The sequence below is a fragment of the Netta rufina genome, assembly GCF_964035555.1.
Source record: "Netta rufina genome assembly, chromosome: 5".
NCBI classification, from domain to species: domain Eukaryota; kingdom Metazoa; phylum Chordata; class Aves; order Anseriformes; family Anatidae; genus Netta; species Netta rufina.
In genome coordinates this window covers 44057826-44129914 of record NC_140128.1, presented here as the reverse complement: position 1 = coordinate 44129914, position 72089 = coordinate 44057826, and the positions used below count along the sequence as shown (strand labels likewise).

The 72089-nt window shown below is 38.9% G+C and overlaps 2 protein-coding genes across 2 annotated transcripts in view; one reads left to right on the top strand and one right to left on the bottom strand.

Moving 5' to 3' along the window:
• The window catches only part of KCNQ1 (potassium voltage-gated channel subfamily Q member 1), a gene marked incomplete at its 5' end in the record, with an annotated part of 350880 nt that extends 340840 nt beyond the window's left edge, over positions 1 to 10040 (bottom strand). Inside the window, one exon of the mRNA XM_084287197.1 lies at positions 9643 to 10040. Within this exon, the coding sequence (XP_084143323.1) occupies positions 9643 to 10040 (398 nt within the window). The remainder of the gene's footprint in view (positions 1 to 9642) is intronic.
• Positions 10041 to 35362: 25322 nt separating this feature from the next.
• TRPM5 (transient receptor potential cation channel subfamily M member 5) lies at positions 35363 to 71680 on the top strand (the record flags this gene model as incomplete). Its single annotated transcript, XM_084286958.1, has 24 exons — positions 35363 to 35479; positions 36357 to 36537; positions 37699 to 37865; positions 40277 to 40457; positions 42625 to 42689; positions 43852 to 44043; positions 45249 to 45348; positions 46182 to 46300; positions 46889 to 47230; positions 48786 to 48917; positions 50034 to 50157; positions 52131 to 52276; positions 53038 to 53150; positions 54687 to 54782; positions 57209 to 57467; positions 58751 to 58869; positions 59402 to 59534; positions 62389 to 62563; positions 64434 to 64602; positions 65250 to 65428; positions 66749 to 66881; positions 68879 to 68951; positions 70014 to 70104; positions 71580 to 71680. 24 exons carry the CDS (start codon positions 35363 to 35365, stop codon positions 71678 to 71680), a joined length of 3507 nt encoding a protein of 1168 aa, XP_084143084.1.
• Positions 71681 to 72089: the final 409 nt, after the last annotated feature.

Genomic DNA, 72089 nt, shown 5'->3' with positions numbered 1-72089 from the left:
ACCGGAAGGAAAAAATGTTGTTAAAAATGTGAAAAAAAGTTGAACGCGTCCCCAAGACTTCAGGGAGCACATTTGCAGAAGAGACCAGTGACTTCAGAGTTTTATATCCAGTGACCTCACTGGATTTAAAATCTATAACACTACCACAGGTGAGACAAACTAGGTATGTGAATTCTGCAATTTAACATATTTACCATAGACCAGAGATAACAGCCACATGGACAAAGTAGAAGTTCATTCAGCACTAACACTATAAGATGCTTAGTGCTTTCAGAAAAAAATAAAAGTTATTTTACATACACTAATTTTTATCAGAGTTCTACACATCCTATGAACCACATCTGACAAGTCCTTTTAATTGCTCTAATTTGTGAGGTGTGTGCACATACAGTTTTCCATCTTTGCTAGTTGGTTCTTCCTTTATCATGACTAGTTTGTCCCCCTGAAAAGCAAATACCTATTCGCACAGTGAAATTAAATGCATGATGATTGTTTCTTGCACAATCAAAACAGACATTACTTCAACAAATGCATTATACATTCCTATTACTGCAAGAGAAAATGCACTTTTTAAAAAAAGTGTCAGAGCAAAGCTAATAGATGATAAAGTAGAGCATAACCTGTTAGGATAAACAAAGAAATACTTTATACCCTTTTAAGATCCTAGTTTACTAAGAATGATGTATTTATTATTTGAAGTAAGCACAAGCAAAGCTATGTAACAAAGCATTTACTTTTTTTTTTTTTTTTAATAACCCCAGCAGAAAAAGGTTCACACACAAAAAAGTTATTTTACAGTTAAAAGTAAAACCTTTCAGTTTTCTATTACAAATACGACAACACTGTAAAATGACATGAGTCAACTGGCATTAGCAGAACATGCACATGACATATTCCTGTTGAAAACACTAATATGGAACTCAAGGATCATGATCAGTACTTGCAGATGAAAATGAAAAGGATGCAGAAACCCTGCACTAGTTTTGTTTTAGCTTTTATGAAAATAGTTAACATTTCCATAAAATCTTCAAAACATTACATTGACTGTGAAGAACATACAAAAAAACTGAAAAGACCTACTCCAGGTAGATTGCTAGGAGTATCTAAAGGCCACCTAACAATTTCCTATTTTCAGGAGTTCATAGCTTTCAAGATAGTAAATTCACAAAGCTGTTGTTTATGAAGGTTACGGTATTCCTTGCATAAATTTCCCTATGCAGACACTTAAAAAAAAAAAAAAAAAAAAAAGACAGAAATGATTCAGCCCATTTTGAGAAAGTGTGTGTTTAACTTACTTCACAGGCACATCTGGCACTGAAGCAGTTCAGAGTAAAAGTTTGCTTTTATCCTACTGGTTGTCCTAAGCTTCAAAAAATATTTGGCTTGCCTTTTGCTCATCTACCTTTTTGAATTGCAAATTTTCCAGACTCTAAGTTTTCTGTTGTAAAGTGTGGGTGCTAAGGGAGGAAACTGCATTTAAGAAGTGTGGTACAGTGCTTTTTCTTTTGTTCATTTTTAAATCAGTACTCGCGCTATTCCTACGCACTCATCCAGACTCTGCTTTCTACTCAGTGCTATTTCTTACATCTGTCCAGCTCCTTGAACACAGCAAACAGCTCAGACTGTTGATCTGTATTACGAAGAGGGGAAAAGAGGAAGATGAAAATCTACATGTCCGCAAAAATTGATCATGCCAGACACACATGAAGAGTTCATGTCAAGCAGCTCTCCAGTCCTCCAGGTGTGCATAAACCAGTGGCCAAAGAAAGATTAAGAGAAGCTTCAGAGTTCTCCATAGAACATCTTTAAGTCACTGTCTAAAAAACAACAGTAAATGTGAATATGACTACCAAAGCAGAGAACAATCCCTCATTACAAGGTTCTCTCACTCCGTAGGTAGGAGGTAGCTACTACCATGGCAGAAGCATGCAAACATGCTCTCTCATTACCGTTACTGGCATTATAATGGTTCTCAGGCCATTATGCCAGACGAAGCATGACTTCATGAGGAGAGCCAGTACCTTACAAAAAGGCTCACTACACATCCTTCTTCCCAGCCCCTGTAACTCAGCTTACCCATACGGCTTATTTGCCACTGGCAACTTTCCAGCACATTTGAAACTTGTGTTGGACCTCTTGGCAGCAGGAGAAAATACCTTGCCCCCCACAAGACAGTAGTTTCCATCTGGAACTGAATAAGCAAGCGTGCACAGCTTTTGTTTTCAGCCACCAGAGCACATTCAACAATCTATTAACACACAAAATTAATGAGGTACTGCTGAGTTTAAAGTCAGCAAAGCGCTGCGCCTGTGCATAGTCCCTGACAGCATATGTTGGCACTGTTGTTTGTAATACATCCACTGCTCAGGCATTTGGAGCTAAGCCTAATTAGTTCACTTCAATTGAATCTCAACTCTAGCCTTGATTCAATTGCAATGAAGGTTTTGAAAGAGGCCTATCTACACAGCCTTGCATGCTTTTTTTCCAGGCACTTGAAGAGCCAGGACAAGGAAGTGTGCCAGGATCACCCAACCAACCATTTAGCAGATACAGAAATGCGAATACTGCACCTACTGGTTTTCCTAAGATCATTCACGTGCAACTTCTAAAGCTAGAATAATTCTTTTCCTGGATGGGAAAAAAAAAAAACAAAAACACCAGAGAAGGACTTCGAATGTTATATCGGAAAAGAGAGGAGAAGGCCTACCTACAAGAAAGCCTGACCAAATTTATTAAATTTATAATTTTTTATGCATCCTGCAGAGTTGTTTCTCCATCATAGATGGTTTGGTCTTCAGTGAACATTAGCATTCAGGAGCTTCCTGTTTCCATCAGTTACACAAAAACCTAAACAACAGTACAATGACAGAGCCTTGTGGGTCTCCACAGAACTCCCTCACCTCACAGCTCCTGTGTCTGCTTGCAGACCACAGCTCAAGGTGACAAAGCCAACTAACTGATCGTGTGGTGTTATGCATTTCAAACCAGAAATGGATTTTTCTTAGTTATTACTCAAGATACGGTGTGCCTTCCAAAGACATTTTAATTCAAAGATTCGCAGCTTTACACTTTCCTTCCCCCTTTGATATTCAAAACTCACCGTCACACACAACAATCATTCAAAGTGACAAATGATGCAATGAGAGTGGCTTAGTCTTTAATGGTTTTAGTGACTTCCAGGCAGAAAACTACTAGTGGGTGACATTGAGAGGATCTGGTTTCTGCTTTCTTTTCTGATGGCAATCAATTACTAAATTAACTTGGATTACACACACAATTTTTAGTCAGTTATGCAGTCTACTATCTGCATCTCTCATAACTTCTACTGTCCCTCTGGGAGAGGAAAATGGGAGCTCCTTCTGACCTGTAGCTAAGCTGTCACTCCTAAGATCTTCTTGGCACAGACTCAGAATTCTCTCAGTCAGGACAGCGCTTGGAAAATAACCAAAACTTCAGACAAGTTACAGATTGGGAAGCACAGCACAAGGCAAGAGAGGAAAGTGGTACACACCCAACCCAATTGCTGTCTGCAGCACACAAGTCACAGAGAAACACTGTCATTCAACATTGTAGCTGAGGGGCTGCACTGTGGCACACAGCAGGGAAGGAGGGTGCAAAGCCTGTAAGTTCCTTCCTTCTCCACAACACCTGTATTGAACAAAAATAATTTATTTTACAGCTGTCACCGTGTTCCCACAGCATGGAATTATCATGCTCTGTACATCTAATAAGCTTTAAAACACAACTGACTGAAGCTTTTCAATTTACTTGAAAACTTGTGCTGTCAAACCGGACATTTTAGATAGGATTCCAAAGGTGTAGCTGATGCTGATGATACCCTTTTACTGGACTGCTGCTTCTCCAGTACTATGGTGGATACCCAACATGAGAAGAAATTTCACTGCCTTGTATCAGAAATCTGCCCAAGACCCAAAATGTCTGTAACTGGCTAATTGGCAACAGGGCTGACCCTGCAACAACTCCTAACTGTCTCATGCACACAGCCAGCTAAGATAACAGGCCAGGCAAAAGCTCTTGCCTCCTCTCTGGGAAGAGGTCAGAGAAGGCTCTCCAATCCCTTGTATTTCACACAAAAACATTGCCACACATATTAATAGACACAGAGCACTATGTCTGCCTTGCTGCAAACAAAGCCACTAGACAGTGGAGTAGGGCAGGGAGAAGCTGCAAGTATCACCTTGTTTCCACTTAATTTTTCCCAGTTACATTTCTTAAGTACTTGTGTGACCTCAAAGAGATCTACAGAAGCCCCTGCACAGCTGTAACACACCATGCTCTTGAAAACACCAAGTGACAAAGCAGCAGATTTCTATTCTATAGAAATTATATCTAGCCTGAGGGGAAGGGAGTTCTGGGCTCCACTAATATAGACACTGAACACTGGTCTCAGACAAAGGTGGCACACAGTTATAAAAAATAAATGTTCATTTGCATCAACCTCCACATGACAAGGAACAGCCTCTCTATCAACCATACCAAAATGAGGAGGCCAACTTGACTTCAGCTAAACTAATTAAGTCTTGACGAGAAGAAAAAGCCACACATGGGTCTTCCTCCATTTAAGCGTAGCAGAAAGAACATAACAGATCAAATTCCTCCCATTATTATGCTTAGAAAAGCCATTCTTATTTAGAGGATTTGACTCTGCTTTTTAAAACAGAGGTAATAATCTGTCTGCAAAAATAGTTTGTCTTCAAGTCATAACATTTTCTAAACACCCCACTGTCCATGTTCAAAATGTACTATTTTGTATGTTTAGCCCCTTCTTTTACTGAGCTTACTCACTCAGTGTAAAAACTTATATTCTTGTGTGGGCACACACACTGATTATTTTACAGGTCTTTTTCACTCATCAAGAGTTTACACACTGAGTATGAACCAATGTTCTTGCAGTACATTGGGAAACATGATAAAAATAGGATTTTAAGCTGGAGTTATGTTTCTTCCTTGTAGCATTGTATGCTAACAGCTTTATGTAAACATTTCATTGCCTTTCATAATCAATTACTGTAAGTCCCAATACACATGCAACTGGAATATTCTATCTACCCTTGTTTCTTATCTTTGCATGTGTACACACACAGCCACACTTCTGAGTTGTCGTCTGCTTCTGGAGACCAGTCTCCCAAATCCGAACCGCCAGCCAGTCCGGGCTTATGTAAACACCTTGGGATTCAAAGAAAATTCAATCACAATCACAGCTGATTAAGCCTAACGTATACAAAGGCAAAGTAAATTGAACAGGGTACATACATCAGTGCAAAGATAAGATAGAAGACTATTATCTTGCATGGCAACAAAAAAGCTGCCATACACGAACAGACCAATGGTCCATCTATTTGTGAATTATTCTCTCTGATAATGGCCAACACTTCAAAGAGCACAGGAAGTCAACACTCAGTACATGTTGCCAGAAGTTATTTGCCACACACAAGACTAGAGAAATTACCAGAAAGCTCATAACTAAAGTTTCTTCAAACACATCAAGATGTTTGATTTAAACTGTTTAGAGAGGGTGAAACTGTTTAAACTGTTTAAAGAGGCTCTTCTCTCATGTGCTTAAATCTGTTTTCTTCTTTTATTAAAAAGATCTGAAGGTTTATGCTTTACAACCACCTCCAACACAGAAACAGTCTCAGGATTCCAGCAGGCCACTACAAGGACAGCATTTAAGCTCCTTTTGTCCCATTACCTCTTCACATTGCCTGAAAACGTGATTAGCTACCACCACAGAACATTTCACCTCTCAAAGCCAGTATCTCAAGGTGTGCTACTAAGATAAGTGTGATAAGATGCCCTAGCTCCAAAGGTCATGGAGAACAGTGGCACTCACTGAGTGACTTCCTCACCTGTGGCAGGTATGGGTTCGGTGGCGCTGGCTGGACATTGCCACAAACACAGCCATGCCACAAGGCAAGCTCCGATGTGCAAAAAATCCAAGTTTCCAAACAGCCACCAGTTGTATCTACAGAAGTTATGCAAGTAAATCTTCAGCTCTTAATTCTGGGCAGAATTAAGCACATATACACACTATATACTTCATCTACTTAAATAAAGTTCCGTACAACATCATGTAGCTAAAAGAAAAGCTTCTATCATCTCCACTAGTATTTTTAAGTCTTTTTTTTTTTTTTTTTTTTTTTGAGTGGTAAATTAGCAGCCATTAATCCATTACTTCTTCCCCTAGAAACTATTTCAATAGCTTATCAAAATCTAGTAAAATTGAAGTAAAATTATCAATTGCTTATTCTGCCCACTTGAGATATTTCTGCTCTTTAGTCTGGGCAAATCAGACAAATGTCAGAAGAAACCTTTGCAGAGTTCAGTTGATTTAATCCGTGACTATAATATCCCAATAACCTGGGAGATTAAAGACATCAACAAGAAGAAAAAATAAAACAACACAGATTTTGCCCCTTGGAAGAGTTATTTCAGCCCCCTTAAGAAAGAAATAATTCACAAGTAAACAGGTCATTGGCCTGACCTAGTACAGAAACACTGTGTGGCTGTGCGTAACGAGACCCCATTCTTTAGATCAGCAGGTGCATGGAAGGCTCCACCACATACCTAAACCATACAGAAATCTAAACTATATGAAATAAATATGCCAACACAGATTCTGTGGACTAAAGCTCAGCATTCAACTTTGCTTTTCTAAAGATTATAAGATAAAATCAAGGAAAATCTGTTCTGTCAGTTCTTCTCTGTTGGTGTTCTGGATACCACAAAATAAAGCTCCTAAGCAGGAAAAGGGTGTGACAATCAGTTGAAGTAGTTTTCTGGCTTATTAAATGGTGTTAAAACAACCAGAGATCCAGGCCCAGAAGAAATTACAACTATGCTATGGAATTTTGAAGTCTAATCACTATAGCATATAACTAAGAACACAGCTTCATACTCCACACAGCATAAGCTGATGCAAGAGATAGAATAGGATCAGTATCACAGAACAGTGTTAAATCAGAGTATCAAGACCTGAGTAGAACTGAGTAGAGTCCTGACCAAGATCTAGCCCTAAGGTGGGAGTGCAGCTGACAAGAAAAAAAAAAAAGTGTGCTATCTCATTCTCCTCTGAACTTTTAACATAGAAACTGAGACCTCCAAGGCAGTTGCAAGCCCCCAGAACAAAGCAGAAGGTAGCCAGCAGAAGGAATGATAAAGAGGAAACAAGCAAACACCATTCTCTTGAGCTCATTTTGGCAAGGGAGCCAACGATCAGTCCTCACACATCACAAGGCAAAACCCAGTTTAACTCTCTGAGTATTTGTAAGCTCTAGTATGAGGAAGGACTAAGCAAGGAAGCAGGGTCTCTTATAACTGTATAACTATGCATTTTTTTATTTTTATTTTTAAAAAATCAGGTTCCGCACCTCCTCCAGAGTACAGGTTGAGATATAACGGCTTCCCTGGATCAGAACAACTGTTTGCTTTGTATGTTAATTTTACCACCAAGTTTTTGTATTGTAACAATTATTAAGCTACCAATACTTGGCATCTGGCTGGCAGAGACAGAACTCAGAGAGCATTCCTTTGTCCAGTAGAAAGCAAGCATCCCAGGAACTTGTTTTGGGAGCTCAGAAAGAAAGAGAGCTGGAGGGGTACGGACCAAAGACCAGCAACCTTAAACATTACTAGCACACAATGAAACCCAGGCTTGTTTACTGCAGAAATAGGAAGATGTTGGGATGACTGAGGATGGTACAGACTCAATTCCCTCTTCTACTGGGGGAAATCTGAGTGGAGCTGCCTAAAAATGCACAGACTGTACTTGCAGATAGCCTTGCAAGAAATACATCAGGGTGGTAGTATTCCCTTCTATTTCTTTAGAGTCCTAAGACAAGGAATATGCACAGTGCTTAGTAAGAGGCTTGAGTATATTTACTACCACTATCATTCACCATTGCATTGGAAGAGCTCATGGAAAAAGGGGAAACACTGGGGCTAATGATCACACCACGGACAGGAGCATAGTGGGGGAGAGACAGGTAATGACACATTATCTACATAAAAATCTAGCCTTAATTTTAAATGTATATGTACAAATGGATCCAACAGTTTCTTCCAGGATTTTTTCCCCACCCTAAGCCAACTGAGTTAAGATTTAAAGATCAGGTATAATATTCAACATGGTTTATTGTTATTTCTACACATAATCTGAGACATCTGAAAAAGGTTGGATACCATAGTAGATTGCTGCTTAAAATCACCTTTTAGGAATTCTCCGATTCCTGAAAGTGTTTTACGTTGTTCACCCACAACTATTAGATGTTTTGTAATTATGGCCATTAGTTGTTTTGTCATCTAATGGCATTATCAAAACATTCAACAAGAACAGAGCCCACAATTATCTTACTAACTGCACAATCATCTCCCACTTAAAGACCTTCTGACTACAGATGTTTTCCCTCCACTGAAATCAAGTTGGTACCACTTACCTCACTCCAGAATCCTGAAACGCGGAAAATAAGCACACGATCCTCAATTTACTTTAAAAATAGTGATCATTTAGAATTAGATTTTAATATCAGAACACAATGATTGGAAAATTAAAAATTGAATTTTAATGAAGTCTTTGGTCTTCAGATTTGGCCCATAAAATACCTTTGCCTCTAGTTGTTGTAGTAAATGTGCGTTTACTACAGAGGTGTGTGCATGCACACAATAAACACACCTAACCAACTATCACCATTCTGCCAGACCTCATTCCCTACATTGAAGATACGCAAGTTGCTTGAGGGCTATGCAAACCTTCCACAACATCTAGATTAAAAGCACTAATTTCACATGGATTCACTTGCTGAGATCCCTGTGAAGGACAGACCTGCTGCTTGCTGGCTCAGGGTGGGCACAGTGCTCTGTGGAGAATATTACACTCAAAACGGTTTCTAACTTGTTTGCAGCAAAGCAGCTCTAGACATCCTCCAAATGTCATCCTCCTTCCTGTTTAAAAATAACAGTAGGGGCATTCATACCTGATAGAACAAGGAGTTAGAGCAATAAAAGGAGGAAGAGCAATAAAATAAAGGGAAGGGAGAGGAGCGTCACCTCAGCACACCTGTCCCTTGTCTCCCTCCAGCACCACTGCAGTACCAGTAACACACTACCCAGTGCTGTACCAGGAGTGATTGCACTAAAAATGACTAAAACCCCCAAGTGATTATGCTATTTCCAACTTCATTTTCATACTTGGAATGAAAAATTTATTTCAACTCCCAAGATAATTTTCCAAGGCTGAGGTGTGGGGGGCATGAGGGGCTGTTGAAGCCAGCACCTGTTCTACCTAACGACCGCACCTGAGCTGAAATACAGTGCTTTTCCCTAAAGCAACAGAAACTTCCTCAGCAGCGGGGCACTTTTTTGGGTTGTTATACATCTAGTAGACAAAAGCGTGACAGGAAGCCGGGTCGATTTCTTAAACTGCACCTGCGAGAGGCTCAGTTCGTTCGGCGGAGCGCCGTGAGGGGCGCCGGCCGCCGTGAGGAGGCGGGAAGGCGTGAGGGGGGCACCCGCAGACGCCTCCTGGAAGCCCAGAGCCCCGATTTCCACACCGGGCAGCGGCGGCTGTGAGAGGAAAACCCCTGCTAACAGCCCCTGGCAGGAGCAGGCGGGTCGGGTACTCACACGGTGAAGTGGTAGACGAAGCACTTCCAGCCCGTGGGCCGCTCCAAGAAGTTGTAGACCCTGCCCTGGATGTTGCTGCGGCTCAGCAGCGGCTTGCGGAGGCTGTAGATGGAGACGCGGGGGTCGAGGCTGACGGGGGGCCGCGGGCTGTCGGCGCTCACCACCACCACCTCGCTCTTCAGCCGCTGCGGCCGCTCCCGGGAGGGCACCGGGCTGCTGCCCGCCGGCTGCTGCCCGCCCTGGCCGTCGGGGAGCGGGGCGTAGTGGGCGTTCGGGGCGCTCTCGGCCAGCTCCAGCGACGAGGGCTTCTTACCGGGCGTCATGCTGCCCTTCCTGGGCAGCGACAGCCGGCCCAGGCTGCGGCTTTTCTTCTCGCCCGGAGGGGAGCTGGAGGACATGGCTGAGGCAGTGCCGGAGCCTCGCTGCTCCGAGGAGCCGCGGTCCAGCTCCGGGCGTCCTCCCGCCGCCGCTGGCCCGGCCCTTTCGGGGGCGGCTCCCGGCCGGGCAAGGTGAGGGGAAGCCCGGCTCCGGCCCGTCCCCGCCCCGCCTGCAGCCCCAGGGCCGCCCGGCGGGAGGCGCCGCGCGGCGGCTGCCCGGGGCCGGGAGCTGGCGGTACCTCAGGCGGGCCGCCCCCGCGCCTGCCCCGCTCCCTTCTCAGCGGTGCTGATCTGCTGCACCTGCTCCTCTCCTCGGGGACAGAGCTGGGCGGAGATGCCCTCCTCCTTGCAGGAGGCCCCATGTCCTGAAGAGGGTGATGGTAAAAGATCAGGGAGGTTGCTGCCAATCCACCTAGCCCCTGTGGGACAACGTGCTCCAGAAAGGGTTTCACAGGCCTGTCCCAGTGACTCGAGCCAGAACATGCCCCCTTACCGCTCAGTTAGAAACACCAGAGTCTCCAGGGCCTCATCCCTTTTTGCAGAATTTCAGCATTGGGAAGGAGAAAAGACCCAAACTTGAACGTGGCTCGACCTAGCATCTGTCAGGGGGCTGTTCTTAATACAAGTAACAAGAGTAAGGGTCAGGCCACCAGGCCTTGCGGTCTTAGATGTTACTGTGATACAAGGGAGCAAACAGCTGAGTAATTAGGCAAGCTGTAGAACAGTAAGCACAGTTCTGCAGAATTGCCTCACCTGCAAGCTCGGTCTCTCACCAACACTAAACCAAAACATTGTGTTTCTGTAGAAGGGTACATATCTTTGGCAATTAATACCACGCTGTTCTGAGGGCTTGGATAACTTTCCTGTGCATTGAAGTGAGTTAAGACTTAACAGCAATGTGAGTTAATTCGTTATAGTAGTAAAAGCCTTTGCTGTAGCAATTAGTTAACAATTTCTATTCCCAGAGGCAAAGAAGGTTCTCTTTGATCTGGAGGTTGTTTTTTTTTTTTTTTTTTCCTTTTTCCTTTTTTTTTTCCTTTTTTTTTTTTTTCTTTCTTTCTTCTAGCTCAAAATAGAACAGAACTAGTAAGAGCTATGTTGAGTTCATGGTTGATACACTGGTATGGGACAAGAATGCTGCAGGAAGATAAGGTGCTAAATAAAGTTAAACACAAACAAGCCTGCTAATTGTAGTTCCATTCAAATGTCAAGCTGCACATATGGTAGGCAAACTGGGCAAGATCCTTCACTAGTGTAAATAAGCAAGACTGTAGGCTCTTATAAAGCACTAATTTATATCCATGAAGAATCTGACCCCTTGTTAGGAATGCAAATACAGAAGTGTTAAAAAAAAGAATTTGCAAAACTCATTTTTAAACCAACAAAAGGATTTTCCCCCTTCAGTCAGAGCAAGAAGAACAAAGTTAATAAAAACAGCACAACAGAGGAAACTCGTCCTGCATTTGATCAAAAGAGATCCAAATTACAGCTAACTCAGTTTTCTCTGTCCTCAGGAACTGTGAAGACAGGTGTGTATCAAGCATTTTAAGAAGGAAGTTCTACATAGAAATCACATAGGGAAAATCTATTTTATTATAAACTGCTACTGCCTTTCCCATACCCAGTGACTTCAGTTTCTTTGTGGCTCGAATGGGAAGATAAAACCTCCAACGTCAGGAATTATTCCTGTGCTTGAACCTTGACCATGGGATGCAGGGAGCCAAGGAAAGACCAGCCCAACATGTACCCCTGAACAAGGACTCTTTAGTTTCTTGCCTGCAATTTAGTCAATTTCTAGTATATGGCTTCCAGTCTAGAAGAGAACATTTGATTTGTTCCCGAGTAAAAGCTCAAAGATCTTAGTAGTGCTTCAGAAAAAAGCTCTGCTTCTTGGTAAAGACACCATGTCTGTTCTGAACACAGAGGAAACCCACTGCCAATGACTTTGCTCACCTCAGCTTACAATATATTTGGCACCAAAAAGAAACATCTGTGTGACTCTTCAAGTCAGATTGTTAGTCATTTGCTTAGAAGACATTCAGAAATCATTTGCTGTTCTTGCAGTAAGTATGCAAGAAAAATGTCATTGCTACCCTTGAAGGCTCACTGTTTGAGGACTAGCCTGATAAAATCACAGTATTAAAGTTAACAAATGTGTTTCTTTATGCAAGTGTTCTACGTTAAAGACTGACATATTGTCTGTATTATTCAGGACCTTATCCTAAAGCCAGGTGCAAAATAATTTCCATAGTTCAACAAAACAAGAGGCATTCAGATTATGTTCTTCATAAACTGTTTCCAAAATCTTTTAAAATATTATGGCACTGTGTTGTTATTCATCTGTTGATTAACAAAGCAGAATAGAAAATCCAATGTATCTGAATACAGGAAAATAGAGGGTTCTGTTACATTCAATTTCCTTTCAAGACAAAAGTTAAATAGCTATGTAGGGAAGAAAATTAATAACTAACTTTTACCCTCTATACAATGAGAAACTGTTCAAAATGGACAAAGTTTATTTCAATAACTTATTCATTGCAAAACATGAAAAGCTCTGTAACCCACTACTTTGTTTCTCATGTCCTAAATACTTTCATAATGTTTTGTTTTGGTGTTGACTTAATTTTTCAAATAATCATCAGAAATGAAGGAATTTTCAATTTGATAATGTTTAAAATAAATATTTAGGCTATATATGAACATCTTTTCCCCAGAGTCAAGGAATCCATCAAAATATAAATTTTTCAGTGTGTACTGATTGAGGAAGTTAATTTTTATATATTAAAAATCATTTTATTATATGACTTCTATCTAGTTCATTTTACTGAATGATAAAACATCTGTCTGGCATATCTGAAATCAATTGCATGCTTAAATACAAGTGTTGAATAGACAACTAATTCATTATGAGTCTCTAGGGAATAATTATTATATATTGTATCACCAAAACTGTATTATAATTTGAAACATTTTAAAGATGAATGCCATTAACATGGTAATGGCAATTCCCATTTTTCCCCCCTCATGAGTACCCATGTCTTGATAGTAATCGTGCTCATGTTCAGAAATCCTCCTGCTTACTGTTAGATTACCTTGGGGGATGGTTTGGTTTGTTTTTTAAATACAAATTCCCCCATTTCTGCCCAGCTAGAGAAGGGGACAGGTTAAAAAACTTTCTTCAAAGAGAGGAAGAAGTTGTTTTCATCTTAATTTTCAGATTATTTTTCTTGAATTAGAGCAAATCCCTTGTTGCATTCCATTGCCTTGAGGGTTCACAGTTCGATCAGTAGATTGTTTTTAAAACAGCCAGCAATGTAGGTAAAAGCAACTTAGTTCTGAATTGAGAATGGAATCCTAGACTGTTTAAATACTTTCATATAGCAATGACTGTACACCAGTAGCTTTTGAAATATTCTCTATCTTAATTTAAAATAAATCTGTTCACAGGAGCATGTCATTACTTAAAGATACTCATATTAAAACCTACAAAACATAAGTACTTAGACTTCTGCAATGAAGAAAAGCTTGAAAGCATAATAATATGCTGAACAAGTGAACATTAGCCTTGTGGATTCAAAGCAGAGGTAAGGAAAGTATAAAGAGAGAAAAGAGTTTGCTTCATTTTTGAAAACTTGGAAAGACAGTGGCTCAGCCATTTCAGTGGGGAGATATACATGCTTTCATTCACTAAATAAGTTACAATTAAGAACATTTTTCTGAATACCTATACACATCTTTCATTGGATGCCTAAGTAATCTTATTTATTGTTCTTTTAAATCGATAACAATTTATTAAATATACAAGTGGTATACTTTTATACCAGATTAACTTTAGGTTTTAAATTTAAGCAAAGTCTTTCTAATAGGCTCTTAAATGCATTCATGCTTCTTATGTATACATACAACAGATTTTCCCTGATGACAGGCATTGCTAGTCAAACAACTTAGGTAGCATACCAGTAGAAACTCCAGATATGGACAGTGTAAATCATCTGAAACTGCAGTATTCCCCAAAAGTCTGACTGTTAAGATAAAAATACAATAAAGCGCAGTAACAGCTTTATCTTTCTCCCCTAGTGCTTTGTGGTCACCTAGCTGTATGGCTAGGGAGAATCCTCAGGTTAGATCAGCTCAGTTTTTCCTTCAGGTGAATTTATTCCAGCTTCCTTGATCAGGAACATGCACAGCTACTGTGTCATTACTCTACCTGCAATTTAAACATCTATTAACCACTGCTGTCCAGGCTTTCTCTGATTCAGCAGTAGCACCATCACAAAGTACTGGGATAAGAATGTCTAGGGAAGGTGCCTTTGTCATTCAATTAAAAAGCACCACAGTACAGTACAGGTAATTAGGACGAGCACCACAAAGAAAGATGCAGGAGGTGTTCATCCTTAAGCAGTAGCAGACTACTTGTTGGGCAGACTGTCCCCCATACCCTCACTAAATCACTTCCAGAAAACTGGACAATATAGCCATCTCTTTCAAAATACCAAATTTGCCTGAGTGGCAAATTTGCTATTTACAGACGGAGCAGAACTTGGGAAGACAAAACCACCTTTTCTTCCTCTAGATAAGAATGAACAAAGTAGGAGCATCCTAACAGGGTAGCAGATGTTTAGTTATAAGTCAGTGTCCACATTAATGAATGACTTCATAAAAAGACTAATCACTGTCAAAAAAAGGATGCTTTAAAAAGGTGCTCACACAGTCTGCCATTGTATCAGTCTCAAGACAAATGTGACAGACAGAAAACAGCTGATGACTTCCTATTCAGAAAGTTTAAACTGGCTTTTAATTCTCTCTCCCTCCCTCTTTGGTGCCAGGTTATTTTTAACCGCGGGTGCAGTAAGTTTAGGAATTTGGTCACTAGAGAGAAGAAACATTGCAGAAGATACTAGCACGCACCAGATATCTGGAGTCTGGAGACTATCTAGTCCTGCAGTTGACAATCCTGATTAATATTATCTGTTTGAATGCTATCTTACTGCATGGTTATGTCTACGTTTATTACCTCTATTTACATTGTTTCATAGCTTTTTGAAGCACATCAGGGCTGTTCTGGGAAAGAATGTTACTGTCTACCAGCGCTCAGGTTTTAGATCCTAAAACAGTTTCAAGAAAGAATCTGAGCATATATTTACACTGATGGCACACAGCCAATTTTTTTTGTTTTATGTATTTAGTTATACATATGGTAAAATGCTGACTAGTCTACAACTTAAATTGGACCAATCAGTGTGGAAAAAAAAAAAAAAAAAAAAGCTCTATTTGTCCACAGGATTAGTTCTGCTATTTACAATATTTAATTTCTTTGTCTCCAGCAGAAAAAGAAGTTGTGTCATTGCCCCCCGCCTCTCCCAAACCAGACAGGGTAATACTCAGAAGACGTAATTATTCTTGCCAATGAATGTTCATTCAAAAGGCCAATACCATCCAATTGGAATTTTGTTTCATGTCATTAATTATATTTTTTTTCTATAGCGTTAGCCTGTCCTTCTGCCTATGGTTGCAGGTTTGACTAAAAGTTTCCATGTGTAAGTGATTTTTTAGAATGCCTTTGCTGTCCCATTCTCCCTCGTTCTTTGATGTAGTTAATTATTCAGCAATTTTCATAACTGGAAAAGGATTCTTCTGAGAATCATTGCAAAAGAGAAAACTAAGGAGGTCGACAAAATGCTGCAACATTTATTTTCACCATTAAGGCACAAGGGATGTATTATAATCACAGAAGCATGTGAGACAGCAGGAATTTGATTACTCATGTAATGCCATACAGGTTACAGTATGCATATTCTTACATATGCAAAGGTATATAAGGGCAGAGTGACGAATCCATTCTTCAAATGAAGGGATCGTTACATCATCATCTTGCATCATAAGAAAATTCTTCTCCTCGGACTACTCATAAACCCTGTCTTTGTTGGATGAAGTAGGAACAATAGGATCAAATAACACCGCTGAGTAAGGTTCAAATAAATTCACTGAATTTTTGAAATTCTGAAATCCTCTCAAAATGTAACTCCATAGTTACTTACGGGGAGACCTGTGTTTACTAAGAGGATGTTTTGGTATTTCAGGCAGTTTCACTTTTAGCAGCTGAAGCAAGTAAAGACATCACCAGTTATCACTAAATCTCTTCCTGATCAAGGAACACTTCCTGCCTGCAAATATTTTAATCTGTAATATAATATCCTATTTCATACGTATGGAATGACATGGATAGATAACCATTATTCAGCAGAGCCCACTTGGCAACCCACTTTTGTCAGGCGTTATCTGTCTTCCAGCTAGGTGTAACTGCAGTTGACTGACCTTTAATTGCAGGTAGTTCACCAGATAACTTCAGTGGAAGGTTTACACAGGCAAGGTAAGGAATATAATGGTAATTCCATTGCAAAAACAAAGATTTTTCAAACAGCAATTCACCAAATAGCTTTTTAATGCCCCAAATAAGGAAAACAGAGAAGAACAATACAAAAGTTACTAGCAATACCTCTTCCCCCACAACTACACCTTTCCACAGCAAGTAACCTCTCAATGCAAACAAAATGCAAACTATAAAACTCAGTGGATAGGCCACAGGAGACCTATGCAAGTCAGCTCTGCCAAACTTGAATTTCAGGTTGTGTTCATCTCACAAAGAAGAGATTTCATTTCTCCAGTACCATTCCAACAGATAAAGGCAAACAATGCAATGTGATATAATACAAGGTCTTGCAAAAATTCTCTTGACCTTTTCCCCACTTGTGATTTCATGCCAAATTCTAGTCCCATCCTTGACCTTTTGCTAATTGGGCTAATTGCAGTTCTTCTATTTGGGTCATCATCTTCAATGTCTCACGAGCACAGTTGCTTACATTAGCAAGATTTCATGTAGAAGGATAAAAATAAAGTTTGCTGCATTTGTGCTCTGCAAAGCCCAAAATCTTCTGCATGAAGTACACCACAAATTCTTGTAATAGTACTGCAGAAGTATAAAAGGGAATGTGACTACCCTCCTCATCTCCCAGATTGACTGCTAATTACAGATTCAATAATCCAAGTGGTAGCATAGTTACATTTTAGTAAGCACGTGCATACGTACTGAGGCACCAGTATTTGTTAATTAGGCTATTAAACTACTGTTAAAAATTGAAAGAAATTGAAAGCTATGCTAAAATCCTATTCACTGAGAAACTAAGCTTGTTGATTGCAGGCTGTCTGTATCACATCCAAATCCTAGTTTTTCTCAGCAACTCTGAAAAGAGCATAATTATATTTGCTGTGTACCCCTCAAACGAGCAAAGTACAACTTTTCTGCTAAATAACAAGGCTTCTGTAAGCAGATGTTCCGACCTCTCTAATTCCATGAAGAGGAAAGAACCCTCTAAACTCATATCCTACCAGGAGAACTGAACTTTCTTGATGCTTTCTTGATGAAGTCTATGAGATAATTAGTTAATTCACATTTCCTATTATTTCAGAGCTCATTATTATCAAATGATAATGTGATTGACCTGCAAAGCTTTTTTTTTTTCCCCCCTTCTTTCTAAAGACACTTAATATTTCAAAATACCCTTTGCAAATGTTTGTATATTCTGTTCCTGGAGGTCCCTCTAGTGGCTACAGTAACAAGTTTATCTGGCCTGACCAAATAGGCTACAGGTGGTTTGTCTCATTTTTGTAGATATTTCTGAAAATAGACAGCAATACTTTCTTGATAGTGAGAATCAATCCTTCTAAATAAACGGAAAGTGAAGTGAAAAGAATCAGCAAGTTATGAAAAAGGAAAAATAACTGGCACGCTAAGAATAAGGAAGCTATTTCATACAGTTAGGAAATTGTGTGTTACTGCTGACAAGCTTACAAAACTTTGCCACTGCTCCTATCTTTTTTTTTTTTTTCTTTTCTTTTTACAGATTTATTTTAAGAAAAGGAGACGTGATCAGAATGTCCTTTGACACAGTAAGTCTTACTTGAGCACTCTGTCCTGTTCAGGTATGGCAATTGATTGAATAACCTGACCTGTAAGCTCATTTTGCAGTACATGTATTCCTTAAGTACAGAGATACTGTCTGTAAACTGGCATTTAAAATCCAGCATTTTTTTTTTTTTAGAACTTCAACACAGGTGGTTATAGTTTATAGGTCAAAGGAAAGACAAAGTTTGCAGAAGAGAGAGAGATCTGGGTTTAGACTTTTAGACTGGAGATAGCTGTGTAACAGTTGATCTCCAAGTGAGCTCCAGACTACAGTCTGTCTCTTGTTGTAGTTAAAATGCATTGAAAGGTGACTAGAAGTATAGACCTACTAAAATATAGTTGTGCATAGATGACATCTCAAGCAACATCGCTTTGCATTGCTATCCCAGTCCCTCTTGTTCTTCAACAAAAGCTAGAGCTGTCCATCTCACAACCCCTGAAGCACCTTCAAAGACTTAAAACTCAGTGTCATCTCTTGCAGTTGTTTTCTCCTCCCACCTAGTAGAGGAGCACAGTCCCTGAAAGCTACTTCTCTAGATCTCCCTTTCACTGCTCATGGGAGCTTCTAGCTCTTTTTTCATCTTTCATATGAGGACCTCTTTACTTACTTTATCACTGTCTCCACTTTCAGCTGCACCCAGTTAATCTTAATTGGCTACAGGCATGTGTGTGCCTCTTTCTACTGCAAAGCTTGCTGGTCCTCAGTGGGACAAGCTGCTTTATTACAATCACATTAACAATAAGTTCTGTTGCTGCAACCATTGAAGTGTTATGTTTTCATCTAGAGAAGAAATGGAACAAAGTAGCTTAAGGAAATGATCCTATTTTTGAACACAAGAGACCTGATACTCTAAAGAGAAGGTGATTCAATGACTTCTCTCGACACAATAAAACCAAAACACTACTCATTTACTTATCTGCTATAAACTGAGTCATAATATGGTAATTCGATGCAGTCGGGAATCTGACACTAACAGTTTTTCAGTACTGCCTTTGCAGAGCCTTTTCAATATAAAGGAACCCTCTACTTCTATCCAATTTTTACCATCCCATTGATTATGCGTAGCATCAATGATTCTCTTTACACTACTTGTAAAATGATTCTCTCATGTTAATAATACAATAAATTACTAATAACTTAGTCTGATGGGAAGAGCAGAATTACATGAACTGTCAAATACTGATTTACCACTGCAATCTAAATACAATACAGGACCAGGAAAATCTCAGAAAGAATTTCTGGAAATACCATTATAAAATTAAAAGAGCAAGGAAGAGTAAGAAAGCAATTGCAAATGTGTCACAAAGGTTCTCTCTTTTCAGTGATAATGAGTAGTCATCAATGCACAACGAAAGGAAAAAAAAAAAAAAAAAGGATTAAAAAATGGACTTTAACTTGATACATTGCCCAGATTTGCAATTTAATAAAAAATTATCAAAGAGAGCACTGTAAGCTTAATTCCTGTATGTATACTGAGTTTAAGGAAGTATTTTCAGTCCACCATCAAAGAGGAAAGTTACTGTCTCTAACTTTGAACTTGAATGACCAGAGTTCACTCCCCAGTTCTCCTACAGACTTCCTGTGTGAGCTCAGGTGTGTCATTGTTCTTATTTGTGCCCCAGGTTCTTCAGTTGTAAATGGGATAATAGCACTGTCCTCCTTTGTAGCTGTGATGGTAAATGCCATGGTACATTAAGGGCCCAGATTTGCTGGTGAAGAGGAGAAACAGGATTAGTCACTGCAACGGTAGGGATACTCTGAAACACTGTAAAATGTTGCGGTGTCCAGACAGAACCAACAACATTAGGATTTTAAATCAAGACGTCGTGTGTGTTTTGAATTGAAACAAACTTCAGTAGATGCTTTAACTGCTGATAATACCATACAGAGATGCATCCTCTTCCCTGTATTTGCTCCTTCTGTGAAACTTCACCACATGAACACAGAAATGGACGTAACCTGACTTACCAGCCGCATATAACTAATTACTTGTAAGTGATAACACTGATCTTTTAAGTTACAGACCAACCACCATGCAAAGAAAATATAAACATGACCTGTCACCACATCAGTGCCTGGAGTTAATAGTCAGAGAAGGAGAAATGGGGAATTCTGTTGAAAATTCAGCAAACTCAAACTCAGGTGCTAGGTTAGAAGACTGCTCAATTCAAGGAACACTGAAATGGAGGTTTCACCTTACAACACAAAGGACTTTACATAATAAATCATTGCACATAAACTGGCAGAACGAGCAAGCCAGTTGCAAGGGCAGAATAAATGGTGTCATGTATTTGCAGTATAAAAGATGCATTCAGAAGCTTACAAAACTTCCAGTCTCAAACATTTGTAAGACAACAATAAGTTATGAGTATTCCTACTCAAGCATTATTTCCCTCTTAGCAGACTGACATGAAAGCTGAAAAGCTACCAGGAAAGGAAATGGATGCACAGGTGCAACAACTGGTCAGAATCACCAAGACTTACCAGAATTGTTCAAAAAAAGTAATGAAACTGTCTAAGAAATAGGCTAATAATAAACATATCTGCTTAGAGCAGAAGGGAAAACAAAACAAGAAGCAAACAAAATAAAAACCTGTGCTGTTCTGTCAGGCAAACATAAATACTACTTAAGAATATAAAAAGAATACAGGACTTCTACAAAGACAAGACTTGCAAAAAATATAGCCAAGGAGGGACCGAAATAGTCTTACTATCTGCAAGTTACCTGGGACATGAAGTGTTTGGTATCAGACCTAGTATTGCTCCTTAGTCAGTCAAATCTGGACAAAAAAGGCCAGTGCCTTCAACACCATATATTACAATTTTGTTCAGAGAAACATATTACAATATTTCCAAGAAAATTTCTTGACTATGGTCATGCTTAATTTCAGGTTTTTATACCTCAAGCAACTGTTACTATTATAACAAAGATCAAGGACAAAGGACTTTTTGCAACTAATGTAATGGAATTTAACACAATTATATTCCTAGAAAAAAAAGCATTAACAGAAACAATGGTGGTTTAAAAAGCAAAAATAGTGACAAGTATGTACATACAAAGGAAATTTTGGAGCAATCCAGAATAATTACAGGTCAGCATGAGGGGAAACAAAATTTGCTCTTTTCTTGAACAAGTAGAATTTGGATATCTGACTGGTTTTAGGTCATTGTGTAATCTAATCAAACTGAAATGGATATCAGAGACATTTTCTGAAGGTTTTAGAAACAAAGCACAAAGAAAACCAGACTTGCAGATGAAAGGTAAATTTAAGGCAAAAATCTCTACTGAGGACACCAAATGTTTATGGATATATCAACTTATGCTGAAATACCAAATATATATTTTTATATATATATATATATATATAAAAATAAAAGTAGGACTCCAACCACTTATTTTGATAGTCAAGGACAAAAAGTATTTGCATAAACACATGACCGATCCTGAAAAAACTGAAAAGGTTGGGCATATCTTCAGCTTGTTCAAAGTCGCTTAGCTTCACAATAATGTAGTGAACTGCAATAATTCATACTGAGTGAGATGTTGTATATCAAAAAAGCCCCAAAGGCAAGTTACCTAAGAAAGCATGGTGATGCAACATTTACACCCTAAATACAGAATAGTTCCCTTAAATGAACACAAAATTAAAGCTGACATGCTGTGCACCAAAACTTGAATTTATCTGTGAAGATAAATGGACAGTGTTTGTTCAGAAATCTAAACCTTTTAGAGAGCACTTAGACTGCATACATGCACTCTGGGAAGTTTATTAAGGATTTCTTAGAGCTGGGGAAAGCAGGTATGAGGCATGTAACTCCTTCCAGTAAGAAAGGAGAGTTAGTTACTGATGCAGCTACTGAATATTCATTCTATTGCAATCATTTGAAAAGCTAATTTAGAAACTATATTCACATCTAAAGTACATTGCTGCTGGTTGTCTGTTTCTAGTAACTGTATATCCCATTACTCCTACAGGTAAATGTTTGCTACTTGCATCTCTGTGTTTGACATGAGAAGAGCTGTTGTTATCATTGTATACTAGCAATGTTTACTTTCATTGTCATGAGTTTGGGAGGCCAGGTGTGCCTGGTAATGTGGTAACATCTTCCTCTTTCCACATAGAAAAAGGAAGCAGCGTCAAATAACATTGGTAACAACAGCCACCTCAGTGCAACTTCAACATTACAGCTGGAGAGTCATGCCTACTGCAAAGAACAGCCAGCAGGTAGGATCACTAGCTATACTACATAAATTTATATAGGCACTGTAAGAGTTGTTATGTGCATTGCTGGTACTTACTAGCCTTTAGAGTGATTCTCTCTCCCCGGGAGAGAAAGGCAGATTGTTTTCTTAAAGTTTAAAAAGAGATGATTGTGACTCAGCTAAGAGGAGATAGTTACTTAACATTTTACTTTCCCTTCATCACCTGTGAGTAATCAGCAGTGACATGAAATAGATATTGCTACTCTTTTCTCCTTCTGATTAGTGAAGTAGATGCAAAACTTCCAGATTTTCTGCATTAGGAATTTCACAAGCTCGTTGTTGTCTTTCTTTATCCATGATCCAGATCACTTTCCATCAGTTGTTTTTTTGTTCAGTATATGAAAACATGCTTTTACACCAATAGTGCCTAACTTACTATACTGATTTTGCAATTAGACCTCAACAATGTTCTATTATTGCAGTCTCCACTGTTTAGACATTTACTTTGCACTAAGAATAGGCCTCCAAATCTTCACGGACTTTTTATCTACCTGATCTTTGGCTACTGTTTTTGGTCTGATAATAACAAACTGCAGAACTGGTACAGTAGGCAGGTTTCTGCTCTACAGCTGTTTCTTAGACAGCAGAGCAGAAAGGTGTACCCATGCCTTCTGCTGTCCTACTCTGCAGGTTTGTGCTCTGTGGGATTCTTCTACCAGCCCCATGAGCTTAGGGCATGAGCATACACCTAATATATCTGTGCACTGTGCTGTTCAGCTCTCCTCTTGCATTCAGAACAGACTTGGTTTTCTGAATGTTAAGTAACAACATTTAGTTAGAAAAAGCCCTCATTATGAAGGTTTCTGATAAAAGGCAGTTAACTGTCTGTGAAGACCCTGCATTCAGACAGGATCACAGGGAACACAAGCAGGAATGTTGACAGGCCAGAGTTTGGTTAAATTTGTTCTTCAATAACCCTTCATCTGGGAAAGCATGATCTCCCAGTAAACTATAAAAGAAATAATAAATGAAGGTGAAAGTCATCCTCACTTTTGCTTTTTTTTTTTTTTTTTTTTTTACTTTATGGAATTCTTTTGATTCTAGCAGATAGCTCAAGGGAACTGCTCATCTAATTAAAATTAGGTACACAGTTTTTAAAAACACTAGGTCTTTTACCTTTAAAATAGACTTTTTAAGACCTTTGGAGAAATAAATTGACTGTCTACTAATTAGCATCACCCCAGATGAATATGTAGCCTGCTTCAGTTTTATGTTGAATATTATTCTGCATTTTACACTATGCTTTTTTTTTTTTTTTTTTTTTTTTTGAGTCAGTATTGTAACCCTAGAATCACAGAATGGTTTGGGTTGGAAGGGACCTTAAAGATCATTTAATTACACACACATACATAAAACCTGCCATGGGCAGGGATATTGGCATGGTCCTGCCATGGGCAGAGGACTAAGGAGAATCTCCATCCTTTACTGGATGCAGGGGGAAACTTAGTGATGAGAGATGAGGAAAAGGCTGAGGTGCTTAATGCCTTCTTTGCCTCAGTCTTTAGCAGCAAGACCAGTTGTTCTCTGGATAACCAGTACCCTGAGCCGGTTGAAGGGGATGGGGAGCAGGATGTGGCCCTCACAATCCACGAGGAAATGGTTGGCGACCTGCTACACCACTTGGGTGTATGCAAGTCGATGGGGCCGGATGGGATCCACACAAGGGTGCTGAGAGAACTGCCAGAAGAGCTGACCAATCTGCTTTCCATCATTTATCAGCAGTCCTGGCTATCAGGGGAGGTCCCAGTCGACCAGCGGCTAGCAAATGTGATGCCTATCTACAAGACGGGCTGGAGGGTAGACCCAGAAAACTATAGGCCTGCTAGTTTGACCTCAGTGCCAGGGAAGCTCATGGAGCAGATTATCTTGAGAGTCATCACGTGGCACTTGCAGGGCAACCAGGCAATCAGGCCCAGTCAGCATATGTTTATGAAAGGCAGGTCCTGCTTGACGAACCTGATCTCCTTCTATGACAAAGCGACGTGCTTAGTAGATGAGGGAGAGGCTGTGGATGTGGTCTACCTTGACTTTAGCAAGGCTTTTGACATCGTTTCCCACAGCATTCTCCTCAAGAAACTGGCTGCTCATGGCTTGGACTGGCGCACGCTTTGTTGAGTTAGAAACTGGCTGGATAGCCAGGCCCAAAGAGTCGTGGTGAATGGAGTCAAATCCAGTTGGAGGCCAGTCACTAGTGGAGTCCCCCAGGGCTCAATGCTGGGGCCGGTCCTTTTTAATATCTTCATCGATGATCTGGATGAGGGGATCGAGTGCACCCTCAGTAAGTGTGTAGATGACACCAAGTTAGGTGTGTGTGTTGATCTGCTCAAGGGTAGGAAAGCTCTGCAGGAGGATCTGGATAGGCTGCACCGATGGGCTGAGGCCAACTGCATGAAGTTCAACAAGGCCAAGTGCCGGGTCCTGCACCTGGGGCGCAATAACCCCAAGCAGTGCTACAGGCGGGGAGATGAGTGGTTGGAGAGCTGCCAGGCAGAGAAGGACCTGGGAGTGATGGTGGATAGTCAGCTGAATATGAGCCAGCAGTGTGCTCAGGGGGCCAAGAAGGCCGACAGCATCCTGGCTTGTATAAGCAGCAGTGTGGCCAGCAGGGCTAGGGAAGTGATTGTCTCCCTGGACTCGGCTCTGGTGAGGCCGCACCTTGAGTACTGTGTTCAGTTTTGGGCCCCTCGCTACAGGAAGGACATCGAGGTGCACTAGTGAGTCCAGAGAAGGGCGACGAAGCTGGTGAGGGGTCTGGAGAACAAGGCTTATGAGAGGCATCTGAGGGAGCTGGGATTGTTGAGCCTGGAGGAGGCTCAGGGGCAACCTTATTGCACTCTACAGGTACCTTAAAGGAGGCTGTAAGGTGGGCGGTTGTCTATTTTCCCACGTGCCTGGTGATAGGACAAGGGGGAACAGGCTAAAGTTGCTCCAGTGGAGGTTTAAGTTGGATATTAGAAAGAACTTCTTTACTGAAAGGGTTGTTAGGCATTGGAATGGGCTGCCCAGGGAAGTGGTTCAGTCACCTTCCCTGGAGGTCTTTAAAAGATGTTCAGATTTAGAACTTAGTGATATGGTTTAGTGGAGAACTGGTTAGTTGTAGGTCAGAGGTTGGACTCTGATCTTGGAGGTCTCTTCCAACCTAGATGATTCTGTGACATCTCTCACTAGACCAGGATGCTGAGAGCCCCATCCAACCTTGCCTTGAACACTTCCAGGAATGGGTCATTCACAGCTTCTCTGGGCAAATCAGCCATAACCAACATTGAGTAGGACAGAGCACATCAACAGTAATTGTAGAAGTTAAGCATTCTTACAGCTACATTTTAAATCTACACTTCTGTTCCTAATAATAATTACAGAGTTCTAGGTCTTATCTATTTTTATGAGACTTGTGGCAAGTGAGAAAGTGTTTTCTTAAGCTTTTCTGTACTTGCATCCTGTAATTAATTAGAACTTGCATGTGCATCTATTTTTTTCATTTCTTATACAGAGACAAATAGCATTAAATAGCATTGTCAAATCTTCTATATATGTAGATCCACATTTCTGCAACTACAGATATTTTACCCTAGCTAGAGTTATGATCCAACTTTATAGCAGAAATACTAAAAGGAATTCTGTCATATTTCAAACAAGAGTATCCAACAACATAGTAACTACTGAAGTGCTAATCTAAGCTCTTCCTTGCTGCATAGGCCCACGCTGTGGCATAACCTGTGAGGAGATGGCTTATGGATTTGTTTGTGCTTAAACATTCTTGTTTCCTTTTTTCCTTGATCTCCACATTTCATCTCAATAAAAATAAGACCCTGCAAGCACAAAAAAACTGAACAAGGTAATACTTTATATGTGTATAAAGATCAAGCGAAGGGAAGCATCTGCTATTTTATTTCTCTCCTACAGAATGTTAACCTCTGTTAGGCAGAGTTCACTGCATTTGAATATCTACCTGGTGATTATAACTGGCTACTGCTGTGAGTACACCTGCCAGCAGAACCGTTACAGACATAGGGAAAGAATATAGACGGGGGGAAAATGGGGGCTTTTAATACAGACAAAATTCAACAGCTGGAATCCCTGTGCCTGCCAGCACGTGCCTCTTGCTAATCTGCAGGCAAGGACTGTAGTCAGAAATATTCTCAAGTATCCCAAACACCTAAGTGAGGTCTATCTTTCTCCTGTGCACTGAAGCCATCCTTAACAGCCCCGGGTCAACCATTTTCATCCACCTTCAGACACTTTCTTCTGTGCTTCACAGTTTTATAATCTCCTTATTCATCTGGATCTGATCTATATCTATCTGAAAAGAAATCTAAGAAAGACTGCCAAAGAACAAATTGGCTATGGTTTGCTGCCACCCTGAGTTAAAAATAAATGCTATCGATAAGAAAGAAAAACAAAAAAAGGACGGGCTTCATTGTAGTGGATGACAAGCATATATTTTAAAGTTTAGGGCTGCCAGGGCTTATAGGAGTTGCGAGAGATTCAAATTTCTAGGAAAGGTTGTAAAAATACACCTTGGTGCATTCAGCGAGTGTGATTTCTAAGTGTGCAGCACTCAGGTTCTAAAACTCAAGCCCTCCTGAAATGAACAATCATATCCAAAGGCAACTTCAGTGTTTTAGCTAACTGAAAAGACAGAGGGGGATTCACATCTTATCAAGGAGAAAATTTGAACAGGAAATTAACAATTTTGCCACTAACATTTTTGCACAGTGCACCAAGTTCAAAATGTTAAAAGAAAGGAAATTGTGTCTACAGTTTTGTTGTATTTAAGAAACAAAACAGAATAAATTATTTTCCTAAATTATTTGTTTTATGCAAAACAAATTCTACGTTTTGAATATACTTCCCTTTCAAGCTTACAAAATTTGCCTAAAGCATTGAATAAACTCATATAAATAGGTGATGATGAAAGCAGTCACACAAGGAAACAACGTGAAGGTTTGGTTGCCCTCCACTCTCCCCATCCCCCTCCCCAATTGCATTTTTCAAAAAAGAAAGTACGGTTGAAAGCATGAAATTGCACACATTTATTGTACACATGACAACCTTGAAATAAGGTAAAAATTATTTTTGCATAGCTTATAAACTGGAATTTGTAAAAGACTAGGTCTTTGCTTAATGCTAAGGGCTGACTTTATGAAGTCAGATGTTGGCCTCAAGAGAAACAAATCTGTGAGTTTCTGAAAATTCTACAAGTCTAACGTACTAGAGATCTAAGGGATGAAAAATACTAGCTGATCTGAGCAAAGCCACAGTAGATTATTTCAAGCCCTTCCAGTTCCTGAGTAGTGGTCCTTTTTATTTTCTAATCCTTCTGTTTTCAGTAGTACACATTGTGTCCTTTGCTTTCAATAGCAGTCATTTGTCAAGTGTCCATGTACAAGCCAGCTTCAGCTAAGTTTTTCGTGTATGATTTTGCCTGCCTTATCTGAATATTGCCCTTTCTGAGGCATTTGCTATGAATCAGAACCATTCCCATATTCTTACATTTTCTTCCAGCATGAACTACAGCTGTGGATTCACAATGCATTATTCTCAGGAGTTTGCGTGTCATGCTGTATACACATAAGTGAACCAATTTTGCTGAAAAATGACCTGGCAAAAATGAGTTCTTTTTATGTGAACTCAGATTCGCTGTGAGGCCACACAAAGAGTTATGTTGGCACAGCTTCAAAGTGGCATGCCATGCTGTGGGAACAGAGCAGTGAAGGGCCAGGAGTATTTGAAACTAGCGTCAAGCTCCCCCCAGCCCTTTTATACAATGTGCTATATAAGGACAGCCAGTCGCTTCATTTTAATCGAGCAGTATTGATGTGTGTTTTCTCTAGTCTGTTCCATCTGCTCCTTCCATTATTTACTTCCCTGATGTCTTCATTTCCCTTTTATTGCCTCTCCACCCTCTCTGGTTTTCTCCCCAGATAAATCCACTTCTATGAAATTTACTGGCAGACATCCATATGCAAATTTCTGCAAACTCACTAAAAGTACATTATTCAAATAGCCTCTGGTGCTCTTTACCATGTTAAGCAGATGGAGACAGAAACAAAAAGACAAAGTACCTATATTTGCATTAGCATTTTGCACATTCATTTGTTAAAGGCTTGGTGCTAACCCTGTCCAAACCACAAGTCACACTCCTAGAAACTAATGGGAAGACTCCTGCAAATACTTGATTTTCCTCACATCCTTATGCCTTGGCAGTTACAGGAAGAATTAGGCTTGAGTCACATACTCTAGCACATGTTAAAACAAAACCTATGCTGGTTCAGTAATAAGACTGTCTTCCCACTCATCTTTTTATTGCTTGATTTTTAAACATTTTTTCCTCCTCTGATATTTTGTTCAGATTATTGACTACATACATGTTCAGTAAAGACAAGTTACTTCAGATAACATTCTTTAAAAAGCTGCCTCTCTAGAAACAAAACTAACACTGATGATTTTTTCGAAAGATTCTAGTGAGGTAATTCATATAAATATATTGGAAAACCTAACCCAAACTTGTATTTTATTAGGCCACTTCTGTGCTTCACTTCTTCACCTGATTTTGTTTCAATTTTCTTGTTTCTATTAATATTTGCTCTGGCCTAGCCCTGTGTCTGCACACTTATAAAATCTATGGTTAGTGAACATATCCCCAAAGTTGCTGTCAACCCCTAGTATAGGCTCTGTATCTGTGTCCTAAATAAAGTATATAGAAACCTTTCTGTAGGTTATTTTCTTTGTACTTGTTGCACCTCTCCAGCTTTCACCTCTGGCACTTAACTGCTTTTCTTAGCCCTCCTGTCTGACAGCGAGAGGAGTCCTACACTACAATTATAATTGCACTTGCTATAAGTCAAATTTCTTTTGCTACCTTTATCTTTTTATGTAATTCTCAAAAATTTGTTTGATACAGACTTGATAAAGCCCACAGGAGAGCTGGCTACAATTTTTGATGGCACATTTCAGAGTCACAGGACGGCTGTGGTTGGAAGGGACCTCTGGAGGTCATCTGGTCCAATTCACCTGCACAAGCAGGGCCATCCCTAGGCCTTCATGATTTGGCAATTCCTTGGCAATCATAGTAGATGATCCTAGTTGTATGCTGTGACACAGAAACATTTCTTGAATTGTTTCCAGAATTTGAGTGTGCTAATTCCTGACAAACATTTTCCAAAGCTGCAACGTAAACGTAAATTGGACAATGTGTATAATTGCATATACACACATATATCAGTCTCTACCATATGTATGCATTTTTTTTCCCTAAGGAAAGTCTCTACAAAGGTCTCACACCTTATGTATTTATATTTTCACTGCCATGATTAGATTTTTTTTTTCCTCCTAGCTTCTAATCAGTCTTCTCTTACACCCCCCTTCTCCATTACATTTACCCCTCATTGAAACATTATTCTTGTTTCTTCACACTTAAACATACACGCCAATTAGATTCTACCAATTCATCTTCAGAGCACATGCTGAAAGACTTCCTTTAATATGAATTTTGCATTCTTTGCTCTTCACTTCTCTGGTTTTCTTTATTCTGTTCCCCTGCTCCTTTGTTCTGCATATTTATTGATTATGTTTCAAGACAGGAGTAGAAAATATGGCTATCACTGGAAGCAAATAATTGAATTACTCTTTTGCTGGCGCTGACCCAGTAAACTCACTGATGCAATTTTTCCTTGAGTGAGTACTTGCACTACAGTCAATAGGAACATTTCCATTATTAAAGTTACATAAGCATATATGCATCTCAGTGATCAGAACCACAAACATGCATGCAGCTCTTAGGGTTGCAATGACATGCAGGTTAAGGTCACATTCTTTGGGTCACGACATACAGAACCCATCACAGCCAAGGACCGTGGCCTCACTGCTTTACCAGCTCCCTAACCACCGGTATAAGGGTTTTCATACTTTCCATGGAAATCTTTCTCTGAACATAGTTACTATTTTATCCCCAAACAGCCATATTACAATTATTATCTTGAGCCCGTTACTTTCTATTCTAGCTCTAAGTACTAAGCCCACATCTTTCCCACCATCGTTTTGTCCTGACTAGCTGTTACATTCCCTTTATCCCTCCCCTTCTATACTTTTGGTTATGCAACTCCCGTTTGTTCTTTTTTTTTTTTTTTTTTTTTTTAAATGTGAAGTCCCTGTTCATTCTTGTTGCTCCTGCTCAAACCTTCTCCAGCTACTCCATAACTCTTTTCAAGCCTGGCACCCCAAACCAAACAATAATACAGCTGAAGCTGTTCTGATGCACAGCTGAGTGACTTCAAATTTCTCCCAGGCTCTCCTGTTGATACCATCATATATGGCATTTCTCACTTTTGCTTGTCTTGCCTGAGATACTTAGGTCCTTTCCTATAGGAATGAAGTTTAGCCAACTGTATCCCATTATGCACGTGGGAAGCTGAACATTTCTGCTCACAAGAAGTTCATTGTGTTTGTCTCTGTTGCAGAGACCCCTCATTCTTCACTTGCATTGTTACTGTGAACCCTCTCTTTTTCTCATCAACAGTTAAGGCTCAGTTTTCTTTGGGACTGCTAGCTCATCCTGCACGGATGAACTGCACAGGTAATTGGCAGTTTTCTTTTGTTCCGCAAAAGCTTCCTCTAAAATACATTTAAAAGAAAAAGGGGAGGGGGGATTTGCTCCATCTGCCACTGAAGCTAAAAGGGGGCCTCATGACTGAGCAGCAGTACTGGCCCAGCTGCATTACTATATTTAATCATTTCACCTGCATATTCAAATGTATTCCCTGAGTAGGTGGGGGAGTCAAATAGTGATTTAGTCAGGGTGTGTCCCAGTCTGCTGATCCGCATACTGGTATGAAGGAGAATTCTTACTACTAAGTCCGAGAGCTAACGAATACCGTACGCCTACTCTCTTAATCCAACGATTACATTTGAAGATACCAATTGAGGTCAAGCCATCCATTCATTGGGCCCATTTTCACAAGATGTGTTTGGAAGGGTCCAGTTTGGCCTCTCTTCCCATCACGGACACAGCTCAAGTCCCCAGTTAACATCTATAAGCATAGCAAAGGACAGATGACAGGGACCCACAATCTTGTCATCCATCTGGAGGCGAGTGATCTGTGCTGTTGTTACCACACACAGAGTAACAGCTGCACATTCACCATAGGCTAAGTAGCAGTGACAGTGGTTGCAAAGATCCTCCAGAAGACTGGGGGGAAGTGGGAATGAAGCAGCAGTGAAAAGGAGACCAGGGGAGAGAAGGCATGACAGAAGAAGAGTAGGGAAGTAAAGATAGGAGGGAGAACAGTCCAAAAAGGGTCGTACGTAGGAAGAATCTCCATAAGAATACTTCTTATAGAGATTCCCTGCAACCATAACAATTGCCCCCTTGAAGTTGTACTTGCCTATTTCCTGCATCCCAGAAATCTAGAATGTCCAAATAAAAAGTTAGAAGTGCCTAAAATGAAGTGCTAAGAGCATTAGGACACACAAACTCCAGTGTTACAAGCACTCGTTGTACACTGATACAATTCTAACACCTCCCATTTATGAGGTTAAAGAAATAATGATTCATGAAACTGGCTGACACCTGGAATGATTTAATCAGGCCATCCCCAGCGTAAATGACATTGACTCACATTTCCAACTGTAGGTGGAACTGGCAATTGTCTTTTCCTCATAATTGTCTTAACTTGCTTTGCTAGTTAGAAGTAGTTTTCTAGGTTATATTTCAAATCTGGTAATCATTAGAGGTACATTCTTTCCATAGATGTTTTGTATTTATAGTCAACGGGAACATCTAGGACAGAATTTGACCTACAAACTTAATACCTAGTAGCAGCCTAGATAGAAAATCTGTACTTAAGTCTGAATTAGAACTAAAGTAACATTGCTCGATGTATACATATACACACAAAACATATTTAAAATATGAATGCACAGATTGGAGCAGGTGAAATTTTTGTGGTATTTTCTTTACCGCTTAACTATCTGCCTTTATCTGTGAGAATGCCACTCACTTAATGGATGGCAAAACAATTTAAAAGTTAGGATAAAAACATCAATTGTAATTTTCTAAGTAAAAATTCAACACAAAATAATATGTGTTGAGGGAAAAAATGCTGAAGTACTGCTCATCCCCCATTGATTCTTCATCCAGCTGAGCTTATAATCTTTGTCTCTTCTTTGCTTCCTTCCCTACCTTTCCTCTCATTCAAAAGTACTTTGACTATGCTCCTGTTTCTGGCCATCTGTCTATTCTTTCCCAAGGCATGGGCTTATACCAGACCCTTGCAATTAACACTCAGTGATGTTACAGTGACGCAAGCTGACCATAGCTAAGCTGACTTCAGTGGAACGTCATGACTTTGACCAGAAAGATTTGACCCAATTGCTGTGACCTGACACAATTGCAATCTAATACAGCTTCAAGTCTCAAAGCAATAGCCCTTGAAACCACTACAGAGACTTATGTGAAAGCCAAAACCAAGCAGAATAAGACAGAATTAAACCCAGGAGAGAGGCACTCCAAAAAAAAAACCACCTGTAATTATATTACACAGTTTGTCTTCTAATAAGCAAAAGGGAACTAACTGTGTTTTGACAATTGGTAAGATGTCTCTTTGCCTAACAGTCAGCTCTGTCATGTCCTCTGCTGAATATATCTATTTCTTCAAATATTAGGGACAGAATGAAATCTCTGTGCTGACTGATCAACATATAGTGAAGCTCCCCTGCAGTGCAAAACAAGGGGATGTGCAGTACTGAACAAATCCATGCCACGTTCTGTGACTCTGCCTGTAACAGTGAGGGATTACACTGCAGTAGCTGAAATGACTGTAAAGTAAATTTTTACTGTGGGTCAGCCTTTATGCTCAGGAACCAAGCTGCAAATCTTATGCAGCTTTTTTATTCTCCCACTTACACAGTATCTATAGATTAGCCTTTAAAAATCTTCCCCACAATTTTAAACACCAAAGCAAAATTTCCTTGCTCCATAACCACCATTGGGTGGAACATTTACACCTGTGTGTTACTACAATCATACTGCAAGTCTCAGCAAGTCTCTACCTCACTTTTCAGTCTTTATTATAATGTCTTATGAACAAAGCTTCTGCATCTTATCTAGTTTTTTCTCTCTTTCACTATTGTTTACTACCATCCAGAGCCAGAATTGTTGCTAAACTAAAAACCAAATGATATGCTGTTTCTGGCAAAATTAATTATCCAAATACAGCAAGATTCCTTATAAGGCTCAGTAATTCTATGCCTTTGTTCCAAAAGAGAAATCATGGATAACCACATGGTCCAATTTTGTAAATTAGAATCTAGCACTAGACTTAAAATTAACAACTTGGGGCCTAACCACGAGGCCAAATTAATGGTCAAATTACTTTTTAAATCTATTCTGAGTTCATTGCCTGGGTGCAGTTACAGATATGTGTGTGCTATCTAGGACAGTGATGAATAGTGACTAAATGTACCCCATGAATTCAGTTCTGAATACTCATTTCTAATTAAATACTTTGTTCTGTCAGCAAGTTCCGGGAAGTGATTTCTGTACTTCAGAATCGCTAAAATGTGTTATTATGACTCTGTATCAAGTATTTTTTCCCCCAGAGTACTGTTTTCTATGATCTTTGGAGATAAAGCTGCATCTCCAGTGACTTAAACAAAAAGGTGGACGTTGTTGTGACGACCATTACCGATAACCTGAAAGAAGGCCTTCTATGTAAGACTCTTACCCGGAAAAGTCTGATATCCTGGTTTTCAGAATAAACACTTCCTTCTCTCAAAAAGCAACTAGTGTGCTGGCAGAGAGAAGAATGAGAGCAGTATCTTTGAGGGGTGGGGAGGGGAAGGTGTGGTAAGTAATTGAAAAGGAAAAACTGAAATCACGAGAGGGTCCGTAACCATTTTTCAGAGGAAGATCTGAGAAAAGGGCAACTCCAAACAACTTTTTCATGGAAAACGTAAAAGAAAAGAATACAGAGACTGTAGTAGTGAGGCAGCCCAGATATAGGCTTCCCAGACTTGTCAGCCCAAGGAAACAGCTGGAGGGCTTGCTCCCTCTGCTGGAGCATCCTAATGGACCCACAAGAGATTTGCTAGTTTGACCCACTTTTAAAGTCCACAGCAAATCTCTTTGACCAGGAAATAAAGATTTTACGAATATGGTCTCATTAATGCAGGGTTGATTACCACTTCTGACTTACTATCACAAGGATTTTTTTTTTTTTTTTTTTAACAATGTACTGAATATGCAGGTGAAGGCAGAGGGAGAGAGCTATTTCATTGTTTTGTTTTTGAAAAGAAACAAGGCAGACAGGTTGAAACCCATAATTTTTAAGTCATAATATATCAGTCCAGTCAAACTGGACTTTGGGGGGCAAAATAGGGAAAGCAAGAAGACTTCTTCCAGCATCATGTAATGCAGAAGAACAACTGCTGTCATATGACCTTTGCTCTAGGATGGATTACTTGCTGTCATTCCTGTAGCCACATATAGACAAAGCCACATCCCTTTTTGAACTGTATGTTGTTAAGTACACTCTGATCTTCGATACTTTGGCTTATGAATAAATATCAGGTGAATACATGAATACAATACAATGAATAAATATTCAGGTGAATACAATGCCATCACTTAGTTATTTAGTGTTCATGTTGGATAATATCAGTCTAGTAGCATGATGCATAACAACATCAACAAACTGTGACTCAGACACTCACTGACACAGCTCAACCTTTGCTTGCAATGGTTTGTGGCCGATGCACCTCTCTCTCTTGGAGAATTAGGTCTACTTTTGGACTCAAAAGACATCACACATGACTTCAGACAAATTATGGGATCTTGTACTGGCTTTCTACCTGCTAACTGAGACTCGAGATGTCTTACTCCTTCATGCCTTTTTATAAACTTAAGTTACAAAGCTTTGGTATGGAATCCACCTCCTCCTGTACATGTATCTGACACAAATGCCTCCAATTTAAGCATAATACTAAAATAGTAGAATAGTTAACTACTCAACTAGATATTAATTCGTGGATTTTGTGGCCTCTCCAGTTTAAATCAACTTATTTTCCAGTTCTCCCATCATTTCAGTGAACAACCTGGTGATCAAGTTAGAAGTTCAATGGAGGAAATGGAAACCAAGTTCTGCAGCAGTGACAAAGAGGAAGCTTTCAAAAGAGAACTGCCATACTGCATAGGAGAAATCGACTTCACCGCTTCTGGGAAGAAACGTGGAAAGGTACAGCAATGAATACTTTTAACCTTTTATCACTGTTGCCGTTGTTCAGCTGTTACTTGCTTAGCATTAAAGGTAGAGATTATAATAGTGAGGATCAACATATCACAGGGCTAGGCACCACACTGAAACCAAAGTAGGGACCATACCTTCATGAATACTAGCGAAATTCAAGATGAGACCTATTAACAAAGAGAACTCAAACACTTGATTCACACAGACCTTCTACAGGTACAGTTGCTCACACCTTTTTTCCTTTAAAAAATAAAATACAACCTCACACCCAGCTTCCTTCATTTTGCATCATTTCCCTGTTTTAAACACTTTCTGCCAAGTAATCAATCACTGTGGATTTCAACTTTTAAAACATACTGTTGAGCTATTTTAAAACTCTCAAAGTTCTTTCCTTCTGTTCTGCTAATATATATAGAACAGGAAGAAGCAATAGATTTGTGTAGCACAATAAGAATGTAAAAGATCACAGCAAGGAATGGGCTGCCTACATGAAATCAGGCAAATATTTCAGCTAGTTCAGAAAAAAGTAGTGCCTAAAGAGATTTCTTGGCTTTGCTAAACTGCTGAGGAACTGAGGCAGTTAAAGAAGAGTAGCAACATTAAAGGAGAGAATGATAATATCAGTCTTTAATGCAGAATGAAGCCATGGAATTGACCTGATTAACGAGATGAAAATTTTGCAGAAACCTGCTAAATTAATCCTGGAACTTAGTTTTCTTATCAGGTCTCACTCAAATAATTTGTTCCCAAGGAGTACTAATAAACATTTAATTGTTATGATACATTTACCTCTGCATTCACCATGAAAAATACTGTATCCTACTGTACTATTATTATTCAGTATTTTTTGTTTTGTTTATTGAAGTTTATTAAGGTCCCGTGTACTATTCATCCTGGAATTATATTTGAAGTTATGCTCAACAAATGGAAGCTACCTGCTCCCAATTTGGTCGTCTCTTTAGTAGGGGAAGAAGAAAATTTCCAGATGAAGCCTTGGCTACGAGACACCTTAAAAAAAGGACTCATAAAAGCAGCTCAAAGCACAGGTTAGTGCTTTGGGCATTAAAGGAGAAATTTACATTGCTATATTCTCACACCTAATGATCTTTTAGCATCAATGGTCCCACTCACGTGATTATTTTAGAAGTTTGAGGCTTTGCCGAATGCAGCCTACAACTTGCATTTAAATAGCTTTTATTTATATATGTTGTTATAATAAGTTATTGTATTACAAATAGCAAAAATAAGCTATTTCAAACCAAATTACTCCAGGCAATCATTTCTTAAGTGTAAAATTACCTGAGGTTATTCTCTCAAAGACGACAATAGAAAGATTGCAGAGATAGGACCAAATATGTTGTCCAACTTTTAAATTGTAACAAAACAACTCTTAACATAGCTTAATTTGGTCAAAAGTAACTCTTTTTCTCTCCATTCTTACTTTTTAGTTAACAAAATCCTGTTACAATTGTTTATGGTTTTTGAATATTTGTTTTCTGCAAATGTAAGAAATGTACTTTATTATTGAAACAGAAGACTTAACATTTAGAGTCAAGTTTAAACAAAAGGGCCTTGCTAATGCTTAACATTAATGTCTAACATAGCAGAAAATAAGTCAGCTCACCTTCTCCCTGGCTGTATACATGAATTACAAGAGTAGGGAAATGCATTTAAAAACAAACAAACAAACAAAAATCAGGTCTGGAAATCTGAAAAGAAGTGGCTAATATTTAAGATGATACATCTTCTTTTATCTTTGTGAAAATAGCTGCAAAATGAAGTGAAAATATCAGTTCACCTCTCCCTATCTGGTCCTCATTTCAAGCCAACAACTTCCTCCTCTCCATCCCTTTGCCCCTTCCTCATGCAGACCTGGCTAGTGTAGTGATGTTGCTGATCATATTTAGACAGTAGACATTTACTCCTGTCTGGAAACAGCACTGTAGATAAGCATATTTACATTAGAGTAAAGATGGCTGGCAGGATATGTAAAGCACACCTGCTTGGGCACAATTTCCTCTTTCCCTTGTTAAAGCCTTACATTTTGTGTATGTCTTTCAATTCTAAAAATTATAGTCTATCAAGATCTGTTTGCAGCTTATCCAATTATCTAAACAAAACTTAAATCTAGTACTTCCCATAATGTTACTTGACACACAAACCTGTCCAATTACAAAGAAATTGTCTAACAATTAAAATATTTTCAGATGCATGGATTTTTACCAGTGCTTTACGTGTTGGAATAACAAGACACTTAGTGCAAGCAGTCCGAGATCACGCACTGGCTAGTGCTTCATCCAAAGTAAGAGTGATTGCCATAGGAATAACTTCCCTCGGAAAAATTCAGCACAGAGAAATTCTGGAGAACGCAAAGGTATTTTTCCTTTTATTCTACTTGTGAGACAGGATCGTTCAGAAGTGAACTTCACATTTACAAAATTTGGAAGTAGTAGGCAGCAAAACATCGTGCTGTCTTAAAAGTGGGATTCAAAGGGTGTTTTAGGGAAAGACCTTAGCAATGAGCAGGAAGAATCGTTAGACCCCACTGCTTCCATGCCCCGTGCATTAAACTTGGCAGCAAATCTGCAAATATCCACCAGGTGGCAGGATTGGCCATTAGCTCAGTAGCTGGTAATAGGGTGAACCTGAGGAACAGCACACATCATAGGATGCCTTGAAGCTTTTCTTCTCCTTGTCCATCTACGGCAGAATTCCAAGCTATTTCAGAAATACTGTAAAAACTGCATATCCTAGTATGAAACCGAGTCGTAATTATTTCAAGTTCTCCTGAACAGTCACTGAACTGGTGTCTAATACACAAAACCTTCGCTACATGCTGGGCCAAAAGTGCTAGCCATACAAGACTTTGTTTAGTTGGTGAGAGTTCTGGGGACTTCAGAATTCAGATCAAAGCAATTGAAGTTTGTGAGGGGAAAAAAAAAAAAAGTACATGCAAAACAACAATAAAATACACACTAAAAAAAAAAAAAAAAAAAAGAAGTAAAAAAAAAAATCAGAAGAGTTGTTGCAAATGCCAAGTTGATGCTGAATTGACTTGGAGGTGGAAAAGGGAATTAATGACATTCTTGTCACTGCACTGTCTGTCCTAAGCAGACTATTGTAACAGTAAAATGGGTGTATAGTAGTGACAACAACACTTTCTGTGTTATTTTACTTTCCTATAGAAGCTGAGAAGCAGGTAACAAACACAGCCCTTTGAACTTGCACCTAGTTCTCTCAGATAAGCTGGCAAGTACCAGCTATCAGCATGGAGGCCACCAGACTGTATTTGCATTTTATTGTCATTGGTTTTCTCTCTTTTCCATTCCTTTTGCCAAAGACAGGTATCAATGTGCTCTGTCAGATGAGGCTCTCCAGCTGGAAGACTTTAACCTATTTGTGTGGCTCAGAGGAAAGAATCTCATTAGGGAATTTTGTTCCTTTGGCAACAGCAAACTAGTTGCTTCACCTCCCTCCCAATCTAAGTGATCAAAACACACCTGGATCTTTCCCAAACAGTAGCTACAAAATAAGTGCACCATTCTTTTTACTGTGTTAGATTTTCTCCCTCTTGACTAAAGCTCAAATTCTTTGTCAAAGAGTAGGTGGAGAGCACTCTTGACCCTCTGACTTCTGGCACTGCTTCTACCCAAGAACACCCTAGATCTTAGAAACTTTAGGACAAAAAAGGGCTATAGACAGGGATATTGACCTAAACCCAGTTCTTCTTATAGTTGACACTAACACAAACAGCTTGTTGTATAAAATAGAGCTAAGAATTCACAGTAGCAAGGAAAAAAACAAGCCCTCATACCAGTTGGTCCCTCCATCATTTCTGTGTTACTGGCATGCATTAAACATCCTTGAACAATTGCTTCCACATTTTCAGTGAATACATAGGAAAATACCTGTGAGATTTTTTTTTTTAAGTTGATTGTTGTGTATCGGGGTCCCAATCTAAGGCTAAATCTCTCTGGCAAGTAGGCTTAATGTTACACGACAGCAGAATATAGGCACATCCTCCATCTAAACAAAACATGAAAGCAAGTAACTGCTTCAAGGTAACCTTCAGCAATGAGACAGGAGCAGAAGGGAGGCAAGAGAAATTTGTGGCACTAGCTGTTTGTAAAGGACGTGCAAATTTACTACTTCCCCCGCCCCCCCCCCCCCCCCGAACAGCCTCTGACATTTCTACTCTTCCCAGAGCTGCTGAGAGGGCAAGAATCCCTACCTGTACCTGTGTGCTCTGTCACATTTTTAGAATGCAGCTTCCACATTAAGAATAACCATGAGACCTCACATAACCGTGTTAATTAAACCAAGCTGTGTTTAAATCAATATGGATGTATAGCAGGCTGACTTATCTACTGGTCTAAGCATGGTGAAAACATTACTGAAACGAACAGGTTTGCCCTTGTCCAAAATCTGGCACAAACATCTGAGACATTAAGGCATCAGTCACAGTTATCTAGTCTCATGGCCCCAAACATTTGTGCAAGCACTTGCAGCACCTCTGCACGAATGCCTGTGTTCTAGAGATGATTCCTAATGTCAGTATATTTTGCAGAGCCTGAGAGGGAAACTTCAGGGACTTCAGCTTTCAGGCTATCACATCTAGCACCTTTCAGAAGAAACAAATACTCCTTCCTTTTCATAGAGGCTATTCAAGTGTCTGAAAAGTGGTGCTCTATGTCATGGCACAGATAACATGAAAAAGGGAGATGAAGCACATAGAAATGCAGACTGTGCTTTGTAGAAAAATGCTCACATCTCTCCTATCTCTAGGATGAAAGCCTTGTACATTACCAATCAGATGATAATGTCCAAGGCCCACTGTATTCACTGGACCACAACCATTCCCATTTTATTTTGGTGGATCACGTAACACCAGAGGATCCAGACAGAACGACTGAACTACGGCTCACCTTGGAAAAGCACATTTCAGAACAGCGCACTGGGTATGGCGGTAAGTAGACTATACAAGCATCCTATAGCTTGAATACTAGCGACATTACAGGGATACATGTGGGTCCCTCGCCTTATCAAAGGCAACTCCAGTTCTCAGTTTACCATCTACATAGGCAAGATCAAGTAAACACAGTTGTCATTGTGTAAGAGGCAGAACTAAGCTGACTTAAGTTGAAAAAAATGCTCTTTGAACCAAAAATCCTGACATTTATTGCATCTCCTTAAACATAGCTCAAAGCTGACCTTCAAAGCATCTCTCAAATTGCCTCAAAACACAACAGATGGAAAATAAATCCAGGCTTAAGTGCCCTAACCAGTGGCTCTAAGAGATGGATGTTCATTGTTGTATACTTTTATCCCCTCTCACACTGAGTCTTGAATTGCTCCCACTCTGGAAGAAAAGACTTGCCAAAGCCTTCTGAAAATTTTTAAGCCATATTTGTTTCAGGATAACATTTTATCCTGGGTGAACAGCATAGCATCTAATACCCCTCTAAACCAACGTGAGCTTTGTTTATAATGATAACTGAGCATGGGGTAGGCCTCCTGTTGCGATTTATGGAAATAATTCAGTTGTAGTCCTAATACAATTACTTTCACCTTTCCTTTGTTTCTGTAATACCTGCAGTGCTAGCACAGCTAAAACACAGGAGAAAGAGCTCACTTATTCACATTTTCATGCATCACTGGAGTATTCTATTACATTGCCTATAGTATAGGCACAGATACATCTGAGAGCAGGAATGCACCCAAACAGTGCTTATCTTGTGACTCAGTTGGGAAAGACCACAGGTGGACTCTAATGGTAGGCAGAGGTTGCAGTGCTGATAATTGGAAAATAGCCTCTTTCTGCTTGCAAACCAATCTGATCAAACAAATCTCAGAAGAACAATTTTCTGTCCAAAAATGCAGATTCATCTGACAAATATTTCACTGGAGCATACTGAGTTCAGTGAGATCTTCTATAAAGAAAGCAAGTGTCGTTCATTTAAGTTCAGCAAACCCATTTAACCTTACTGAACTAAAACACTTCAATAAGGTCATGCAGAATTTCCCTATTAAAATATCTACAAATCATACAAAAAAAAAATTTTGGTATTTTGAATATTCTTTGCAAATAAGGACTTCCCACCTTCCCCAGTATAACATTAGAATTTCCCACCACCACACACAGAAGTGTAAATTTCATCCAAATCTATGCTAAATGAAGAAGATTCAAAACCACAAATGTTTTCCAAGTATTCTGTAGTCATAGGGGTCAGTTTTCAAACTAGAATAGCACCTTAAAGAGGTATAGCACTACTATGCCATTCACTAAAACAAGTCAAGTTACCTGCCAATCATGGCTAAACTACAGCTCAGTTCTCCTTTATCTCTGTAGTCATCCCACAACAGATGCAAGATGTAGTAGAGACTGGGAGACCTACAAAGGAAAACACTAAAAAACTGTTTGAACCAAATACCTTTTTATCTTCCAACTATAAGAGGCATTAATCTCATGACGCTGCTGTTCTGATAGAGCTCTCTTAGGCCAATCTGCAGTCATCTTCAGAATTCAGAGTTCAGTGTTTACAGTATAAACCATTTAGAAATAAGTGGATATCTGTGGGAGAATGGATGAACAGGGATGCCTTCACCATTTCTTCCCCTGCAGCCATAAAAGAAGTTAAATATTGCATAGGCGTTTCTTTTAAATATAGCACTACTCTAAAAATAAAAGATTATAATATTGATAGTGACCACATTAGACTGTACTGAATGATGTTTAGGCTCTTTAATCAGAGTGATAAAGAGTATATAGGGTAAACAAACATCTTAAATCAACAGTGCTGTGATGTACAGAAGTGCCAATATCCACATTTTGCAGCTGAGGCACACAGAGGTGTGAAGAGACCGAACTACTTGCCAGGAATCACACGAACGTTTATGGTAAATGTGCCTCGGTCCTGAATCTTAGACTAAGGCCCTGTCTGCTGGGCCATAGGGTTATTTTCTTCCTTTGCCACTTACTTCTGCAGTTGCCTGCAGTTTCAAGTTTTGCTAGGTACTGAAACAGGACATAATAGAAGTACTTTTAAAGTGAACAGCAGAAAAGCAATAGTTCTTTTGATAGCTGTTAACACTTGTTTGTTTTTGTTTTCTTCTTTAAACCATCTATTTCACAGGAACAGGAAGCATTGAGATTCCTGTGCTTTGCTTACTGGTAAATGGAGGACCAAGCACACTTGAGGTAATAAGCTGTTTGTAATTCAAGAAAAAAAAAAAAAAAAAAAAGTAATAAATACTAAATAATTACTGGAAAAATGGTTGGATGAGAAATACATGTATTGGCACTTTACATGAAGTCAAGATTTAGATCTATACATCACTTAAGAACTGAATTCCATTAATGTTAAAATTAACCATATTTGTTTGGAAGAAATATTTCATTTTGAAAAGGTGCTGGCAAATCAGTAAGGCTTCTACTGCCAGCTAGTACAGTGCAAAGAAAAAAATTCAAAACCAGAACAAAACCTCAGAAGTCAGCTTCAAATTTAGTAGAGTAGAAATACTGTGCTATTACTTGAGATGACATACGAAAGGATTAATCATTCAGCAAGAGAGAGAACTGTCACAGAGCTCCAAGGAAACGCAAGGCCAGGTTTTCTAGATATTCCACTTTCAAATGACAGTGTCCTACTTCCCCTGAGCAAAAATACCTTGTATAATAGAAGACTGGAGAGTTGCCTGCTAATGTTCCCATATCCTGTTTAGTGAAGAATCAGTTATGAATTTTTTTGAGCACTTCCACAACTTCCAGAACATGTTGACTAGGAGATCTATAATATCTATTTTACTTTTTCTGATATTTTATTTTAGTACTTTGTAGCAGTCAATATCAGCATGGCTTTTTTTTTTTTTTTTTTTTTTTTTTTTTTTTGATAATACTCTCAGCTGAAGACAAATACCCTACTGTACCTTTCAGGAGATAAAATTTTCAGAATGTATAGCTAGGTTTAGCAGCCAGAAAAGCCTGCTGAGAATTCCTGTATAGCACTCCTCTTGCACTTGACCATGCTGAACTACAAACAGCTATAGGGAAAGAGTGGAGAGAGGGGAGGGGAAAAACAAGAAACAGACAACCAGTCATGAACAAAGATGTTTTATGCATTGCCTGTCCAAATCTGGATGCTTAGCTACTCAGCACGTGCCATGGAAAGCACTATAATCAGGGACTTATAACACGGAAAATCTGCCACAAAGTCAAAAAAATCCCAATAGTCCAGAGGAATCTGGACTGACTCCAGAACGAATAGGTACATATTTATTTCTAGTTTGCAAGGAATCTTTCTTCTTTGAGTAACATTTTCTTTGCATGTATGAATTCTAAAAATGTACTTTTTAAACTACAGAGGATTTGCATCGGTTTGGAAAATTCTGCTCCCTGGCTTATCTTAGCAGGGTCTGGAGGTACAGCTGACATCTTAGCTGCATTCATGAATGAGCCACAGCTTATTGTGCCAGAAGCTGTTGAAAAGCAATTTAAGGAGAAATTCCCTGCAGAAAGCTTCTTGTGGAAGGACATTCTCCAGTGGACAGCAACAGTGAGCTCATGTTTGATAATTGCATGCAGTGTTTGATAATTACATGCATCATGTTCACAAGCTCTCTTCTACCATTCCTAGCTTCAGTACTCCATTCAGTGCAGTTTGAAAATGTACTCCCCCAAAGTTTTGGATACTCCATTGCTCTCTTGCTAATGCCATATACCTCTCTAACACTAAAATCAAGGTGTCAGTTGATCATACAAGCTACTTTGTCCTAGTGATTCAGCTGACGACCAAAGCCTCTGTTCTTTCTCAGTTATTTCCTCAAGTAACAACCAGCACCCAAGAATCCCAGAGTCCTTCTGGAGGACATGAAGCATTATTTATCCTCCACAGCTGTGGAGCTTGTGCAGCTGTGAAAGAAGCAACCTAATTCATGATCTACAGCTGTTAAGTGGAAAACCTAATTGTGGGCATGCATGAATAAATTAACAAGAACAAAGAGTGTTTAGAAGTTACCCTATATATTGTTGGTTATTTGTATTCTTCTTAAAAAAGACAGACAAAACAGATCCATGGATTGTCTTTATTCTTTGTCTTGAGGCACACTCACTAGACTTAAACCACTATGGCTAAATGTTTAAGAAACAAAAAAACACTTTGACATTGTCTTCATGTGAAGATTGAAGAACAATGTATGCCTCTGAGACAAATGGAGGCATTTGCCACACAACCTCACCCACTACTTATTCTTTGCAGTCCTCACTGTAATCCTTAGCTTTGAAGGTCCACATGCTACTTCCATTAGGGAGAACTTTGTCAGATCACTAAAAGGAGATGGAAGGGCATCAATGACTCAAAGAAGCTTTAGAGACCATGCTTTGAAATAAACAACTCTGAGAGGAGAATTTGAATGTCAGAGCAGAAAAAGGTAAAGCAGAATTAGTGATCACAGCATGACTATGAATCAAATAGGAATGGGAGTTAAAGATCTTCTAGTTAAAGCAATGCCCTGATTCTCAGGGTCTCCAAGTTCTATTCCTCCTATCGTGCTATGCAATGCTGGGGAAGACAATAACTCCTTCCTTGCCTCAGGACTTATTTATATGGAAAGCTAATAATGTTCATCTTCTTGCCAAACCTCAGTTTTGCATTTAGAATGCATGTTCTTTGGGAAAAGCTGTACATGTGGTCTACACTGGGCTCTTAGACATTAGTGTTTAGACAGTGGTTTAAATGATTTCTGTTTCAACTCCCAATAGATTCAGAACATTATTTCACACCAACATCTTCTAACTCTGCACAACTTTGAGCAAGACGATTCAGAACTAGACACAGTCATTTTAAAAGCTTTAGTAAAAGGTAAGAACAATAATTGTAATACTTTGTTATTTGACCTCACTCTGCCATAAATATATTTTATTCTTGTCCAGAGCAAGTTCAGTTGGCTGTTCCATAAGATTTCATTTCTAATGAAGAGTTGTTCTGCTTGCTTATTGACAAAGTAACTGGCAGCTTTTGAATCTAGCATTAAACTAGTGTTTGCTTTTTAATCTCATGCTATTGTATAGTATTATTGTAATTAGTCCTTTATTTCACAGCTTGCTTCTCTTAGTAGTAGAGGCAGTAGAAGAACTGATATATACTGTAACAGTTATTCCATTTACAAACCATTAACAAAAAAAAAACAACACACACAACAGAAAACACAATCAGACCCGAACTACCTTAGTTCCAGATCAACCAAGTACAACCAAGTTGTTCTATAAAAAACCTTCACTGTCTGTTCTGAAATACATTACTTGCTCTGCCAGCCCTTTTAATTTGTGTTAGACTAGCCTAACTTTAGCATTAGGGAAAAAGAAATTCTATTCCTCATGTGCTAATTAAAACAAGACAAAAACAAGAGCCTCACCCTCCCCACTTTCTGCAGATCAGGGTCTTTCTTAAAATACTAATTTAATTTGATGTTTTAAGAGAATTTAGCCACTAAAATATTCAAAAAATGAGGTTTTAGATTAATATTTCTTAAATGAGGAGAAAAAACACCTGTGAAGGGTTCCTGGTTTAGTGACTTACAAATCTGTGATAACTGAATAATAGCTAATTTTGCCAATCAAATTACCAATACTATATTGAATTAAATGTAACTAGTGTAAAGTACTGAATTTCTTTGCCTTTCTTATTTGTTCCAGCCTGTAAAAGCCACAGTCAGGAGGCCCAGGAATATTTGGATGAACTGAAGTTGGCAGTGGCCTGGAACAGAGTGGACATAGCTAAAAGTGAAATATTCAACGGTGATGTGGAATGGAAGGTACAAGGTTTTATTGCATTAGAGGCCCATCGGTGTGTAACCTAAAGGGTGTGGGACACAAACATACTGACAAGAAAGGCCTCAGTTTTCAGCAATACCTGCATTCCTCACTAAGAGATCAGGCAGCCATAGCAGCCTTGTTTAAGATGTCTTTCTGGTTCCCGTCCTGCACCCCAGATGATAATGGGGGAAGACAGGTGAATAATTTAGTGGTCACGTTCTTTTTCTTGAGCCTTTGGGGGGCAAGAACCCTTACCCCCACACCTCTTTCTGTACAGACCTTTAAGCACGCAAACCACTGTTTCTAACTGCTACATAAATACCCAGTGCAGTGGGTACCTGAACATCATCACAAGTCCTACAGCTTGCTAGTTGTGCTAGTGTTTTAATATTAATGTTTACATAGACATTTTCTACATAGTTCTATCCCTCTTTCTCATCATACCCACAGATGACCTGTTGTAAGGCAAAATGTACATGTCCTAACAGTAAATTTTACCTCCCTTCCTTATTCATCCATTAATATCTCTAAAACCACTATTTTTCTTCCTTTTTTACCCCCCATTCCTTGTCCTTCAATCAATCTAGTCCTGTGACCTGGAGGAAGTGATGATGGATGCTCTGATCAATGACAAACCAGAATTCGTCAAGTTATTTATTGACAATGGGGCCAACATATCTGAATTCCTGACATACAGTCGTCTGCAGAGACTCTACTGTTCCATTTCTCAGAAGTGTCTCCTCTACAAACTTCTACTGAAGAAACATGAGGAAAGCAAAGTGACCTTGGCAGGGCTCACAGGTCAGCAGCAGCAGGAGTCCTACCCACTCTTCACTCTCAATGAAGTTTCTAGAGTTCTCAAGGATTTTCTCCATGATGCATGCAAAGGTTTCTATCAAGATCTCAGACACGGAGGCAAGAAGAGATCTGTGAGTTACAACTTTCCTTTATAAATCTGATCCTCTGCAATTTAGAATTTGAAAAGTTTTGGCTATTTCTTGGCTTCAGGGATGGGACAAGGAAGGAAATGGAAGAAAACGCTGGTTTCTCTCTCTTTTTTTTTTTTAGCTCATTAATCTTACAGCTAAAAATTAGTCACTTTTTTTTCATTTTGAATGAAACTCAGAAATACCAAAGTTCTTGCAAAGCACTGGAAATCATGCATCGAAATTGATTTCCAGAGAAGCACAGGGAAACTCGGTAAAGATCAGAGTTCTAGAGTAATATAGTAATTAAAGCTTTCGATATTTGCAAAGTTCTAGTTTAATCTCAGAACTCTTTAAACTCCAAAATAAATTGTCATTTGAGACATAACTTCAATCATTTTTGCTTTATTAAAGCTTACCTGAATTAATCAGTAGTACAAAAAACTATCCAAGTTTGAATCTAGGCAGGTTTTCCCTGTGCACAAGAACAGAATACGGGGTAACATCTTACAGAAATAAAAGTTTGCCACTGCAGTCTCACTTACTTTTGCAGAATTTGACAGTAACTGACGTAAAACCAACTGATGCAAATAAGACCCAAGTCAGATACAAGATCACACTGCCCCCCTTAAAAGCTTCTTTCCATGGTTGTGAGCAGCAGCCCGATCCCAATAACATTGGCAATGCTAAGAGTATCCCTGTAGGGGCATACCAGTGTGTTCCTACTCAGTTGTTCTAGATTTCAAAGCAATTTAGTATACTAAATAACTCCCTACAAACAAACAAAAAAAAAAAAAGAGGAGGGGGGAACCAAACCATTAATATAAATTTGAACAGAATGCCATAGTTTAAGTGATTTCAAAAATATCCTTGCATAAAGTTGTTTTAGAAAAAACCCACACACCACTCTGGCTGCTTCTAATTAATGCGATTGATATATAGACATTTTTAAAATATACTTTAAATTCAGGACTTGACCTAAGTTGCCATACTTTCTCTGGAGAGTTGTTTTTTTTAATCAAGCATTAAAGGAAAAAGCACCATTCTACTTAAAATACTCCCTGCATGAGGAAGAGGTTTCTCAAAGGAAAGACTAAAAAGAGAGCTCTATTCTTGTCATGTACAGGGCCTTGGTGTGACTTATTCCTGTTCCCTTTTCTCTGAAACCACATCCTCTGTGGCAGTTGAGCAGAATCTGATATAACCATAGGCCAGCTCAGATTAGTTAATCACAGGTCTGTCTTGTATGATATTACACACCAGAGGTGAAACCCTGACCTTAATAAAGTCAATGAGAGCTTTGCCATTGACTTCAGTGGAGTCATGGTTTCATCCAGAACATTCTCACACATATTGAGTTATATCAGGGACACAAGGGTCCTTTGATTCAGTACAGAATGAACTAATTACCTCAGACCCACAGGAGAAAAAAAAAAAAAAAAAAAAAGAAAAATCGAGACTATGAAGTGGCTGGCAAGGCCAGGGGCTGCTTAGATCATGCAATTTGCACGGAATGAAATTGCAAAGCAGGTTTTAATTTCTGAAAACCATATTTCAGGATAAAACAAACACAAGGCAATTACCTGGGCCCTTGGACATGAACCAGAAAAGTAAAAATCCTTGGAGGGATTTGTTTGTATGGGCAGTACTTCAAAACCGGCACAAGATGGCAAACTATTTCTGGGCTATGGTAAGCATCAAGCTATAGCTCCTTCAGGTGAGGTATTGTCATATTTCATGTATATGAGATGGTTTTTTGCTCTGCCTTGCAGCTCAGATGATAGATAGGTTTGCTTCTGAAATACTGGATGTACATTTATAGCACCTTTCATCTCAGTGTGTCTCATGCCAGCAGGGGCCAGGGGGCCTGACAGAGGTAGTACAGAACAGCAGCAGGTGTAAATCAGTGCAGCCTGAAACTGCTGATTAACTTCAGCTGCAGAGCTGACCCTTGTCTTCCTTGCTGCTGATGACTCACCACCCAGTCTCAGATTTTGTTCCTTCTACAACAGGTCAATTGTTTGCGCTTTAGCGGGAGGACAGTGCGATTGAGCATCTTCAGCTTATTTGCTGGATACATAGGGAACAACAGCATCACAGTCCCAGGGACTGAGCTTCAAACCGGCATAATTGGCTCCTGTTTTGCACCCTTCCACAGCTGAGGCCATCTCACACATCTGCAGTACCACAGTTTCTGTTTCTTCCCCCTCCTGCTCCAGAGGACAGACACAGCTCCATCTGCAAGCATCCAGCTAGCTGCATCTGGCCCAAAGGGGTCATGTGAAGGGAGATAAACCGCAGCACAGCTCTTCAACCAGTGAGTGTGTGCATGCAGACACATCCGCACCTTGAAGGACCTTGTGTTTGTGGAGCCCTGTTACCAGAAAGCACATTTCTCTGCTGTGTGTTACTGTTGTGTCTCTACCAGCTGTGCTCCCTCCTTTCCCATACGTCCTTATGCAGGGTCTCAGCACAGCCATGTTCTAGGAAACTGAGCAGCATGAGAGTGTTTTGTTCTATTTCCATAACCCATTCTTCTTTTCTAGGTCCTCAACTGCTACCCCAAATCAGGCCCCCTAAGGTCAAACATACCCAGGTGTCACCAGCCTCATAAGGCACAAGAACTACTAACACATGGTTTTTGACTCTCAAATATCAAAACTGCTATTTCTGTAGACAGTTTAAACTTTCAAGTCTGTCTTTTAGGGAAGGCTCTTCCAAGGGAAGACATACATGAATTTGTTATTCATTAGTGAAGCATCCCCAGTTGAGCATTTCAGACCGGTAATACCTTTCCATTTTACAGGGTCAGGAGGGTGTAGCTTCAGCTCTGGCAGCCTGTAAGATCCTTAGGGAGATGTCCCACCTGGAGACAAAGACAGAAGTAGCACGTATAATGAAAGAAGCAAAGTATGAGCAGCTCGCTGTTGGTAAGTAAAGGCAGCTATTTAACAGCATCAACAGTTTCCAGAGGCCACTCTGGAAGACAAGCAAGTAGGGGGTAAAAAAAACAGCAACAAATAACACACACACCAAAACCCTCAAGAAGTTGTAAAAAGCCAACTGTCATGAGTAATTTAACAGACTTGCAACACAGCCAGTCCCAAGCATTCAAATACCACAGGAGGAGGACTAAAACTCCAAATTCTCATTCTGGAAAAATCAGTGTTCTAAGGCTGACCCCTGGGATGCATGGAAGAAGTTTCTTCCTTGCTGCATATTGGTATTTTAAGTGTTTGACCTTACTACAAGGTGTATTACAATGACAGGCAAGATAGAATAACCAGAACACTTCCAGGCTCATAGCAGTCTCGTTGCCCTGCAACATCAACCTCACTCTGTATGGGCCACGTAATAGAGCACCAACTTTGAAGGGATATCTTCTCTGCTAAAAATAATTTGAGATTACCTCACCCAAAAGTGGGCTAACTGAACTGCCGAAGTCCGAGCAAGGTTCAGGTTGGCTTAAGAGCAGACAAGCCGCCCCACCCTACAGCAGCCAGCATTCAGGCATCCACAACGCTGGAATGTCATGCCCTCTCTCCTCAGCTTGGTTTAAAAACAGATATTTGCAGATGAGATTCTCTGCTGTTCTGACATCACTCCAATTTGTACCTGAAGGTAATGCTGCTGTGAACAGAGGGCTTTAGAATACAGTTCATGTAAAAATCCAGAAACTCTTTGCCCTTCGAACTAGTACATCACGCTCCCGAAGCCTCATGCAGACACTGATACATTATTTATACACAGACCACATTTCATGCTCCTTTTACAGGGCCATTACTATTTTAAAAACTACAGCACTCATATAATCACAGGAGTCCAACAATTTAGTCATGGAATTAGAGGGCCTAATCCAATACACAGCAGTCTGTTCCTTGGCTTTCGTAAACATGAGATCAGGTCCTCAATTTCCGTTTCTGGCCCAGATAATACTGTCAATATTATGCAGAGCAAACCTTCTTTAAGAATGATAAATACCATACTAACTGCAAAAGAAGTCTGCATATCAGCGTATTTTAAGTGAACTCGATCCTTTCCCCAGCCCTTGCAGTGTAACAACAAGGTGTAGGCTAGCCTAGGAAAGGTGCTGAGATAATCAAGTGAATTAGAATGAGAGACAAAAAGTCAGATTTTGTCTAACGAGAAAACCTTGACTTTCTGTACTATTTATCTGAGTTTCTGAGCTCCAGAACAAGCTTCTCTTGAAATAGATCTATGCCACAACACACTATCAAGTCTAATACTATTTTATGTCAAATATCTATGTCTCAAACAAAGCATTCATTGGCTATGAGTCAAACCTGAGCTACTCCTTTTGTTTAGTCTATTCAGGGGAAAGGGAGTAGTGTAGCAACTCATCCTTCAAAGTGTAGGAGGATCTCCTCTGGGATTTGCTTTGGCTCGGTGCTGCCTAAAGCTCCACACAAGGCAGCTACAGATGAGCGATTATAAGACACACCGATGTTTCTAAGACATGTCTGTGGAACTGAGAAGAAAATACATTTCCATAGGAGATCAAAAAACAAAAACAGAGCACCCCAGAGCTGAGAAGGAAGTATGCAGATGGAAAGAAGCGAGGAAGTTCTGAGATTTACTTCATACCATCCTGCAAACGGTGGGAATTTTAAAATTACAATTCCAGTAGTTTTTTTCCCCACCAAAGCAAATCCATTACATCTGGCCTCTTCAGAGTTATTCTTGTGTCCAGGATTGTTCCTCTCTCCCACCCACCTCACCTTAGCTCTTGGGCTTTTTAACTATTGCAGCCTTGCAGAACACTTTAGTGCAACAGACACATCTGGCAGATGTTGCACCTTCCATGTATCACCCTCTTGCCTCACATTCATTTTTTGTTTTTAAATGACGAGATCTGTTTGTCTGCATTTCCTTCATCTGGCAGAACTGTTCAGTGAATGTTACCGCAACAGCGAGGAGAGAGCATTTGCTCTGTTGGTAAGAAAAAATCAGTACTGGAGCAAAACTACCTGCCTTCAACTGGCTACAGAAGCAGATGCAAAGTCTTTCTTTGCACATGATGGTGTCCAGGTAAGTCCTACAGACACTTCCCCTACCACCAGGGCCTTTAAGCATGATGTTGGACACAAAAGAGGATAGTACAACAACCAAGTGGCCCCATGAAACATGTTCAGATCAGAGACATTCTTTGGAGAGGGAACTCTTAACTCTCCCTGGCAATGGATGAAGAGGATGTCATGCTGTATATCTGGCAAAGCAATACTCTTGTCCCTTTTATCCAGTTAGCCTCCAGACCAATGCACTGAAGACGATGTTTAGCCCTCATTCATCTGGTGCTTTTTCCTCCATTGCTCAGAGAAAACCATCAGGAAAGTACTTAAAATCTGCCTGAGGCACAATGAAGCTGCTCAAGGATATGAGGTAGCTCCTTAACAGAACTTGTTCAGATTCAGAGAAGCTCACTGATAAAAGTCAAATCAAATTACTGTTCAGTTTTACCCCCACAACCTGAGTTCTATCCACATACACTAAACTAAATTAAGAGTGATGGTGCTTTTAGCTCCCAGTGGCTGACTTTCACTTCCTCAGCAGTACAGATGTTCTTTTATTCCACTTGAATTACAGTTCTTTCCACTGTTCTCTCATAACTCTTGGCATACTAAAAAACAACTGCAGAAGGACATGCAAAGTGTCCATATGCTTTGAAGGTGTGCCTGCTCTTAAGGTCTTCAGAGCATTGACTAACCTTTACTTGTCTTAGGAGCCACAGAACGTAGATGCACTTACATTTTTATGATGCCAAAGCCATCTCTTGTTTTCTTGAATTTCAGGCCTTCCTGACAAAAATATGGTGGGGTGACATGTCTACAAGCACACAGATCCTGAAATTAATCTGTGGATTCTGGTGTCCTTTCCTAATCTACACAAATTTAATAGCATTCAGGTAAAAACAAGTATTTGAATGCAAGAGAAAAGTAAAGGAAGTCATGAAAAAAAATCCAAACTGAAAATTTCTTATGAATAAATACAGTAATATCGCCTCAGAAGGTTAACAAAAGGAGTGCACCACTCTTGACCAAATTAGTTTGCTATGGGACTGAGTGATTTGTATGTACTGGGCTAGTGCTGTGTTTATTCTAATACATCAAAAGCCAATATCAATTTCACCTAGATCACTTTTTGTACAGTCCACAGAAAAGCCTGTTGGGATTCTGTCAGCTCCACTGAATGTTCAGCATATACAGTAACGTGTAGCATATAGAGGATATCTCCAGATATAGCACCATCTATTTCTAGATGTGAGGATGCCTGGTTCAAACCTCAGTATCTTAGCAGTAAAAACAACCATCACAAAGCAGAAATAGCAGCCACAAGCCTTGGGAACCAAAAGTCAAGCTTAAAACCACAGGACTCATATGAAACCAATTAAGACTTTCTAATTTAACATCTTGGGAGATCTTTGTAGTATTCTGCAGGCACAGCTTTGGAGTTCATAGTTTTGAGCTTTTTGTCACAACAAAGAGGCTAGGATCTTAGGCTTTCTTCAAAGAAAAAATAAAATCACCAAAGGAAACCAAGCAAAACAGAAAAGAAGAAAAAAGCAGCCATGATGTTCAGACACAGTCATAAGAATCTAAGAACTGAAACTTTGGGAAAACCTCCAAGTATTGTGAGAATCAGAGATAGAAATCTATAGAATTCTATAGAATGACCTGCTATTAAGAAATACATATGCTTAACTGTTAAACTACTTATACAAAAAGAGGAAAGCTTGTTTGCCATTCCTGACCTAAGACTTCCATTCTGCTAGTGTCTCTAAAGATTTTTTTTTTTTCCTATGAATAGTGGTTATCAGCTTCACAAATCCAAGTAATTTAATGTGAAACATTGGCCAAGTTTTCATAGAAGGGCTTAAATTATAGAATGGCTAGGGTTGGAAGGAACCTTGAAAATCACCTAGTTCTAAACCCCCTGCCACAGTTAGGGATGCCACCCACTAGATCAGGCTGCCCAACAATTCTTATTCAGAGGAAGCCTTTCCAAATTTGTTCTGTTGAGGACATTTCTCCTTTCCCTGGAAATGCAAGAGTTGACATGCATACCCCAACGCTTCCTGGCATTTTCTGTCTTAAGTGCTAGTGAGAGCATCCAGGAATGGAGCATGGGGGTACTGTCTTCTAGGACTGATTGAGGTGTCTATTTCTGCTCAAATTCTTTCCTAATTATTTTGAGGAAACTGAGCATCTCGCTCCATTTGTTTTGGAACACGTGTTGATTATCATTTCTCCTTTGAATCTTGTGGCTGACTTCAGCTTTCAAATACAAAGAAATTGCAGAGCTAAGGTTTATGCATATCTGATAGCTTTTCTGCAGAGCAAGTCCCAAATAAGTATATGCAAACAGTTCTGTAGGAATGCCAGTTTGGTAGCGAAGAATTGCTAACCACTGTCTTTTAACTAATGAATTTATTTCCTTACAGTGAGGAAAAACAGTCAAAGAAAGAACCAGAGCCACCTAGAGAGCTGGACAGTTCAGATACAGAAAGGACTTTGTTTCTTTCTAAGGAAGAATATAGGTAAGTTTAAAACCATCAGTTAACACAATTTTTATGACTACAAAGAACAGGACACTTCTTGTGATTAGTGACCAGCTAATGATCCTAAGGAGCAGCTGAACGGCCAAGAAAGTCATTATTCCTCAAAAAGTGCTGCTCCCTCTGATTGCTGTTGTTGTTACTCTGTAAAAGGAATACAGAATATAAACGGGGATATAGCACCATATCCCCGAGACAACTTTACACCTCATGAGCAGGCCATTTTTACAGAACAAAGTATCTGGTCAATACCTGGGGAGTCAGAAGGCATTTCCTGAGATTCCCTTCAGCCAGCAATAGCTGAAGTACATCAGATTTAGGAACTACAATCCCCATTAAGACTACTGAATTCAGCAGAACAAAGGTTCTCAGCTAACTCTTGCGTAACTCTAATGCATCACTGCATACTTTCCTACAAAGGCAGCAACAGAAATACTTGCAAACAGCGGTACCTGGGAATTTACGTAGCCAGCTTCCCGCTATACTAGTCCTCTTCATTTATATTTAAAGAAAAAACAAAACTGGCCCTGAGGAACCTGAACTACAAAAACGGACTTATGTTCTAGAGAAAGCATTACAGAAATGGGGAACTAAGCACAAAGATTTTGGCAGTTGGTCATGGGCTCTCATACAGCCACAATTCAGAACTTCTGATCCCCACCCTATCCTTCAACCGCACACTCCTTAGCAAAACCTGTAAGGCCATAAAGACTTAAGTCAGGACAGGAAAACTTTTGATTAATACACAGTTCACTTAATAGCTAACAGAAGCTAAATATCTGCTTGTATTTAACACGTGCTTTTCAATTGTTTGAAGAGAACTTCAGAAATATGTGGACATTGTTACCAATGAAACACAGTCCACAGTATGTAGTGCTGGACCAAGTCAGAATTAGCCTCTGTTTTTAGCTCTGGCATTTAATTGCTGGTATATTGAAGAAAACCATGACTTTTTGCTCCCTCTCTAACCTGCAAAATAGGTGTAAAAATGTCTGCCTCTTGAGGACTATTTGTAAGTAATGTCATAAAGTCCTTTCATATCCTGAGTGAGGCATGGTTTATGACTCTTGGTCATTATGTTGTGTGTTCCAATTGCTATTATCTTAGAGATTTAATTTAACAAAGGGACTCTCTCCCTCCCAGAGTTGTTTCAGCATCTGAGCATCTTACAGTAAAGCTGCAATTATCTGTTTATGATATTAGCCTGTTACCATGGGAATGTCTCTTACAAGCAAGAGGTAGGGTAGAATCAGGCACGCAGAAAAGACTGGAGATGAGAAACTTTTCCTTATAATGAGTATATTTAATAATTAGCAAGAATGTCAGGGGAAATTAAAGACTATGAAGAGTCATTGTTTGCCTTTTTTTTTTTTTTGGGGGGGGGGAGTGGAAGGGGTGGAGAGCATACTCTAGCATGCACATCCTTTGTTAGGAATCATTCCTCTCAGAATCAGAAAACTAAAGGATCCAATAATATCATTAACTTACAGAGGTGAGCAATTTATATGGAAACAAAACCTCATGTTAAGATCAGATCAGATTGCTACCAAACACAAGGAACTTGCATTTTCTGCACAGGATAATTTCCATTGCCAGTAGATAACACTTCATATTTGAAAACACTGCAAAAACAACAGTAGATGCATAGGTCAAATTTCCCTTTGGTTACCAAAATACACGTGCAACTCCAGAAGAGTCAAAGCCTACCTGTATGAATAATTTATGAGCTCAGCTTATTTTTTTTTTTTTTTTTTTTTTTACTGAAAGGCTTCTTTGGTGATCCTTTTGCAATTTGATTTAATCATCGGGGCAAGATGCCAGTGTGCACAGTTACGTAAACTGCAGTATTCCTTCAGTAGCTCTCGTAGACTCCATCAAGGGTAGTCAAGAAACACATTTAGCGTGATTCAGCACTTTTGAGTCTAGGTCAAAAAGAATAATCATCTCAAGTAGCCACAGCAATGACAACTTCTGCATGTGACCGTTACAAAAAACTTCTAGGACCAAAATAAGATCTAACTTGCAAACTTACACTAGCTATTTGCTTTTCTTACCTATCGTTTTGGATTATGAAGACCAACTAGCAAAATTCTCCTTCTTCCTGAGAATTTGCATGATGTTCATACTACATGTAGTATGAACACATTGAAGTTGCAAATCTAATGCAACAAAACTGAAATAACAAGGATACACATTTAAGCCTGATGCATCTTCGTTTTTCAAAGCCTTCTCTTTGATTTCTGCTATGGTAACATGATTGCTCTGATTTCCACAGCTTTCCTCCTTCCTCTACCAGCATCTGCCTGTTACTGTCTTAAAAGAAGCTTTATATAGAATAATACTGAGCCTATTCCCATGAACTTATTTTAGGAAATTGTCACCAAGCCTATATTCTTTTTGTTTTGCAGAGGAAATGGTAAATTAGAAAAGCAGAACCCTTCTGAAAACACAGCGTGGGCAACATTCTTGTTTACTCGGTGGAAAAAATTCTGGAGTGCCCCTGTAACTGTATTTATGGGAAATGTTATAATGTATTTTGCTTTCCTGTTTCTGTTTACTTATGTCCTTTTACTGGATTTTAAACCACCTCCACCTGAGGGTCCATCTGTTAAAGAAATTATACTTTACTTCTGGGTTTTTACCCTGGTCTTAGAAGAAATCCGACAGGTCAGTAACATTCAACATCACAGCAGCAATGCAATAAACCTTGAGATAATATTTTGAATAGATTTACAAACCGCATGAACTGTGCAAACTTGAAGATTTCAACTCTCATGTGCAGGTTTGCACAGAAAAGAAATACAAATCTTACCTTATTCAAAACACTCCACCTCTCCCTCCCAAAGCATCCTTTCCCTGCACCTTATAAGCCTGTAGCTCCACCTTTGTTTTTCTAGCTTGCTCCAGCTGTAGCCAATAGCCAAGTGGGCTGCTAAGACTCAGGCGTTCTTCACTTTATGAAGTATCTGTCTGGTTTTACTCCCCAGAACTAGGACTTCCCACCACAGTTAACATAAATTGGAAGTTACAGGCTGCACTTGGAAGTGCAGCAGATACATCGACAACGTAATCAAAGATTTCTACCCTGCTGGGGACTGTTTAAAAAAAAAAAAAAAAAAAAAAAAGATGTAATGAATTCAGATTACTTCTGTTTGTTTGAAAATATTTATACATTCAAAACATTAGCAGATCTTTTTTTGTTTTGCTTTTCCTGTTTAAGAAAACATAGAGACTTCACTAATCTCCTAATTATTGTTCTTGGAATATCTTCAGTTCAACAACTGAAATAATGCATGCTAGCATGTTGCCAACTGTGGGTGCATAAAACTGTCCTCTTCAGACTAAAACCAGATATAAACACTTATTCTGAAAGAACAAATAGACGCTTGTTGTTTAAGCGATGGGGATGGTGAAGGAGATCCCAGTTTGTTACAAGTTATTTGAAATTATTCGGAAAGGGCATAAACAGAAAAGCACAGGGAGAATATTTGGATCAAAGAATATTTCATTATAAACCTGTAAGTAGAGTGCTAGGCTGAAAGCCAATTAAGACAGCTCTTTGCCTAGATAATCAAATGTGCACTCACAATTACAGTGTACAAATGCCAGATCTGTACATGCTGTTTAAATAGCTGTATCTAGAAACTGAACATTGACCACAAATCTGTTACATTCTTTAAGTCTGAATGCTCACATCTTGAATCAGACCCTATTAAAATATCACAAGATTAACGTTGTACTTTTCTTTTCTGTGTGTGTTTTAAGACAGTAAACTGACCTTATGTTTTCAAGCTTTTTTTTTTTTTTTTTTTTTTCTTTTTCCTATTACGCTAGGAAATTTTTGCTTTTTGCAATGAAAGACAAAAGGGAAACAGGAATAATGTTAAAACTCACAATGAAATAGCGAAACTTTAAACAGATCTGTGCTGATGGTCATTTCTCTTTTTCAGAGTTTCTTTACAGATGAAGACACAAATTTAATGAAGAAATTCAAACTGTATCTAGAGGATAACTGGAATAAATGTGATATGGTGACCATCTTCCTTTTCATAATTGGGGTAACCTGCAGGTATATACATCTGTTTTATGTGATGTGGTCAGCTTCAGGAGCTTGGGCTGCGTGTGCCAGTTGACAGGAGAGTCTCACATGCATGTGAGGTCAGGGTATGATATTTACAAATTTTGAAAAAAGTTTCTGCAATAAAAGCCTCTACATTTCTGTTGAAGATGTTGCTGCAGAGACCACAAAAGACATATTGCTATTTTCAAACACTTGTACAGAGAAGCTCTCCTTCCCATTTTTTTGCATTTGCCTTTAGTCACTTTAATCACTTTTTTGCTATGTTTGTTTTGTTTTAATGTCTCATTTCAGCTGAGACAGAGAAGTTGGTGTCTCTGCATCTTTGGGTTACTTCTCACCAATGTACAGATGTTACATTACATTTTTCTTACAGCTGTAATGACTGACATATGCAACCACAACCCTGAAGCACTTGCCTTTTCCTAACTAGACTATGCCTGGAAACCAAGTGTAACATTTGAGAAAAGACTTCTCAGCAGTTCTTGCTAAGATCTGGTATTTTGTTTCATTTGTTCTTCAGGATGTTGAATTCAACTTTTCAAGCTGGCCGCACAATACTTGCCATTGATTTTATGGTGTTTACCCTTAGACTTATACACATTTTTGCAATTCACAAACAGCTTGGACCAAAAATCATAATTGTGGAAAGAATGGTAAGTGTGCAGCCTCTCTCAGATAAATACTTGTACTGTGTAAACATGGAGAACAGGAAATCTCCTTACAAAGGAAAACAGTTTATAATGCGTCTTTATGTTTTTAAGACCTTTCATTTTGCGTATATTGCCTTATTTATCAAGAAAATTAGATGTAGTGAGTTTCAAACAGATCCATCCAAAGAGCTCTGTAGTGTATTAAGTTAGCCTCAATTTACTAATCCTTGTACTTTAGCTAATCACTTACCCTTTGGTCTGGCAAATCAGGGGTAGTGTCTGTGTCTTACACACTGCTATTACTCCTATTTCATAAACTGTGCATTTGGAGCAAAGACCTCAGACAGACAACAGGCCATTTACAGAAGGGCAGGGCATCTACTGAATGGCCCTGCTGTGCTTTGGGAAAGAGTTTACATTATTTGCAAGAAGTGTGAAAAGAAATCTGAGAAAATTGATAGTTGCAAGTTTCCCACGGGAGTTGTTCTTACTTGTACTTTGTAACTCTAAGCTACAATGAAAACAGCACCTTGTAAGCATATGTTGGAAGATGCTGATGAAAGATTTTTATTTATTACCACTCTCCTGCAGGAAATGAGACATTAGGACTATATTTACTGTGCTTGGGTATAGGTTGGAACTTTGAAACAGCTTTTTATTTAGGCATGTTAATCCTCTAGGCCAATTAGCGCAAGGTAACTGATTAATAGGAGTTCATCTAATTGTAAATGCTATCATAGATTCTACAAATATTTGACTTGTGACTCAAAGCAGAGCTCAGTAAAAGCTCTACAGTCTAAACAAGCCTATACATTGAATAAACGTAACTACCAAGCTATTTAGATCTGTCTACAAATGCAGTAACTGAAACTCTAACATGACATTTGCTTTGAGTAGCAAAAGGGTAAATGGCAAATAAATATTTGTTCTTGCACATTATCTAGTTTACAGCATTAGCAGACTTCTACTGTAAGAGAACCAGGCAGATCTACAGCTCCCAACCCTTCCTGGCAGCGTACCAAACTAAACCAGGGCCCAGAACAAATATGGTGATATGTCTACTATGTTAGCATCTGAAGTCATATGAGATAACACATGGATTAAGAAGATGCAAATAAGAACATAAACAGTAGCCTAGACAAAACTGTAAAACGGGACCTTTCATCTTCCCCTCATCCAAGCCAACACAATACTTTAGCTTCAGTAGTTCAGTGTTGAGCTACTGTGGTGGTTTTACCGTGCTGGGCAGCTAAACCCCACAACCGCTCTCTCACTCCCCCTCCCTTAGATAAGGAGGGGGAGAAGTAAAGCAAAGAACAACTCACGGGTTGAGATAAGGATAATTTAATTAAAGGGAAATAATTATAATAATTAAATAAAGACTACCATGAACTAAACAATTTAACTAAGGGGAAATAAAAGGGAAAGGGGAAAAAGGGAGGAAAACAAACAAACAAAATAAATGAAAGCGATATGGAAGTGCAGAGGAAAGAAATTACTCTCTACTTCCCACAAATGAGCGATGATTGACCACGTCCTTGAAGCAAGGCCTCAATGCACGCAGCCGGTGTTCGAGAGGAGGACCGACGTCTTCTCAACGAGAGCCCACCCCTCAACACTGAACTACTCAACACTGAACTACTTCAAGGGAAGTAGTTCACACTACTACACTACTACACAACACTTCCCTACATCAAGGGAAAGAACAATGAAACTGACTTCAGTAAACAGCATCTTATTGAAAGGTTCATCAGGTGGGTTTAAGCAAGATCATTTCCCTTAAATAGGGAAGTAAACCAAGACTGCGTCTTACCGTCTTCCTTCTTTTTAACCTTGATACAGAATTGCTGAGATAAGTCTCGTCGCTGTTAAAATGGCAGTCCAATGACATTTTATGAGGACACAGACTGCAGTCAGGAAAAAATATTTCCAGACATACTGTTGCTTTCTGTTAACTGTGACACTACTGCAGTCCTGCAGTACTGACAAACTTGAAATCATCCAGAAAACAAAATAGATGGATGAAAGTCAGAGAGACATGAACTATGTCTTGCCTGCCTTAGATACTATAATTCTTAATGGAACTTGTAGTAACCTCCTGGAGGTCTGAAATGCCTATGCTTTTAGGTAACTGTGCAATCCTATTATCTAATTGAAACGAATCTACAGTCCCTAATGAACTCTGTCAGATTAGATGGGAAGAGGATGAAGTGTTCCTCTTCCACCAGGGAAAAATTACTGCATTTGAAATCCATATTCGATTTTTAAAAGTAAGTGTTTTTGGATTCAATTACTTCTGCTTCTGTAGAGAAATACAATGTTTAAAAGCAGGAAGCCTTGAAAAGAATCTCTCAAATGCATTACTTAACTTGAAAACCCAAGACAGGAGCTACCTGATCCTTGCAGTCTTCAATGTCTGCCCTATCCATGGTTCAGAATTCATTAATGAGTGCTGTCATCCAGGATTGACTGCTGCTGCAGACTTCTTCTAATTCACAGCTAAACAGTCAATGGTACTGTGAGATCTCACAGAAAATCTGCATTTAAAACAGATTACTTTAAAAGATAAAATGTTTCATTTTTAAACAGTAATCAATTGAAAAGCAAGGTTTTAATTTAAAATATGCCCTTATCTAAACTAGCTAACAAACAAAAATGCTGGTTATGGACCAGGAGCAATGTGGTAACAGCAAGGTCAAGAGAGAAATCCTGTGCATGAAACTGTATTCCACCTCCTTTAACCTAAACAAGCTTGTAAAGAAACAATTACTTGAACGGTTTTCATACCAAGCTACTGTTCTTTGATTATGCTATCAGTCATTTGTCCTCCTTTTCTCCCTCCCCTTTTCTCTTTTAGATGAAGGATGTTTTCTTCTTTCTGTTTTTCTTGAGTGTATGGCTCATTGCCTATGGTGTGACAACTCAAGCTCTGCTTCATCCTGATGACAGCCGAGTGGAGTGGATATTCAGAAGAGTGCTTTATCGTCCCTACCTTCAGATATTTGGCCAGATTCCACTGGACGAAATAGACAGTGAGAAAACTTCTCCCCTAACTTTACCATTTTTGAGTGCATACTTCCCTAGCCAAAGCTTTTACGTCACTATGATATAAATAGTGCATTTGCAAATGGAGATAATGTACAGTGTGAAATTATATTAGAACATGAGAATTGGCCCTGTTTAGAGAAGCTGTCTACAATATTCGCACAAGGATTTGCAGTTGAAAAAGGTTGGCATACCTTCTTTCACTTCAATCCATTTCTGCTCAGCTTAACCTAGATCCAGATAACCCTTGTGTAAACTGTAATAACAACATCTCCATATATTCTGGCAGTTGTTTAATATGACAGTTTTACAGCAGTACTGCTCTGTCCATAAGCAAACACTTGTGTTTTAGAATAAATATTCCTCTGGAGCATTTATTTACTCTGGAGTTAAAGTTGCCCCAATCAAATAAAGCTAGTAATTGTATTTGTGCTACATTTCAAACAAAACAACATAAAAATACTCAGAATACATGGAAATGTTTGGACATAAAGGTTTACAGGCAATATTTCTGATAGAGAAGCAGGTAAAATACAGAATAGGTCATCTTCCAAAGAAGTCTGATGTAGTGTCACAGAATTTAGCCAGAATAACAGTTCTGAATGTTAGTGACAGTACTGAAATGGGAGTTACACTTGAAGTAATATAGATGAAACCAAAAAATCCCATAGGCAGCAAACTAGAAAGTATTCTTTCATATTCATCCTGCTTAATAAGAAAAGGCATATGCCTTAGAAAACTGAAGTCTGAATGAGGCAAGAGAGCAGGGGTATGATTCATCTCACTTAGCTTTAAATGCCTACAGTTTAAGCATCCGCAGCACAAGTCACTCTTACTCCCACTAAAGTAACTGGAAAGAAAAAATATTTCTGGAATAGGATTAATCTCATTTGAAAATAGGTCAGATAAAATATCCCCTAGAAGTGTCTGTTTCTCCCCATTGGGAGTCCAAAAGGTGTCTTCATATACATAAATAACAGATGACAGGGAAAAAAAATATTACACGGACAAATTCCAGAAGGGAATCACTTGTACTGGGATGTTCTTGACCTTACTCAGTATCTTTATAAAACATATGGAGAAGGAAATGGTTAATGAAGGCAGCAATATTTTCTGATGAAACAAAGTTACTGGGTAGTAAAGACTAAAGCTGACACCTAAGAGTTGCAGAAGACCCTCCTGAGAGATGAAGCATCAATTGAAATTCAGTGTAGATAAATATAAGGTAATGTGCCTGGTGACAGCTGTAGTGACTTTTCAGATAACTCTTTGCATTAACAAATAAGATCACAGCATTACCTGTGACTGTGGGGAAAGGCATTATTGGTGAAAAACTGGAGAACAAACAAGTAAGTATGGCTACTTTAAATCTGTAGATTTAATTCATTACATGGTAGAACTTCCTGAAAAACAAAACCAAACCAAAAAAAAAACCAAACACCTATGATTCTTAAGCCCAGTGTAAGAAGACTTAGATGAATGATATGAATATAACCAATATAGAGAAGTTATCCTTTCCTCCGTAAGTTTTAAATGATTTCAAATGAAACAAGCAAACGGAGATTTTTTTTTTTTTTTACATACATAACTGTCAGCCATTTAATTGCTGTATGATGCTTCGAATGCTAAAACTGTGCATAGACTGAGAAGCCAGTTGGAGAAATTAATCAGTTTTTATTTGCCTTGAAATTGCTATAAAATTCAGTGTCTTAAACTTCAGGAATAATTTGTAATTCCTGCCCTTTACTGTTGAACGTAAGAAATTTTCCTCACCAAAACACAAAACTTTTGTCTCCACTCTAAGAAATACGTGTGGCAGGATTTGTCACAACTATATTTCTCTACCTCTCTTTGCAGCATCACGAGTGTTTCCCCGGAACTGTACACTTAATCCACTGCAGATTCTGCAGGACAACTCACCATCATGTCCTAACAACTACGCCAACTGGCTTGTCATACTTCTGCTGGTCATCTTCCTATTGGTCACAAATGTTCTCCTTATGAACCTCCTGATTGCTATGTTCAGGTAAGAGTGATTTCAGCAGGTTTCAGACAGAGATGGCAAAAGTTCGACCGAATGCCAGAGTTTACTACATTGCTGTTGGCTAGTCATTTTCGAATACACTAACAGTTTTCCTAATATTATTTGGGGGTTGATAGGTAGACTTTTATGATCATATAGTTGTCATTATCTTTACTCTAGCCACATTAAAGACAAGAAGAAGCATCTTTTACTGTAAAAAAATCAATTAAACGTGCATAGAAGGGTCTGGATCCCTAGCTGTGCTGCAGGAGAAGTCCACAGGTGCAAAACAGCTGTAAACTTGGCAGAATTAACAGTGGATAATCTGCACAAAGGGGAAACACTTAATGTCAACATGATTAATGATGATTGATTTGGTTGAAGAACTGACATGGCACGTTTGCCAATCTTGATGGAGTGAATTAGAATTACCTTTCTTTAAAAAAGAAAAAAAAAACACTAGTATTTCTTTAACATTTGAAGACTGCAACTGCTATTATTTTAATATCTAAAAAACTGCACAATCTTTAGTTTAAATTAAAACTACTTGCTGACCTTCCTGTTCCTTTTATTAAAGAAAACTTGTGGCTGTATTTTGTATTTGTAATGATAAGCTTGTTGAGATAAAAACTGTAATTTTTTCTTTACAGTTACACTTTTCAAGTTGTTCAGGGAAATGCAGACATCTTTTGGAAGCTTCAGCGCTACAATCTGATTGTTGAATATCATGGACGGCCTGCCTTAGCACCACCATTTATCATTATTAACCACATAACTCTGGTTCTCAGAATAATCTTCAACAAAAAGGAACATAAAAAAGAACATCTGGGTAAGTAGCTAACAAATGTCTATCAACTGGAGACCCTGATGCTCTTTCAAAGGTATGCTGCATAAGCCAAACAGAGAAGCAAGTAAGATTTTCATAAGCTGAGAGCCATAATTGATTATCTTTAACAAAAAGTGCCAGGAGAATACACATGACAAATTAATGTTTATAACGTAGCCTGTGCTATAAAGTTTCCCACAATGTCTTTCTCTGTGCAACATAGTTATGATACAGAACTGGTTGAAGGGATTTGATTTCTGAAGAAAAAACAATGTATAGTTTGAATAAATTATAACCATTTATTTTATCTGCTCTTAAATTTTAGTAATTAAAAATGGACAACCCTAAAAGTGCGTATGAAGTCTGAAATCTGCTGGGTTCAGTAGAATTTCCCAATGCACAGATTAGAGAGAAAGAATACATTTAGAGAAATGATCATCCCCTTAAAAGTTGTCATTAAAAAGGAGGATGAAATTTAATTAATAACAGAAGGCATTTAGAAGCTTCCTATAGTGACTGCAAACTTGGTATATCTAGTTTAATGGTGTCTGATAACAAGCCTATTTCCTCCTCATGCAGACTGATAATGGGCTTTGGAGCAGAGCTGCTGATGTTCAGAGCCCTTAGACTAAGCTTCCTGTCACACACACACACCTTCTGGCTATCAAGGCACATGCACTGCTGAAGCTTCTTCCCCTCCAAGAAAGCAAGTACCTGCCTGATCAGGGTCTAACCTTGGTAGTATTTGGAGCAGGCAGCAAGTGTGCTCTTGTGCTCTTTTAACAGACTTTAGGAAGATATATAACTGGTATGTTCAAGTTACCACTGAAACTGAGCTCTTCTGTTGGCTGGGCCAGTTGGTTTGCTTTGTAAGATGACAACAACAGCCAAAAGATCTACACTTTAAGGTGGAGGGATTTTTCACAGTTCTTTCCTATTTATAATTGTTCTAATAAAGAAGCTTAGATGATAAAGTGCATCTGAATGTAAAGCTTTGCTCATTAAACAGTTGGGGGCTACAGTATGTGAGAAGTCCAGTAATGTCCTAAAGGAGTTTAAATGGAATCACTGAAATTGGCCTGTGCTGTTCTTCAGAAAACTCAGGACCCTTATCCAGCTGCAAAAGGTCTATCACCTTCCATCACAAGAAAAAAAAAAACGTAGAAAATACTTATTTTACAATAAATCTTCATAGCCTGTCACTCCTGCAATGGCAAAGCAATACTTGATTTTTCTTTAATTTAGCAGCCTTTCATTACATAAATTACTATAGGGAAAAAGGGAGCAAAATACAGTTCCTAATATCTTTTTTCCCCCCTATAGAAAGAGATCTTCCAGTTGGCCTAGATCAAAAAATCATAACATGGGAGCTGGTACAAAAAGAAAATTATCTTGTAAACCTTGAACAAGAAAGGAAAGAAAGCAATGAAGAAAGGCTGAAGGCCACATCTAACAAGTATGTTATTATGAACCATATTAAGTGAACCTTTCAGGTCTTCAAATTTGCATGAGGTAAATATTCGGGTACTGTAACACTTATATGTGGAGACCAACTGGAATGCAGTTCTTCATTGCATGAAAAACATGACAAGGCAGCATCACTTCAATAATGAGAAGAGTCTTTCACATTCTTGAAGTACGTACAATTACAGACCTGTAAGCTCCAGGCAAACTTGCAGTCAAGCTCAAATGAAAATCATATTCATAAAGAAATGATGGAAGAACAGTTCCTTTACTGTACTGGAGAGCATGTACTTCCATCCCCTGTAGGAATACAGCAGTACTGGAAACAAAACATTGATCAAAATCCTGTGAAATTGTTGTTTCCAAAACAGAAAGAGGTTTAGACTTTTGAATGAAAGTTTAAAATCTCTGGAATTATCCCCAGCCTGCAAATACAGGAGAAGTACTATTTATGGCTTTATGACATAAGACTAATGTTTTGCACAAGAAATTCCTGGTATGAACTCTGGAATTAGATTTTATTAACTGGATCTCCATTTCAATATTTCTCTAGAATATCTTCCCAATACGAATATCACCTAAATTGGTTTAGTATTCTGATGAATACAAAATTACTACTTGGAAGATTACATCCTTTAAGTGAGACACAAGATAGATACATACAGGGAAAACTAAAACATCTAAGACAACACGAGAAGCCACACAGCAAAGCCTTCTTTGAATAAGCTTTTAACACCTGGTTCAGGTGTTTCCTCTTACAATAAATCTGATTTCAAATAGAGTCACAGTGGGTGCGAAAGTTGTTACAAAGTTCTGCTGTAACCTTCTTGTGCTGTGTTTTCTTTCTGTGCTTTGCCTTTCAAAACATTCATCTAATTCATAATAGCTGGACTCCAGACCAGCCTACTTGAGTATATTATTGGGAAATACTCTTCTCCCTCTACTCTAACAGACTCTAAATTCATAATAATTTAGATTATTTGGTTTTAACTTTATTCTCATACACAAGTCACTGACAAAATACAGGATTTTGGCCCTAAGAATAAGCAAGAGCTTAATTGCCCAGGTCAAACAATAAATAAGCATGTAATTGCTTCTAAACAAAGGACATGATTTCAGATATAGCACAGACTGAAAGAGGTTCAGATGACCACCACTAATCTTATTTCTCAGGTGTCAGCAAACTTACCTGCATATTTGAAATCTTACAGAACCCTCCAAAAGCTATTCACTGAACTCTGCAGTAAACCAATTCCAAAATACATTAGATACACCCAGCAAAACAGCCTTCTCTCATAGACCTGAGTGCAACATGACTTGTTAAAGGGAAAATTTTAAATAGTAGTTAGGACAAAGCAGAGAGGGATTTAAGGAGTCTTTGGGGAACTGGATGCTAGGAATAAGAAACTGATGGGAGAAGAGGTAAATTATGTAGAAGATGTGTGAATAATTTGATTTGGAGGGACCATATTCAAGTTCTCTACATGGTTCCTTTGGACTGCGTGGAAAAAGGGATTTGAACATCAAATCAGTGTCTGAAAATGAAACCTTAAATACATCAAGTGGCTCATCAGCCCTGTGTTAATGGAATAAATATTATGGCATAAATTTTCATGCTAGAATCAGTTTACATTTGGCGTGGATGGGCTAATAAAGGACTAGAAAGACAGAGCTGGACCTATGGCTCTTTACTGCAGTCCTTGATTTCCACATCAGAGGGGACTGAGCGGCTGCTTTAATCTGTATGAGTTTATGAGGAGCCCTTGGGCAGTATGCATGGGAGAGGTATGACTGAAATGCTGCTCTTTTCAGTAAATACTTACAGGAACCCTTGAAAAAGACAAAACTTTTAGGGGGCTCCAGGATATCCCAGCAGCACAGAACTGCAAGCAAGGGGTCAAAGACATAGTAAGTTACTCGTTTTTTGTGGTTTAGGATTTCATCTGAGGCCCCTCCTTTTCACTCGGCACATCATTTTTGTTTCCACAGAGTGGATAATTTATCTAAATACCTCAGTGGGTTGAAAGAACAAGAAAGGCGGCTTAAAGTTATAGAATCCCAGGTAAGTAATAGCTTTGTAGGCATTTACATGTATATCAGATTTAGGATTTCACTGTTTCTTTCATTTTTTGTGTGGCCATTTTTAATCACTGCTGGTAGTATTTGACAGTGGTTTGGTACCATGTTCAGGGATAAAAGGATGAAGAAATGGATCTGTCTTATGACTTCATTTTCCTTATTGTTTTATCCATAATGATAACTACATAAAGAAACATTTCTAACCTCTCATAAAAAAGAAAAAGGGGAATACAGCATTTCCTGTTCTATATTGCTAGTCTACTTGAGAAGTGTTCACTTATTACCTTGAGGTTGCCCCTGGAGGCAACTGTTTGATCTTACCCCCTCCATTCTTCTTTCATCCAACCTTTTCTTACTTTAAAAATGACAACTTAGAAAATACCCATATGCTTTCTGATTTGACAGAGACTAATCTTCTTGGACATCAGTTTTTCTAATTTTGTTAGATACCACATATCAGCTTCTTAAAAGGAAGTGTCTGGCATAGAAATGTGCAATAAATAAATAATAGAAGGAAACCCTATCTTGAGCTTTTGATGACAGATCTGTGAAACATAAACAAACATTTGTTAAGCAGTATGAAAATGCTCACCATTGCCATGTGCTACACAGTAAAACTCTCATTGTTTTCTTTGTCCCTAGAATTCTTCAGTGTAATTTTGGCCTCACTGAAAGTTGTTTATCTCAATTGCTGTTTCCCTCCTTTTTCTTACCCATTCTATGGCTTCCTAAAAAAAAGTCACGCTATTCCATGAACAATGCTGAAACCAAATACAGGTTCAATGGGAACACACGAGAAATGCTTTAAAAAGGCTGTGCCAGATTGAGATAATGCAATATACTCACAAAAAAAGGAAGATATTTAATACTCATCTTCCTCCAAGTCAGTTCATCTAATTCTAAACAAACTAATAAAAAAGTCACGTGGTATTTCTGATGTTGCTTCATGCTGCTGCCTACATTGTCTTTCCTGCAAATTTAAGATTGGGTAAGAATGGATAACTATGAAAATTAACTGATGTAGAAATCACTACCTATTTTATAGATATGCTACTGTACAGCTGTTATCTCTTCAATGGCAGATGCTTTAACCAAAAGCAACCTATTGTACAACCAACCAGCTCCAGATTATACACGTAAGTATTGAAAATCACCATGGAAAAACTAATCAACACAACTAGACAATTTAGTTGTTTGTTTTTTTTTTTTTTTTTTTTAAATAAAACTATTATTTAAAAATAAAAACGACAACAAAGGTAAGAACCACATAAGGAGTGCAAAGGAGTTGCAATATAAACAACAAACATTCTGAAGTATGAATATTTTGAAGAAATTACCTTTTGCAAAATATATTTAAAAGCTTTGGGGAATGGACCATCATTCACTGCAGGTTACCACGATCTCACCTAACTTTAAGGATGTAGAAAAGTATCTATTTGCCATTTGGTTTCTTGAAAGGACTGTGTCTTAGGGGTTTCTTGAGTCAATGAGATAGTATAACCAAAACATTTACTATGGATAACAATAATCATAAAATAGAGAAACCCCTTCAACTTTGTTTTAATCACTGCAATTCAGCTGCCTTCAGAGCTGCAGCTATTTCTGTCGGTCAAGAATATAGTCGCATGTCCTGGAGCTCCACTGTTTGGAGATTAAAACATTAGAGTCAGAAACAGACTGTCTCAGCCACTGCAGGATATCTGACTCAATAAATATTTTGGATATTTTTCTTAATTAGTAATAGGTAGATATTGAAATAGCTATCTATTGAACAAAAATAATATCAAAACCCCCTTAAACAGAACATACAGGTACTACGTGGGAAAAAAAGTAGCTGGAAGCCTAGTTAAGTCTTGGCATGACAAGACCTTAAAGCACTCTAGTAAATGGAGGTGTGTAATTTGGATCCCATCAATTTTCCTTGTCCATTTGTATTTACTTCAATGGGGGTTGAGGTGGGGAATGAGATCTGTCTGAGGTTCTTGTAGCAAACCACTGGCATAACAAACACAAATAGTTTGCAATTTACCCAGCTGCAGGAGGAATTATGAACATACTTAACCAGGTATGAAATTCAAACTGTAAACTTAGACATAGCAAAGCCAGGCTGGAAAGATATTTTATTTCATAATAACTCAGCATGCATAGCAAACTATTATATTCTGAAAGCAATGAAAGGAGTTACCAATTTTCCCTATACACTAAACAGTGAAGATCACTGATAAATTATCAAGTTTGATCCTAACTGCAGCTTTGTCCTACAACAGCTTGCAGTAACCAGCTTCTCAGACTAGAACTTCAAATTTGACTTAATTTCTCAAGTTTATAAAGCACTTCAATACGCTGCTTCATTATAAACTTTCCACTAAGACAAACTATCCTGTAGCATGTTCCCCAGATATTTTAATACTGTAACTGTATATCAATCTGAAACATACATAGATGAAAAAAACACCTGTTTTTATCATTTACTGAGCAAACAAAGTACTACAATCTGCGGTATGATCTTCCTGTGGATTATTTTCAACATTTACATTTTTGTAAGTAATCATTGCTATGCAACCCTTGTCCTAAAGCTTTTAACAAGTAAGTTTTTTCACAATCCTATTAGGTTTGATGAATGCCAACACTGAAGTGCCTTTGCCAGAAAGGGGTGAAGAAGAAGAGCATGCAGATCCGTCTGAGGCTGACATCATGTACATTGATAATTAAATTTTATTTTCAATTCTTTAAGTTAAACTTTTTCCACTACTGAATTACTACAGAAATAAAATCCTAATTTCATGAAGGCCTAAGACCCAAATCTCAAAGCCTTTGATGGCATCTTCACACCTAATGTCAAACACTGCTAATGGTTAATACTGCTGAGGATTTCTTGGGCATTCTTCAACTTCTTGGCCTTCCTTCCCTCCTGATGTTTCTTGGTCATTTATCCAACACTCCCCTCCACAAATGGCACTACTTCCCCTCCAGGATGACCACCACCTTATTTTCTATATAGCCTGTGTTTTATTCTCTAAGTTGCATACCCTCAATCAAACTTTCATCATCGCCAATGTCTACACTCCTGTGTTCTTTTCAAGGGAGTTTCCCTTTTGAAAGGTAATCATTTCCTCGCTAA